Source organism: Alosa sapidissima, chromosome 8, assembly GCF_018492685.1.
Source record: "Alosa sapidissima isolate fAloSap1 chromosome 8, fAloSap1.pri, whole genome shotgun sequence".
NCBI classification, from domain to species: domain Eukaryota; kingdom Metazoa; phylum Chordata; class Actinopteri; order Clupeiformes; family Clupeidae; genus Alosa; species Alosa sapidissima.
Window position 1 is genome coordinate 34526404 of NC_055964.1, and position 71876 is coordinate 34598279.

At 42.5% G+C, this 71876-nt stretch overlaps 4 protein-coding genes, 1 long non-coding RNA gene and 1 pseudogene across 6 annotated transcripts in view; 1 reads left to right on the top strand and 5 right to left on the bottom strand.

Annotated features, from left to right (window-relative positions):
- LOC121715156 (tripartite motif-containing protein 16-like) overlaps positions 1-7168 on the bottom strand; it is a 9309-nt gene extending 2141 nt beyond the window's left edge. The window contains exons 1-4 of one of the 2 annotated variants that reach the window (XM_042100581.1): positions 6484-7168; positions 915-1010; positions 485-718; positions 48-198 (exon numbers count right to left, since the gene is read on the bottom strand). In XM_042100581.1, coding sequence (XP_041956515.1) covers positions 48-198; positions 485-718; positions 915-1010; positions 6484-7089 — 1087 coding nt within the window. In that variant the 5' untranslated portion in view covers positions 7090-7168. Of the gene's footprint in view, positions 1-47; positions 208-484; positions 719-914; positions 1011-6483 lie in introns of both variants that reach the window. The other variant, XM_042100580.1, reaches the window with a different exon arrangement.
- A 4828-nt stretch (positions 7169-11996) lies between these two features.
- Positions 11997-42760, top strand: LOC121715178 (major histocompatibility complex class I-related gene protein-like). The gene is made up of 7 exons (XM_042100623.1): positions 11997-12185; positions 12787-13038; positions 14872-15150; positions 20104-20391; positions 20898-21017; positions 22012-22050; positions 42672-42760. The coding sequence occupies exons 1-7, from the start codon at positions 12128-12130 to the stop codon at positions 42674-42676; spliced, it is 1041 nt and encodes a 346-aa protein (XP_041956557.1). The 5' UTR covers positions 11997-12127; the 3' UTR covers positions 42677-42760.
- LOC121715197 lies at positions 30263-33989 on the bottom strand. Its single transcript, XR_006033550.1, has 3 exons — positions 33695-33989; positions 31856-32132; positions 30263-31223 (listed from the first exon to the last, which is right to left on the bottom strand). It is a non-coding gene; the product is annotated as an uncharacterized LOC121715197 (long non-coding RNA).
- Positions 42710-46767, bottom strand: LOC121715153 (tripartite motif-containing protein 16-like). Its single transcript, XM_042100577.1, has 7 exons — positions 46112-46767; positions 45653-45748; positions 45049-45282; positions 44617-44776; positions 44432-44491; positions 43252-43822; positions 42710-43214 (listed from the first exon to the last, which is right to left on the bottom strand). The coding sequence occupies exons 1-6, from the start codon at positions 46751-46753 to the stop codon at positions 43305-43307; spliced, it is 1710 nt and encodes a 569-aa protein (XP_041956511.1). The 5' UTR covers positions 46754-46767; the 3' UTR covers positions 42710-43214; positions 43252-43304.
- Positions 46768-63075: 16308 nt separating this feature from the next.
- On the bottom strand, positions 63076-68524 carry LOC121715194 (tripartite motif-containing protein 16-like). Its single transcript, XM_042100648.1, has 6 exons — positions 67833-68524; positions 65574-65654; positions 65123-65356; positions 64612-64771; positions 64433-64492; positions 63076-63638 (listed from the first exon to the last, which is right to left on the bottom strand). The coding sequence occupies exons 1-6, from the start codon at positions 68436-68438 to the stop codon at positions 63127-63129; spliced, it is 1653 nt and encodes a 550-aa protein (XP_041956582.1). The 5' UTR covers positions 68439-68524; the 3' UTR covers positions 63076-63126.
- A 2848-nt stretch (positions 68525-71372) lies between these two features.
- Positions 71373-71876, bottom strand: part of LOC121714717 — a 1165-nt pseudogene continuing 661 nt past the window's right edge.

Here is a 71876-nt window from a genome sequence, read left to right on the forward strand (position 1 = left end):
TTAGTAAATTTACAGCATATGTCAGGAATGTCAGGAGTGTGACCAACCTGCTGCAGATATCTTCATGAATTCCTCTTTGCAGAAATCCTCCAGCTGCCCCTTTAGTGAGGAGACAGATTTCTCCACAGCCTCAAAAGAAAGGCTTTGGTTAACACAGGTACTGGACACATGTTTAGTCTCAGGTGTGTTGCTCACTGACTGGAAAGTCTAAATACAGAGAAAGACAAAGAGAGACAATATCAGTATAGTGCACATGACTAGTCAGAAAACAGGTATTAGGGATGGCTCATATTGACTAGGTCTCAGTAGATCATAATCACAGTATGAAAATACCATTCATAGGTCTTGATAGCCAAAAAATATGAGCATTAACCAAAAAACATTCTTTACAGATGTGAAAGGGCATGGGGTCTGTTAAAGTGCTGCGTAAGGTAGATTGATGCCATCAGCACATCCTGAGCCCTCATAACCGATCAGCAGTTACCTTGAGGAAATGGATGTGGTTCTCTGTGTGTGAAAGCTGCTCCAGCTCAGCATCTCTCCTCTTCAGCTCAGCAATCTCCTGCTCCAGTTGCTTCAGGAGTCCTTCAGCCCGACTCACCTCAGCCTTCTCCTGAGCTCTGATCAGCTCTGTCACCTCAGAGCACCTTCTCTCAATGGAGCGGATCATCTCAGTAAAGATCCTCTCACTGTCCTCCACTGCTGTCTGTGCAGAGCTCTGATACGAGACACACAAAGACACGTGATCCATCTAAAGCAGCCCTCACACAGCTCTTCCACAAAGCCTGTTGCCCACAGTGTGGCTTAGAACGGAAAGTTCTCTCTAGCTAACTGGACGAGAGCACTAGTCCCTAACTGAGGCCTGAGATGGTTCCTCCAGCCAGCTGCTGTCTTCACCTGTGGTCAGTACTCACCTTGAGCGTCTCCACAGCCTTCCTCAGCTCCTGCAGCTCCTTCTCCCTCTCCAGGATTCTCTGCTGGAATTTCCTCTGGGTCTCTCCCAAGTGCGTCTATGTTGAACAAATGCATCACATCCACACTGCAGTTACCATAGATAGACAGACAGACAGATAGATCGAGCGGGGAAAATAAGTATTGAACGCGTCAACATTTTTTTCAGTAAGTATACTTCCAGTGAGGCTATTCGCATGAAATTTTCACTGGACATTAGTATTGACTTAGGTAATCCACACATATATAAAAATCCAAACATTAATGTTCATAAGTAGAGTTATGAGTAAAAAAGTGGAATGCCACAGGAAAAAAGTATTGAACACGCCTACTGAAATTTCTTAAATACTTTGTGGAAAACCCTTTATTTGTAATGAGAGCTTCAAGGCATTTCCTCTATGACGAAACTAATCAGTCGCAGTATTCAGGTGTGATTTTGGCCCATTCTTTTAAACAGATAGTCTTTTAATATTGAAGATTCCAGGGGTCCCTCTTGTAAATCCTGATCTTTAGGTAACTTCCAAAACTGTTCAATTGGATTTAGGTCAGGGCCTGAATTTCCTTTCTCTGAAACCAATTGAGAGTTTCCTTTGCTGAATGCTTTCTCCTGCTGGAAGGTCTAGCCATGTCTCATCCTCATTGTTCTGGTGGATGGCAAGATTCTCCCAGAAAAAATGGCTCCATTCATAATTTCTTCAACTGTATGAAGTCTGCCAGTACCATGAGATGAAAAACAGCCCCACACCGTGATCCCTCTACCTCCAAACTTCACTGTTGGTATGGTATTTTTAGGGTGATGCACAGTGCCATTTCTTCTCCAAATATGGTGTGTAGTATGACATCCAAAATTTTGCTCTCATCTGACCAGAATACATTCTCTTAGTATTTCATAGCTTGTCCAAATGTTGTGTAGCAAACTTTCAATGAGCTTCAACATGTTTTTCTTCAGTAATAGAGTCATGTGGGGTGAGCGTGCATAGAGGCTATGGAGGTGGAGTGCATTACCTATGATTTTCTCTGTAACAGTTGAACCTGCTGCCTCCAAGTCTTTCTGGAGTGGTCCTTGGCTCTTAGGCTTACACTTCTGACTATCCTTCTGACTTCCTGGTCAGAAATCTTGTGAGGAGATCCTGTGCATGGCCAATTGATGATGCAGTGATGTTCCTTCCACTTGCAGATAATGGCTCCAATACTGCTTGCTGGATGATTCTGAAGTTTTGAAATGCATCTGTAACCAGTTCCATTGATATGTTTTGCAACAATAATGTTGCAAAGGTCTTGGAAGAGCTTTTTGCTTTTATCCATCATGACATGTTTCTTGTGTGACAACTTGGTAACGAAAAACCTTTTTATAGCTCATCAATATGTACTAACCCAGCTTACATTAATTTGCACAGATAGGAGGGATAATTACTCTCTAACTATGTATAGATTCCAGCTCGTTCCTTGCCATTCCTTGCCTTTGTGTACTGTTTTTTCTTAGTGTGTTCAATACTTTTTCCCTGTGCCATTCCATTTTTTTACTCATAACTCTACTTATGAACATTAATGTTTGGATTTTTTCATATGTGTGGATTACCTAAGTTAATACTAATGTCTGGTGAAAATGTTATTCGAATAGCCTCTCTGAAAAAAATGTTGACGTGTTCAATACTTATTTTCTCCGCTGTAGATAGATAGATAGATAGATAGATACTTTATTGATCCCCAGGGGAAATTCAAGGTCTCAGTAGCATACAGACAGCACACACACATTCACTAACAGCAGAAAAAGTAATTAAAAGTATATAATATAAAAAACACAACTAAGCAATAGTGGGTGATTAATCAATCAAGAGGCGCTTGCAATGACTGAGGCAGGGACTGAGCCTGTGATTCTCTGTGCATAGTAAGGTAAGGTGCTCTGTGAGTGTCATGGTGATGGTGCAAATGAGTAAGTCAAACAGTGCAACAGTGCAAGAATAAAGTCTATATATCTATATATATAACTATATTAAGAAAAGGTAAATGTGGTCACAGTTCGGCTGTGGCATGGAGGGAGGGGTTGTGCATGTGTGCTAATATAGCACGCAAACAGTGAGGCAGAAGACAGTGGTAAAAAGTGGCTAGTGGACAGACAGTTCAAGACATGGAGGTGGTGAAGAGGCAGACAGACTATGCGGAGAAGTCTATTTCTTAAGTGAAGAGTAACTAGATGTACCGCATAGCGGTACAAAATATGACCGCCACTCAGTCCTGTACATCCATTCCGTGAAAATAAATCATATTAATGAATTTGTCTCCATCTTCTACTTCATCCCCCACTCTTGAAACTTTTGTGTATGCTTGTTTGGAATGTGTGTTTGCACACATTCCGCACACAAAGTAGCCTACTGGCGCTGCAAAGGTGAATAGATTTGTTTCTGGGCCAAAAAAATTGTAGCATTGTTATAAAACCTTTAAAATCTCTAAACAATCACAAGTAGGGCAGTTCATCACAGTCCATCCATTGCAACTGGACTGATGAAAGGTACACCTGTAGGCTACATTGTATTTGGGAAAAGCAGAAGGTAGCAGCATAATGTATTTATTTATTTATTTATTATTAAACAAAACAATCCCTGTAAGTTCCATGCAGTTTTCAACAGCTATCAAGAAGAGAGGTCATGTCATGGATATTTGTGAATGTTCCTTCTTCTACATATGCATAAGTTTAGTCATCTAGTTCATATGATGTTCAGCTTTATTGTCAATGCACAAATTAAATACCAGTAGTCTAAAACAAATGGCCGTTTTACCCAGTGGTGCAAATAACTGACATGTCCAAAAGGGCCTTCATGAAATGCGTTGCGAGACTGTTCATACACAACGGGCAAAGTTGAAGAGCTACTGTCCGTTATTGTTTGTGCAAATAATATGCTGATTCATGTTCCCTTGCATTTTGCAACTATGAGGTCCATGGTTAGTCTGGCTTTCGCCACACCAAGCTCAATCTTTTGACGCAATCTTTTGATTTTCACCCAGCCTAGTCCATGGTAGGCGCCCGATAGAAATATTGTTTAATTTTGCTATTTAGATATCCACGCACTGGCGCCCCCCCTGCGACGAGTTCGCCCCCCGGTTTCAGAACTATTCTAAATGCAAAAATGCATAGAGGGAGTTATGACAAAACCGTGACTGTTAACAAACTAGCTATATAAGGTAGGCCCTATGCTAGGCCTATTACACAACACAAATTGTCACTAGGCTATGCTGGCGACCCAAATAAAATCTCCTTTGGAACCAATGGCTTACACCTTGCAGTATCAAGCTGCCACCTCTTGGCGAAAAGTTAATAGTTTTGCATATCAGTAGTAATACATTTCACGTAGCTGTGTGAATCACGGAAAGGGCGAATGAAGTGGACACTTCAAAATGGAACCCAACCCACTGTACAGTAGCTCAAGGTCTGTGGCTAAAGCAGCCATAATGAAAGCGTTATCATTGTTTGGATACTTCACACACACGTGTTTTTTAATCGCATAGACTACAACTACCAAGCTGGAATCAAAGCACATCGACTCCCCTCTCACACCCTAAACACGCACTTCGAACAAACAAAAAGCGCCTCAGTCTCACGGAATAGCCATAGGCAAAACTGTATCTGACCGGTGTAACGTTGGTACTAAATCATCCACCGCAAAGAATGATTTTTGTAGCACGTGCAACAAATATGTGTAGGTACAGCCCTGCCCTGAATACATCTCAACGTGCGCTCTAAAACATCTGGTTTAAATGGAGATGTAGATCATCACGGGTGCGTTAATAAATCTACATTGCGGCGAGTTGACACAAATTATTCACTTTGACGAATTTATGTAGTTTCAGTTACTTTACTTTGAGCCATGCTCTTCCTTACTTGAATCACCAAAATAGAGGATTGAAGTAGCCTATATGGGTGTTTGGGAATGAACGTTGACTCAGATGCTTTTTGAGACTTTGAGCAGAAATGTCCCAGCCCGGTGTTTAGGATGCATTATAGACGGGTTATCTTTCAGGTAGCCTATATATTTTCCATTAATAATCAATCACGTAACGAACGTGTTGTGGCTAACTCACTTAGCTCCTGTAGTAGCCTAGGTTATGGTCATAAGCAAATGAGATGACAGCCTACAATTAGTGCTGTTATCAATTTGCTTGGTAGCCTATAAACGCATTTATGGTTTTCTACAAATACATCAATAATCAAATTGGCCTCCATCACTCAACCATGCTAACGGTAACATTACTTTACCTACGTTCTGCTATTGATAGGATTAACGTAGCCTACCTGCAGTAAAAAACAAGCATGTCCGATAAACATTCTCAGATTTATTTCGGCTTCAAGAGGAAATGGGAATTACATGTCATGCAGAAATCATCCTACCCTTAGACGTTCTCTGCGGTAAACTACGGTACAGTCTTGTCTTTGTAGGAAGCGTAGCCTATTGTCTTTCCAACCCACTTTAGATTAACTTCCAAACAAAATTACGTCTCACTGCAACGATGCGCCATCTAGTGGACAAACGACTACGTGACGCCAATACTGGAAATGCAGCCAAATTATTATTATGATGAATATTTGGTTTTCCTTTAATCCTACTGAATTTGTAATTATGTATCGGCCGTTCTAATTGCCGATACTGATGGTATACGTGTCTGTGTGTGTGCGTGTGTATATGTGTGCACCACCATCTACAGGCCAATGAGTGTACAGTCACTAAATGTACACATAACTTAATTTTTTAGACCCCCCCATGGATGAAATTCTACAAAACTTGGCATACCCCCAGAGAATGTCAGGTTAATCATACACATAAAATGTGGTGCAGTTCTGAACGTCTTTACTGAAGAGAGCAGAATGAAAGCAGAATGATATTGCATTTTCATTTTTTACCGGGGGGGGGTGCAAATCACAAATGAGTGATTATGGGCTAGGTTGATGTGGGCCCTTGAGACCAACATACCATACCAAAATTTCTTCATCCTCGGTGCCACGGTTCAGGTAGTTATTTAGGAAAAACTGCATTTTTTGGGTTTCGGGGGGCCCAGCGCGGAGGGGGAGTGGCCCCCGGGGACCAAACGAAATTTTTCCGTAAAAGTCTAGTGGGGCTACATACCCACCAAATTTCATGTGCCCCGGTGTTTCGGTGCCCCGGGTATCGTTGACCAAAATTTCAGGAAGTAGATGACGAAAAAAAAAATAAAAAAAAAAAAACTTTGACAATCCCTAATGACCGCTCGCTAGCTTCGCTATAATAATAGGCCTGTTAGACAATTCCTCAAGCGCAAACTGCTTCATCAGGGTGAGCTCATGAACATATGGCTAAGGTGTTGATATCTAATGTTACTGATGAACCCATTACTAAGAAGGCTGTCATTACAGGCTGTAACCATCTGGTTTACGACTTCAATAGAGAGGAGGAATTGTATGGCGTTGTAGCTGTAATTGAACTCTACAGGATGAGTCTAGCCTGCTTCATTCTAGTTACACCATATAGCCATGTTATAGGCTACCACAACTCCTGTCCTTACCTGTTTCTCCTTTCTCCCTGCAGACGCTGACACAGTGTCATGGCCTTTGTGCTCATCCACCATGCAGAGAAAACAGATACAACTCTGGTCCGTGCGACAGAATATCTCCAGAGGCTTCTCATGTTGGATGCAGACCCTCTTCTGTAGCTGACCAGTGGCATCAACCATATTGTGTTTTCGTCCAGGATTAAGTTCATTGTGAGCTTTATAGTGAGTTTCGCAGTAAGACAAGAGACAGTCTAGACAGGACTTCACAGCTTTGAGTTTTCTCCCAGTGCAGACGTCACACTCCACATCTCCAGCTCCATCACACACAACAGGAGCAGGAACAACAGGTTGAATTCTGCTCTTCCTGAACTGCTCCACAAGCTCTGCAACGATATTATTTCTGTTCAAAACGGGTCTTGGACTGAACGTCTGTCTGCACTGGGGGCAGCTGTAGACTCCCTTCTGATCTTCCTGATCCCAGCAGTCCTTAATGCAGCCCGTGCAGTAACTGTGTCCACAGTTAAGAACGACTGGATCCTTGAGGAGATCAAGACAAACAGGACATGTAAAAAGGTCCTGGTTACTTGGAGTAACTTCTGCCATTATTTCTGAGCGCATACAAGGCCTTTACGAAGCTACGCAAGTGACAACACCTGGTCGGCCCAACGTAAACACACTAGTTTCGTTTCTTAGTAATGGGCGTGGATACATTGCAAAACACTTCCTTGTGTGAGTCACCGTCCAACCAGAGAATGTCTACCATAGGTCTCTATCGATGGTCCAACCCAACTAGGCTACTATCATTGAAGATTGGCACTAAGATAACATAGCGCTATGAGTTTAGTCGTCGTTTCAGGCTTTATTAGTTGTTTTTGTGTGTGTAAAACGAAGCAAATAATCACAGTGTTAATGCTGGATAAGCATGGGTGATCTTCAAACAACATAGTGTAGTGGTCTAACTTAATTGCTGATGCGAATTGGCAAACACATCCCTTAGTGCCTGCTTATCTCAGAATTTAGGAATTCAAAATAGGCTACAATGACACGAGGATAGCTGTCTGTTCATGGGTTTGATATAACAAGTAATAGTGCCATCTAGTGGGCTTGTTTTGTAATAGGCTATGAAACAATTACAATGGGCGCAGGACTGAGGGGTATTCCAGAAAGCAGGTTTACTGGCTTAGCTGGGTATGTTAACCCAGAGTTAGCGGTAAACCTGGGATTTCAGTAACAGAAAGCTCAAAAATGTTCAGGCTATGTAAGTAACTATGGTAACATAGGCTCTGAACTTAACCTGGTAGGGGGTAGGTTTTGTTCAGGTTATGTTCAATTATGTTCGGTTATTTTAGTGCATGTTCAATCAGGCCGCTATTTTTACACTTGTCACACAAAGGCGTTTCATTTTGACGAAGGTCCGATTGACAAAGAAGCACAAAATCATGTAATATTCACCATAGTGGACATTTGTGTTTGGCTCACCAGACAGATGGACAAACAACATCTCAGACACATTGAAGATATAATTAAAACAAGTACAGTACAAAAAAGGGGAAACATAGCCTATAGAAAATTGATAAATACGTTTAAATATAGCTGTACAGCTCAGCCGGGTATGCATGTTGTCACTAAGTTTGGTTAAGAATGCTGATGGAATTTGGGATAAAATATTTTTTTAATAGGCTACACACGCTCTCCGACTGGGAGTTTTTGTAGTGTTGGAGATGCAGAGCATATCGGCAAGCTGTCGGTCGGTGCGTAAAGTTTGCCTTGCGCTAAAGCAGTCCCTGCGCAACTTCATTCGTTTTCCTGGACACAAACCCACGAGGATCATTAATGTGTAGTTTCACCAATTGGCAGGTCAGCATCACTTATTACATTTTCCAAATGTGCACTGAAATGTGTCCAATAGGCTACCCATGCCTTCCGACATTCACCCTTCCGATGATGGAGCGCAAAAGTTTAACTTGGCCCACAGCTGCAGAACCCGTGTTAAAATAGAAAATTACATTTGGGATTCTCAAAGAATTCTATGGCCCACTCAATCTGTGACAAGGTAGGCTAGTTTAAGAAAGCATCATTCAAAGCTGTCAATACAATACGTGATGTCCAGTGAATTATTTAATTGTGCTTTTGACATTAAATATAGGCTATCCTAAACGTACGCATTTACACGGTCAGTTAGGCTGTTCTCTGCCAAGCAAGGTGTCGGACGCAGGCGCTTAAGTATTGCTCTTTTTTTTGTTACAGTTCTCTCCTCGTAAGCCTCGACTACTCCGCCTCTGAAAAATACGGTGCTCTTCGTTTCGCCGGTTTCACTCATTGTTTCGACTTTCAATAGATGATGCCTTTATAAGTTCGCCGTGAACGCGCACAACTCTAGGTTATCTAACACAGGGTTGATTGAACTAACTGGTAACCGGTGTTTTGGAACCGACAGCTTGGGTTTAGTCGCCACAGGTTCAGATAACCCAGAGGTTAAGTTTTATCTCAGTGTTTGTTAAACCTCCTTTCTGGAATACCCCTCTGAAACACAGCTCCTACATCAATAAAATTCAAAGCTATGGAACGTTTGGAAAAACAAAGGAATTGTTGCTATTGTTGTTGACACAAATATAAACAAAGGGGGACAAAAAACACATAATAAACATATAGGCTAGAAAACAAACCATTTATATTATATATATTTGCATATAGTAGGCTATAACACATGTGCAATAGTGACATCTTGTTTTAAATTTTTGTTAATAGTGACATCTTGTTTTAAATTGGGCAGCCGGCCACTGGTTAGCACTCTGGACTTGTAACCGGAGGGTTGCCGGTTCGAGCCCCGACCAGTGGGCCACGGCTGAAGTGCCCTTGAGCAAGGCACCTAACCCCTCACTGCTCCCTGAGCGCCGCTGTAGTTGGCAGCTCACTGCGTCGGGATTAGTGTGTGCTTCACCTCACTGTGTGCTGTGTTTCACTAATTCACGGATTGGGTTAAATGCAGAGATCAAATTTCCATCACGGGATCAAAAGAGTATATACTTATACTTAAATTTAACAAATTGAATAGCATTTAAATTGAAACAGGTTAAGCCCTATTTGTGATTATAACAAGTAGGGGTTGTACGGTGTTGGGTGATTTAACACTTCTATGTGTGTGTGGCCACTGTGAACGTGTGAATTAAAACGGTTTAAGTGTCCTGCGGGCACCTCATAATATAAGACTTTAAGGTTATATTAAGTTTAAGGTTACATTAAATGTAAAATTCCTAAATGTAGAATTCAAAACACTTTTTGTCTAATTCAGTTTAGGATTGATTTCCCCTTTAAAGCTGTACCTGTGTGCAAATAAATATGTGTGTGTGTGTGTCTCTCTCTCTCTCTCTCTCTCTCTCTCTCTCTCTCTCTTTCTCTTTGTGTGTGTATGTATGTGTGTGTGTGTGTGTGTGTGTGTGTGTGTGTGTGTGTAGCGGCGCTAGCCGCTAGAGGAATCTCCGTCTCCTCGTTATCGTGTTTCATGGAGAGAGCAGACTTGGAGCGGTCCAGACTGCAGGACAGGTCGTTGGACATGGACGTGTCACTTCCTGCCGATGTGTTTGTAGGAGACGGTGATGGAGACCTCCTTCCTGCTCCACCTCACCTCTCAGTAGCAGCGTCCAGACACACACTCTCTGCACAGCACCTGGAGTCTGGGGATGGGGGCGCAGAGGATGGTGTGTACGTCACTCAGAGCTTAACACACACACACACACACAAACTCAAAGTGTAAGTGTGTGTCTCTCTCTCTCTCTCTGAGTGTGTGTGTGTGTGTGTGTGTAACTCATTTGGTAAGACCTCATCTCTGGTCTCAGGTTCAGGAGGCAGAACACTCTGAACTTTAATCACTGAGGAGGAAAAGAAAGAATTAGTGTTAACCCTCAGAGTGTAGAAGAGTCTCAACATTCTCATTAATGAATAGCATGTGTACATTCAGACATTATAGAGCAGCGGTCCCCAACCACCGGGCCGCAGGACATTCCTAACCGGGCCGTAGCCTACGACATGAGTTTAAAAAAAATGCATGCGAACTAAACTAAATTCAATTCGCAATAATGTCACGTTTTTACATATCATAGGTCTATATGCAGTTGTTTGATTGCACGCATGTTTGCATTTTGCAATGTCTATTTTCTTACGTCTGTCTGTCCCGCCTTCAACACTTTTACATATTGCCTTCAGCGCTGTGCAGCCTCAGCTCAGCTCACTTCACTTGATCAGTTCTTGGCGAACGGTAGTGTCACAGGAAGTTAGCTAAACTGCTAGAATGAGCAACAAAAAACAAGCATCTTTAGCAGGTCACTGCCAGAGTGTTTGAGTTGCGAGAGGCTGCAGGGATTTCTTACGGAAAAAAAGTCACAGTTGGCTGCACATTTTAGTGATGAGGACTGGGTGTCAAAACTCGCTTACCTGTGTGACATATTCGGGTTGCTTAATGACCTCAACCTGTCACTCCAGGGGAGAATGACGACTGTCTTTAAACTGGCAGATAAAGTCGCTGCATTTAAAACAAGCTTGATTTGTGGGGACGACGAGTGGACCGGGGTGTATTTGATATGTTCCAAACAGTAGTGGGGGTTTTGGGAGAGACTGAGGCAGGGCCCTTTCTCTCGCAGCTGGTGCGCGATCACCTTGTTGCGCTTTCAAATGAGTTTGAGCGTTACTTCCCATCCTCCAAAGATCCACGGCAAACCAATGAGTGGGTCCGCAACCCATTTGTCAATATCCCGAATAGTCCTAACTTGTCAGCGCAGGAGGAAGAGCAGTTGATCGAAATTGCAAATGACGGTGGTCTTAAGAGTGTGTATAAGGAAACCTCTCTGGCGGGTTTTTGGATCAAAACCAAAGCAGAATATCTCGAGATAGCCGTAAAAGCGCTGAAAACGTTTCCCACCAAGTATCTATGCGAGACCGGGTTTTCGGCAATGACTGCAACTAAGACCAAATTGCGCAATCGACTGGACATTTCAAACACACTGAGGGTGTCACTGTCTTCCATCACCCCCAGATGGAAGCTTCTTGTTGCAGGGAAACAAGCAGGGCTCACACTGATTATATTCGTAATGCACGTTTAGTTCCCATGTTTTGTTCCCATATTTTGTTAAGCATGTTCACACTTTAGCTTCAAGTTGTTCAATATTCATAGTTCATAGTGTTCAATTTTCACTTCTTCAAGTTCACGTTTTTCACAAGAGATCGTTACCTTCACTGTTCATACATACCTGGAGCTAGTTCTTTTCAAGGAAATGCATGCACATATGGAACATGGAACATGGAACCCCCGACCCCCCCCCCCCCACCCCCCGCCGGTCCGTGAAAAAAAAATAGGAATCAAACCGGTCCATGGTACATAAAAGGTTGGGGACCCCTGTTATAGAGGACATATCTGTCTCTTGTTGAGCACTTTAGTGAGATGGAGTCCTTGTTGCATTGATACTTGCAGGTTTGGGATGAGGATGACAATATAACAAGTAAACAAAATATAATATCTGGAGTGTGGGTGGAGTTCTTCCCAACAAAACATTTCAGGAAAGAGTAGAATCTCACATGAAGTGCTGCTAGTGAAAGAGGCAGAGAATAGAAGCACCACATTTCATCAGATGAACTGAAAGCAGCACTTGATACATGCGTCACCATGTTGAGACTACCGTTCCTCTTCTGTTCATTCCAGATTTTCTTGACTGTGAAATCAGGTAAGGCTGCTTTCACATTTTTAACCAAAAACTGTACTGTATTGGTACACACACTGGGGATTCTGCTTGTGACATTTTGGTATTTACACATGAAAATTCTACCACCTTTGTTTGGATAAGTGTAAGCTAGCGAATGTGGCATAATGATGGCTCTTCTCTTGGTTATTGCAAAATCTTAGTGACTCGGTTGAAACATTGGAGGCAGCTGAAACGGAAGCATGACAGGAAGAGCTTCCTGGGGGGTTTTCTCTCATGTGTGGTAGTTCATTTTCAATCTCAAGGCACACAAGAAGAGGATCAAGAGGTAGAGGAGGAGCAGCCTGAGTTTGAATAAAAAATAACTTTCTTTGTAGAGATGTTTAGTCATAACTATCAGGTCTCAGATGACAAAATAATGATCTTATCATTCATGATATTCTTTAGCAAGTGAGGGGATCCTGGGTGAAAGTCTTGTGGTTAAGCGTTTCCATTTTCATGTGCAGAGTTCATGTGCAGAGTTCAGAGTTCATGAGCAGAGTTCATGTGCAGAGTTCATGAGCAGAGTTCATGTGCAGAATGCAGAGTTCATGTGCAGAGTTCATGTGCCTCCTTCTTTTCTCAGGCGCTCATTCTCTGTGGGCTCTTTCCACCCTCATCATTGGAGACACTCCGTTCCCAGAGTTCATCACAGTGGGGATGCTAGATGACATCCAAGTATTCTATTACGATTCAAATGTGAACAACTTGAGAAATCAACCGTCTAAACACACTGAATGTATTACACAAGAAGCTGCTAACCTTGTCTTCGGAGACCTGTATAGACGTGTAAAAAATATAGCCTTGTTCTCAAAACACCAACTTAACCTGACAGGTGGTAAGTGTGTGGTGCCTCCATTGAGATTTTGTATTGCTTTGACAGAGAAATCTACCCTGTGTCTATACTCAATAGTAAATAAAAAATAAAATAAATACATTTGAATTTGAATAGTTAGTTGTGCTGAAATGTTCATCGACATTGTGGCATCAGCTCTTGATGAATTTGGTACCCCCTTATTGCCAAGTAACCAGTTATGTTGAAAATTGACAAAAAGTAGAATTCCAACAAAGTGGTACTTAAATCCACAAGAACCTATCCCAGTAACACTTTAAGTGTTACTCCAGACCCCAGGGTTAATTTTCTGCATTAAAACACATCAAATAAGCTGTAGACACAGTATTTTTTGTCAACCACTACAGAGCTTGCCCCGGTATACGCTATAGCCGCAAATCCCAGTATCGCAAGGATTCGTTGTACTGTCACGTTTAGTTAAAGGAGAATTCCGGTGTGATATTGACCTAAAGTGTATTGAAACATGATACTGAGTGTGAACGTATGTCTGATAGCCCATCTCGGCTTGTCCCCTGCACTCCAAAATCTGGCGCTAGTTAGCCGATGCTACCAACAGCTTTTTCAATAGCGGTGCTTCGGCATCGGGCTAACCATGCAAATAAATCACTGTTTTACACCCATTTACGAGGCTCAATGTATCTCCACACTTCATTGGTAGACTTCCGAGGGCCCTGACATTTAAAACGAGACATTGAGAACTTTGAAAAAGCACTGGTAGTTTACTTACAAGACGATTTATACAGACAGTATCTTCACAAAGTTTAGCGTTTGCAGCCATCTTGAATTTAGTCACGATAAGTCGAGCAACGAGTAAGAATGAACAGCTATGATAAGGGATCAGATTCCAAAAATAATTCAGTGGAAATGCATGGATTCCAGTTGCTGCTACTGGAAGAAACTGGAATCCATGCATTTCCACTGAATTATTTTTGGAATCTGATCCCTTATCATACCAGTTCATTCTTACTCGTTGCTCGACTTATCGTGACTAAATTCAAGATGGCTGCAAACACTAAACTTCGTGAAGATACTGTCTGTAAATCGTCTTGTAAGTAAACTACCAGTGCTTTTTCAAAGTTCTCAATGTCTCGTTTTAAATGTCAGGGCCCTCGGAAGTCTACCAATGAAGTGTGGAGATACATTGAGCCTCGTAAATGGGTGTAAAACAGTGATTTATTTGCATGGCTAGCCCGATGCCGAAGCACCACTATTGAAAAAGCTGTTGGTAGCATCGGCTAACTAGCGCCAGATTTTGGAGTGCAGGGGACAAGCCGAGATGGGCTATGAGACATACGTTCACACTCGGTATCATGTTTCAATACACTTTAGGTCAATATCACACCGGAATTCTCCTTTAATCTATTATTCGTGCTGGGGTTGGAGGAGCTGGTAGGGAGAGTTGGTAACCGTTCTTAACAGTCTTCTGTAATAAACTCTAGGTTTGCTAGCTACGTTGTTGGTGCTTCGTTTTATGTGTAGGGACCCTGAGCAAGCTACTGACAAGGTTTGGTGCTGTTTTGAACAATATCACTGGTTAAAAAATTCTATTTGGGAAGCGTTTGGCTCACCGCCCTTAGCTAATCCACTGTTTGTGATTTGGGGCTATAGCGTATAGTAGTGGGCTTGTAGTGGTTGATCAATGAAAAATACTGTCTCAATGGTTTATTTGATGTGTTTTCATGCAGAAAAACACCCTGGGGTCAATTTTCGCCAGAATTACACTTTAATGTAAGTTTATTCACACACACATGCACGTAGTATTCCAAAGAATGTACATAAGCCTGAAATGTGGATGCATTTTGTTGTTCTTTCCCAAAGGAATACACATCCAGCAGGAATGGTCTGGTTGTGAGCTATTAGACGGTGGCATCCCTGGTCCACTGCTATCTCGAGGTGCTTTTAACGGAGTGGATAACGCAGAGTGGCAGTTCAGTCTGCACCAGAAAACTCTACGGTCTGAAGGTTTATGGTCCACAGTGTGGAATCATATTGAAGCAAATACTCATGAGTTACTGTGTGCAAATGTATACGGCCCAGTTTGTATTAAAGCCCTGAAGAATTGCCTTCACAATAAGAAGAACGAGGTGATGAGAAAAGGTAAGTGATAGCCGTCTCTTGTGATTGACTTCTTCCCCAATAGAGTTGTGGTGACCAGTGAATGGACTGACAGACTGAGGGCGTGGCATGGATGCAGAGTCATGGCTGGGTCATAATATTAGTGCAATGGAGCTGGCATGTGGTGACAAATTGGTTTTGGGACTGATTGGTGTCGGTCACGGTTAATAAAGTGGCAGTGAAGACAGTTGTATTTAACAGGGATATGAAATGGGAGTGCAGTGCAGGTAGTTCAGGGGCCTGAGGTATGGGAGCACTGCATCCCACTGGACATCGTTTATCTGTCTCTTTATGTGCTTGTGGGAGCGCTGCATCCGACTGGACATCGTTTATCTGTCTCTCTTTATGTGCTTGTGGGAGCGCTGCATCCGACTGGGCATCGTTTATCTGTCTCTCTTTATCTGTCTCTCTGTATGTGCTCGTAGGTGCAAGCTAAGTGATGATAGTATTATTTTTACTACCATATTTATCTGGAGACTCAGTCAGGACGATGGAAAATCAAGATACAGGCTTTTATTCTTTCAATGAAGTGTGACTGCACATCAAGGGAGAGGAACATGTTTGTGTCACCCCAGCAAGGGTTTCACCAGCACTCTCTACTGCAGTGTTTCTCAAACTTTTTCAGAGGAAGGACCACTTAACAAATAAAAAAGAAACGCACGGACCACCTAGCTAAAAAAAAAGATTAGACCTACTTCAACAGTATATTAGCCTACACTATAGGCCTACTCACTGAACCACCTTGCTTATTGTCTTTGCACATCGTGTCAGAGGATTCATATGATTTAAACTGGCATATCTTACAGTGTTGAGAACTGTTTGGATTTACATACAAGTTGGTTCAATATTGCAAACAACTCGTCTATATTATATTTTATCATGTCTGCTCACGGACCACTTGGAATAGCTTGCGGACCACCAGTGGTCCCTGGACCACACTTTAAGAAACACTGCTCTACTGAAACAGGGGAATATCCTTGACTTAAATATGTTACAGGCAAAGAGGGAGGACGTGGCCTCTTGTAACACCATCAGGTCTGGTCACTCGTATTGTTCTTTAATTAAAACTTCCCCCCCTTGCCTGGGATATTCTTATGAGGCCTCACACACCTGGTGATAAGCAAAAGGTACATAGACTCATTGAATTCTGACCACTCAAGGATAAACACAGGACACTCTCACAAATTGCCACAAGAAACACACAGTACTGGCATAAGGCTGATTCACAATACTCTCAGTGATCACTCTACCCAGTCCTACAGAAACACCTAGCCAGTTTCCTGCCTTTGGGCTTCAAAGAGCCAAGTGTCAGGGTCTGAAAAGGCCCAATATATGAGCTGGGCTGCATTCTGTCCCTTACATCTGGTTTGAAGTGTTGTTTTGACGTACATGAGGTCACACTTTTTTGCAACGTTATCCCATCTTTATGCTTGGGCCTCCCATCGAAACTGTATATTGTACATGGATGGCCTGACTAATACATTGTTAATCAAGATTTTGTTTAAACTATCTTTGTTCTCTGGTGCTGTGTGCATGTGTGTGTGTTATCCCTGGTGCTGTAGGGGAGATAGCAGGTGGTTGGACTGTATATTACACTATTAGGTTGCGCCGTTCAGTTTTCATCGAACACAATCAAGGAGTGCCGGCCAGAGCACTACTTATGTTGAATGGGGGGGTTTTGGTTGGAAAGGATGACGCAAGGCGGTTTGAGTAAAGTTCTTCTATTGAACTGCAGTATTTACAATACTGTACATGGGTTTGGATCTGCGTTTATGTGCTCGCGTGATCCTAAACACAACAGAAATAAATACAATAAATCAGATGCTGTCTGTGGCGTTACTAATCTCTTCACACCACACTAAGCACTATTCCAATCATTAATACACATAACTGAGGTAGATGAACTGGATTTACATTGGCAGCATGTGATCTAGACAGGTTCGACACAATCTACCAAATAACTACAGGATTACTCACAAATATGCATCAATACTAACTTAACTTTATCTAAACTGCAATATTCGGTCACTTACGTTGGTCATTTATGCACACAAACTCAAGGATTAATTCAGATGAAAAGAGAAAACTTTCTGAAGTCAGGTTGTCACGGCCCACAGGCTCAGGACAGGGAGGTAGAGTTCAAACAAGATAGTTTATTCACAAATGAAAACCAGGAAATGGGTTGTCAAACCCAGGTCGGGATCGAACAGAAGTTCCACTGGAAACAGTAGGCCAAGGAGGGTCCAAAACACAGAGGATCAGCAAACTTAACGGAAGAAGTCCCAAAACACAGAAGATCGACTTCACTACAGTAGATCCAAATCCGGAGGTGACTCGTGGGTTCGGACCAGGAGGACGCTGGAACAGGCGAGGGGAATCCAGGAGGCGTATTCCTTGTGAGTCAGGCTGGTGGATAGCACCTTGGTGTCATCACTGACGAGGTCAGACAAAGACTGAGGGGAGACTGGGGTTTAAGTAGGGAGTGAGGCTGATTGGGAACAGGTGCAGGTCATTAGTAAACTGGGGAGTGTGAACGAGTGAGGGGAGCTTCAGGAGAGTGAGCAGTGGGTGTGGCTGGAACCAAACCTGGTGTGACTGTGACACAGGTATAACTGAATCATGGCATCTGAACTACACTAAGGGTGCATTCAGGGCACCTCGGAATGACAAGGACCGCCCCCATGGCTACTTTGTTTTACTGACAGCAAGTGTTCATGTGCTTTGCCGTAGGAATGTGTGACAAACACGGATGCCACAACAAAGGTTAAAACATACACTCACTTAACCTAAACAAACAACTGTATTTGCTTAAAATATAGTGTAAGACGCTCGTGAAAAAGATATGCAGCTTTTAAGTGACGGAAACGGCAAATTCCCAAGTTCACATTAAAACTGTTGGACATGAAAGGCCACATGGACTACAAACGAACTACAACATGACGACAAAAGTGATGACGAGCCCCTAACTGGGCAACTCTGTTAGCAAAATCTAGCCCCAGTTTCCGACCTCTGACCATAGACAGTAAAAGAAATGGATGAACAGACTCCGTCATTTTCAATGGGAGGGCACTGAGTCAAATAGAACTATTTTTCAGTTGGTCCCCCCAGTACTGCGCAGACTCACACTTAACTTTGTGACGTTAGCCATAGAACTGAATCTTGTAACTCATATGATAGATACACAGAAATTCTTCTCACACTTCCTTCGCCTTCAAAGTCATCAAAGTTAAACATTTATTTATGTATTATTATTAATATCATCCTCACCAAGTCAATGTGTTAATGTTGAAGCTACCATACATGATCATCTTCAAAAACAGTCATGTTAAAACAAAACAAAGTTATAGCCTTGAAGCTAATCTTCTTTCCACTTTTCCGACCTACGGTCAATCCATCGAAAACCTCTGAAATGATTACTGCTGGTTTTTTTTAAATTAGGTTTACTTTTTTATTATTATTAGGTTGCCTCTGTGTAATGCTTTAATTTAACATACAGTCGTGTATGCTAGGTTTTGCTTATGAGTTACCGTCATAGACAGAAAGGTGGACTGAGCTTCTTATCCAAACAATACGGTTATCTCCCTACGGCGCGAAAGAGAGATTACGTCAAAGCTAGCTTCCCTCCAACCGAACAAGCTAACCATTCTTCTTACAGGTAACCAACGTTACGGACTAGGTAGTGGAGTCTGTTTTGCCTTTGTAGTGTTTATGTGGATTACACAGAAGCTACAATATCAGCACAGGATATATGTTATATGAAGTTATGGTATTTCAAAAAAAATCCTAGAATGAATGGGCTTCTATGGGAGTTAGCAGAGAGGTGGTCCCTCCAGCCTACGTCGATTCTTCTACTTCCGGGAATTCGCCTGCCCCCTTGCTTGCCTCTGACTCACACATTAGGCTTGTTCGACTTGGACTGAGTCTGACTTGGTCTGGCTTTCTACGTAAACGTGATCTTTAGAGGCTAGCCGGGAGGAGCTACAACAGAGGGCAGCTCATCCCGGACAGACAGGCTACAGTCTGCCTGACGTGACTCGCGGGAGACATCGCGGGAGATATCGCGGAATGTTGTTTGCAATAAACACAGCAGAACTTTCATTCTTACTCATTAAAATGAGCATGATGACTGACAAAATAAATTCTTATGATGTAGTTTAAATAAACCACTGTTGTCATACAGTTAACAGGCCTGCATTGTAGCACATAAATTCAATATCAAGTGTTTCCCCTATATGTGTGTCTATCTATTTAGCCAACAGCAGAAAATAACAGAATATCCAAACGTTTTCAGTAGGAAGGACTAGCCTACCATTGTTGCAGAAATCACGTATAAGAAGGTATCCCTTCGATTTCTGTTTATTTTCGCATATTCCAACATAAGTAAGCAGCATGAGACTTCCGTCATAATCGTCATGAGGACATTCCTCCCAAATGGCCCTATCACGTCCAAAGATTGTTAAGGCGGCTGACAGAAGTCGGACAGAATTTCTAACCAGCAAGCATTGCTTCCATCCCAGTATGCATTATGTTCAACCCAGCATGCATCACATCAAGTCAGATCTGCACAGATCTGCCTGAAGTCGAACACGCCTCATGAACGCTAGGAAAGATGGAGGAATGCGTGATGTCATATCCTGAAACTAGCGATTTCAAAATAAGAGTTATTAAGCTTAATTAAGCTAAAAGTCCATAGCCTTTTCTACAGGTGCTGTATGCATGTGTGTGTTATCTCTGGTGCTGTGTGCATGTGTGTATTATCTCTGGTGCTGTATGCATGTGTGTGTTATCTCTGGTGCTGTATGCATGTGTGTGTTATCTCTGGTCTGATGGAAGGCAGGGGCAGGGAAGTGTTCATGAGAGCCCTCATGCAAGTTCATGACAGAGTCATAAGATTATTGCTTTGTGCTATTTATGACTAAGTTTCATCCTCTGCAGTGAAGCCCAGAGTCAGGCTCCTCCAGAAGACACTCCCAGACTCCAAAGGGGCCAAAGTGACCTGTCTGGCCACTGGTTTCTACCCCCGTCACATCAACCTGACCCTGCTCAGAGACGGCCAGTCTGTGTCTGACCACCAGATCATTGGGGGGGAGCTGCTACCTAATGGAGATGAGACGTATCAGATGAGGAAGAGTCTGGAGGTCAGCGCAGAGGAACTACAGCATCACCACTACACCTGCACAGCTGAACACCTCAGCCTGGACAACAAGCTGGACATTGGCTTAGGTATTACCTGGATCTAAATGTCATGAGTATGTTTTGTGTTGAGTTGCTTCAGTCGGCAAGTCTGGCAGATTGAGGGGACTTAGCCAAAATGTTGAATGTTTAAAACCCTCAAGCCCCTCCCCACTACCACCGAGCTCCCTCCCATCGAGTTTGTGCGATATTGTAACGTGCGAGAGGGGGGAAGGGAGGATCTGTGGTGTGTGCATGAACTGTGATTGACAGTCAGATCTCACACAGCCCTGCACTAATTGTACCAGGACTGGGAGCTGTAGATTTTTCAAAACAAATAACAGGCTTTAGGTGTAGGAAGGGCGTTTTTTTTTCTAAAACCAGCTGTTGTTCTGTCAGAGCATAGTGTCGGTTTCAGTGAATATGATCAAAAAATATTGCCAACTTTAGCTTTAATGTTACTGTATTGCAATATTAATAATAATTTACAATAATAGTAATAAATACTGATAGAATACAAAATAATATTAATAATATTTTTTTTCTGTTGCTGGCAGAGCGTGAGTGGGATTCAGGAGCAACAACCATATTGTCATCTGTGACGGCTGTGGCAGTGCTGGTGTGTGTGGTTGGAGCCACCTGTGCCGTCATTATATGGTGGAGGAGGAGACGCACAGGTACAGTACACCTGTGTTATCATTATATGGTGGAGGAGGAGACACACAGGTACAGTACACCTGTGTTATCATTATATGGTGGAGGAGGAGACGCACAGGTACAGTACACCTGTGTTATCATTATATGGTGGAGGAGGAGGAGACGCACAGGTACAGTACAGTACACCTGTGTTATCATTATATGGTGGAGGAGACGTACAGGTACAGTACACCTGTGTTATCATTATATGGTGGTGGAGGAGACGCACAGGTACAGTACACCTGTGTTATCATTATATGGTGGTGGAGGAGGAGACGCACAGGTACAATACACCTGTGTTATCATTATATGGTGGAGGAGGAGACACACAGGTACAGCACATCAGTGGCTACTGTGGTTCTAACTGACTATTTGGTTTGGAGTCATTCAGACATCAGTGAGCTTGCAGAAGTGAACTGCTATGCTGGCATATTATATCACTAGAAAGTTAGTCACTATTGTGTTGTAGGTTACAAAAGCCTTGCCCGGTCCTTTATTGATAATGACTTTAATGTTAATACCAATTTTGCACAGTTTGGTACTAATCTCCATCGTTTTTTGGAAGCCATTAAAGTGCTAGTTCCATGATTATGCCAATCATTATATGGTCAAAAAAGTCATTCTCTGTTGAACATCTTTCCCCATTTCAGACAGTTAAACGGGAATATTGGTGAAAACTAGACAAGTAAACAAGAGTATAGAGCAGTTCTGCACCTTTTGAAATGCAGTTTAGTTTTTTGGTGGCTGCAGTTAAATCAGTAATGACATGATATCATTCAAAACATCCGTTCAGACTTTGCTCTGTGTAATTCTGTGTAGTTCCATCTGCCCTTCATCTCCCATGCACATGTAAGAAGATAGCCTATAGTGAACCAGATGAACCAGTTAGATGAACTCATGGGTTTAGAAATGTTTTTGTGGTGTTATGTTTCGTATCCTTCACCTGTTGACTTGTGATGTATCACTGTTTCATAGGTCAGGCATCACAGTCGAGTGCCTACACGTCTGTTCTAAGTAAGTAGCTCCTACAAGGTGTGCACACACACACACACACACACACACCTCAGCTAAATCGTCAGTGACTTGGACACAAATTTTGCCCAAACCTGTTATAGATTCTCTATATAAAAAAGTGGTGATTTCTTGTGGCTTGTCATATCCAACATAAATCATCTTACTCTGCATCTGTATTCCAACGCCGGATTGTTTGAGGGCAAAAATAGCTGAATGTATTTTATTGTGGTAGCAGTACTATGCACCTGCATCCCTTACATGCATGAGCTGCTGGATGCTGTACTGATCACTGAAGTAGACTTATTAGGATGCTGTACTGATCACTGAAGTAGACTTATTAGGATGCTGTACTGATCACTGAAGTAGACTTATTAAGATGTTGTACTGATCACTGAAGTAGACTTATTAGGATGCTGTACTGATTGCTGGTGCTTATTAGGATTATTAGGATGCTGTAGGGCCTACTGAACGCTGGCGTTTATTAGGACTTACTAGGATGGCTTTACTGATCACTGGCGTTTATTAGGACTTACTGGGATGGCTGTTCCCCTGCCTCTTGATTGGGAGTTTGAGTTTGAGAGCCACATTTGGATTTGAAGAGGAAATGTAAATCATGAAGACGACTTCAAATTGCATTAATTTCAGTCTGGGATTTACATGATGCGCTATAGGCTATATTCTTCTATTATTATTATCATTATCTAAATCTGAAATATACAGCCTTTTTAACGGTTCGCCTACAACAAAACTGCATTTAGGCTTACCTGCATGGTTAACCAAAATATCCAAAACCTACTCGTTAAAATAGACGAATAGACAAAATAAAATAAATCTAATTAGTGATAGCCTATTAAATGTGTTAATATCGTCCTGTTACGATCAATTCCTTAGTTCTCAGTCTGGAGTTGGAGGTCTATTTTGCTTCAGCTATCTTCTGCATACTGGTGGAGAGCGTCCCAACGGTATGAGGTCTGTAAACGTTCGGGAAACAGCGAAGAGCCCTGGAATAGCACAAATTTATTCAACGTCTTGTGATTGTCAAAGACGTGGACAGATAATTAGCTAAATAAATCATTGTTCACGACACGGGTTAAATGATCGAAATGAGTGCGATGGTGCAATCCTGCCAAACTTTCCAATTAGGTGGCAAGGTGTTTGACATTAAATTGTCTAGTTTTAAGCAGGTCAGTTTCACATAATAGCCTATTTGTGTCTTTGGGTCTGGGTAACTCTTGTGACAAAAAAAAATGCTGTTATAGGCTACTACCGTTTTTCTGAAATTACAAAGCAGTACAACAACATATCTATGTCCAAAATATAGTGCATTTGTACAGTGTACAATATAGTCTAGTGCAATGCAGCTTTTAATGTCCAAAGCCTAGGCCTAGGGGAGAACACTTTTCACTCTCGGTTATATTTCTCCGTCTTACAATGCGTTGAAATGGTCAAATTGTGATTAACTGAAAGCTTGGGATCTCAGCTACAAAATGTATATATTCAATGTCAACAAATGATCCCTTGTTTTGAGTTATTATGATTAAAGTGGTGTTGTGCACGTGTGCCAACCTGCCCCATGCACGGGGTTGGTTGGCACATGTAGTCGGGGTTGGTTGGAACACCTATGTTATAGTCCTTTGCAGTACTTATTTTGCTTTTGTTTGAAGTGCTCATCTATATCACTACCTGTAGGGCTTTGCTGATTTATTTTCTGTGTGTTTTTCTTCAGTTTTTCTTCTTTTTTTTTACTTCAAATGTTTAAAAAGGTCTGAAATGCTTCCAAATGTAAAACTATGTTCAGTAATAACAATGTTAAAATAAAGATTGATGATGTTTTTATGTGTAAAATACAAAGTTTATAGATTTGTCACAAAATAGCCATAGGGAATGTATTTGCCAACTAACCCCAAAATCAGTTTGCCAACCTGCCCCGCCCACATTAGGTCAAACTTTTTTGCACAAATGCTGTTAGCCTGCTAATATCAGTCACCTCAGGTTTTTAAACTTCATTTTAAATTATAGATGAGTCCCCTAGCAATCAATTATAATGAATATTTTTTTTTATATCCCTAACCCTTCTAGGATGTATTTAGTGGGAGGTGCATATTCTAAGTTTTTACACTACAAAATCAAAAAGTTGAAAGGGTTAATGACCTGAAGACCAGTTACATACGTGAGTTTACTCTACTCAATAAGGCCGTCAGTTTAGTGTTGGAATTTTGTTGCAGCTCCCTCTAGTAGCCTGGATATTAACAGTGTTTCAACCTGCCCCTGTTCCAACCAGCCCCGGTCTCCCCTACTGTATTTTCCCGCATAAGAACTACACATATTCACCCAAAACTTTTTTACCGTTGTCTCACCAATATATAAGATATGTCTGTGAATTGCAATAGTGATAAAATGAAAAAGGAATGAAAGGTGTTCTGATATTTTATTTTATTTATATTATATTTAATGGTCCTGCAATGTTTTCTAGACATATCTTAAATTTAGATAGATAGATAGATACTTTATTGATCCCCAAGGGGAAATTCAAGAAATGTCTCCCCTCTACTTATAGATCCTTGCTCCTAATATCCCAATGTATGGGTGTATTTCATTATATGACTCCAACAGAACACCTACAGAAAGGAGAGTGGTGTCCTGCTACAAACAACAAGACAGACAGCCAGCATTTAAACAAGGCCTTGTTTGTCCTTGATTTGCTACTTGTTTGTCTATTTCCTGAAGAGGTTAAACCATACTGGCCTTGACACCTCAGTCCTTGCTTCCATTTACAGCTGTGTTGTGGAGCACATCCTATGGTCTACTGCAGCGGGTGGGTACAGAGGACAATTGGCAGGTAGATATGGTTGTTGCTATGCTTAATAAAGTGGTTGCTATGTTGGTTGCTATGGTAATCATGTTGGTTGCTATGGTGGTTGCTAGGTTGGCATTATGGTAGTGGTTGCTAGGTTATTGCTAGGGTAACTGACAAGGTCTCTATGGTGTTGCTAGGGTAGATATGGTGGCGGTTATGTTAAATAAAGCAGTTGCTATGCTGGTTGCTAGGGTAATCATGTTGGTTGCTATAGTGGTTGCTAGGCTGTTGCTATGGTAGATATGTTGATTGCTATTTTAAACATAGCGGTTGCTAGGTTATTGCTGAGGTAACTGAGAAGATTGTTATGGTGTTGCTAAGGTAACGTATGGTGGTTGCTATGCTAAATAAAGTGGTTGCTATGCCCGTTGCTAGGGTAGTCACATTGGTTGACAATACCAAAGTGGTTGCTAGGTTGTTTCTAGGGTTATTGAGATGGTTGCTAGGGTCGATATGGTGGTTGCTATGTTAAATATAGCAGTTGCTATAGTAGTGGTTGCTAGGTTGTTGCTAGGGTAACAGAGAAGGTTGCTATGGTGTTGCTATGTTGGCATTGTAGTGGCGGTTGCTGGGTTGTTGCTAGGGTAACTGAGAAGGTTACTATGAAAGGTTGCTATGGTGTTGCTATGTTGGCATTGTAGTGGCGGTTGCTGGGTTGTTGCTAGGGTAACTGAGAAGGTTGTTATGGTGTTGCTAGGGAAGCTATGGTGGTTGTTATGGTGAATGAAGTGGTTGCTATGCGGGTTTCTAGGGTAGTCACAGTGGTTGACAATATCAAAGTAGTTGCTAGGTTGTTGCTAGGGTAATTAAGATGGTTGCTATGGTGGTTGCTAGTTTGATGTTATGGTAGTGGTTGCTAGGTTATTGCTAGGGTAACTGACAAGGTCTCTTTGGTGTTGCTAGGGTTGATATGGTGGCGGTTATGCTAAATAAAGCAGTTACTATGCTGGTTGCTAGGGTAATCATGTTGGTTGCTATAGTGGTTGCTAGGCTGTTGCTATGCTAGATATGTTGATTACTATTTTAAACATAACGGTTGCTAGGTGATTGCTAGATTAACTGAGAAGGTTGCTATGTTAAACATAGCAGTTGCTATAGTAGTGGTTGCTATGTTGTTGCTAGGGTAACTGAGAAGATTGCTATGGTGTTGCTATGTTGGCATTGTAGTGACGGTTGCTGGGTTGTTGCTAGGGTAACTGAGAAGGTTGCTATGGTGTTGCTAGGGTACGTATGGTGGTTGCTATGCTAAATAAAGTGGTTGCTATACCGGTTGCTAGGGTATTCACATTGGTTGACAATATCAAAGTGGTTGCTAGGTTGTTGCTAGGGTAATTGAGATGGTTGCTAGGGTCGATATGGTGGTTGCTATGCTATGGTAGTGGTTGTTAGGTTGTTGCTAGGGTAACTGAGAAGGTTGCTATGGTATTGCTATGTTGGCATTGTAGTGGCAGTTGCTGGGTTGTTGCTAGGGTAACTGAGAAGGTTGCTAGGGTAGCTATGGTGGTTGTTATGCTAAATAAAGTGGTTGCTATGCAGGTTTCTAGGGTAGTCACAGTGGTTGACATTATCAAAGTGGTTGCTAGGTTGTTGCTAGGGTAATTAAGATGGTTGCTATGGTGGTTGCTAGTTTGACGTTATGGTAGTGGTTGCTAGGTTATTGCTAGGGTAACTGACAAGGTCTCTTTGGTGTTGCTAGGGTTGATATGGTGGCGGTTATGCTAAATAAAGCAGTTACTAGAGAGGCGGTTTCTAGGTTGTTGCTAGGGTAGCTATGGTGGTTGTAATGCTAAATAAAGTGGTTGCTATGCTGGTTGCTAGGGTAGTCACATTGGTTGACAATATCAAAGTGGTTGCTAGGTTGTTGCTATAAGTCGATATGGTGGTTGCTAGGTTAAACATAGCGGTTGCTATGGTAGTGGTTGCTAGGATTGTTGTTAGGTTGTTGCTAGGTTGGCTATGCCAACTCAACCCTCACATATTCACAGACTCTGTAGCACCCCCTACAAATCCTTTTTTTTTTCAATCTTTGGCTCCGCCTCCTGGCAACACACAAGCAGCTAGAGGTCTCAAATTGCACAAACAATTATGTTTTTACCCCCTTATCAATATATGTGCCACATGTTGGTATTAGTTGATAATGACTGGTGTAACCCTATCAAGGCCTGTCTAACCTATGCAAATTAAGGACATCTGAACCTAGGGTTAGCATTTGTGTCTTGCATACCTCCTAGACTGATTTCATTTTGCAATTGACATCTGTATATGACACAAAATTTGAGTGTGTAGTAAAATCACATCTCACATATTCACAGACTCTATAGTGCCCCCTAGAAATCCAATATTTCCTATATTTGGCTCCGCCTACTGGCAACACACAAGCCATTAGATGTCCCAAATTTGACAAACTAGTTTGTTATCATCCCGTGTATCAAAATATGTGCCACATGTTGGCATTATCTTGAATTAACTGGTGTAATCCTATCAAGGCCTGTCTGACCTATGCATATTATGGCCAACTAAACCTAGGGTTAGCATTTCTAACTTGCATACCTCATAAACAGACCAAATTTGGCATGTGACATCTATCTATGACATAAAATATATGAGATACGTAAAATCACACCTCACACATTCACAGATTCTATAGCGCCCCCTAGAAATCTACATTTTCCAATCTTTGGCTCCGCCTCCTGACAACATACATGCAGCTAGAGGTCTCAAATTTGACAAAGAAGTTTGTTATCATTCCCTGTATCAAAATACGTGCCACATGTTGACATTTCATGAAATAATGGGTGTGACACTTATCTAGGCCTGTCTGGCCATATGGTAGTCTCAAATGTAGTTTCTGAGTATGTCCGGTGCATCAAACTTGCCATGGCAGGTAAGATCAGTGAAATTGGGTTTATTTCAGCACAGCACACCTCTGTGTATCATATTCAAACAAAATATGGATGTTTTAATGGTTTGTGTATGATTTAAGAACTTTTGTTGGTCAACATCTGTGAAAAACATGCTCTCTCAACGGCCATTTCTGAAGATTTCTTGTGCATCAAAATTCCCACAGCACCTAAGATAAGTGAAATTGGGTTTATTTCAGCACAGCACACCTCTGTGTATCATACTCAAACAAAATATGGATGTTTTAATGGTTTGTGTATGATTTTAGAACTTTTGTTGGTCAACATCTGTCAAAAACATGCTCTCTGAACAGCCATTTCTGAAGATTTCTTGTGCATCAAAATTCCCACAGCACCTAAGATAAGTGAAATTCAGTTTAATTCAGCACAACACACATCTGTTTATCAAGATCAATCAAAATATGTAAGTTTGTGATTGCTTTAAACAGGGGGGTTGTCCAATACACATAAAGCAAACAGCAAAGGTATGCTAATACAAAGCAGCACTACAGGCACTAAATAATCATTTACATTAGATCAGATTGTCATTGTGCAGAGTAAAAGTACAAACAGGGTTCCCACTGTAAGTCAAATGTAAAATTCTATGACTTTTCCCTGACAAAATAGTGTTAATTTTGTCACCTATTTTTAATTTAGTCCTAGTCTTAGTCTTGTGACGAAATGTCCTTTTTAGTCTTTGTCATATTTAGTCATTCAAATATAATTTTTGTTAGTCAAGTTTTAGTCGACTAAAAGTCTCGTCATTTTAATCTAGTTTTAGTCAAAAGAAAACTAAAGGTATCTTAGTCTTGGTCAGTTTTAGTCAACACATTTTAGTCTTTTTTTTTATAACAAATTATTTCTGATTACCATTTGAGTCAAATAGTGTTTCACGCATCTCAATTTTCCAACAATATTGTGTGTCCACAAGGCTACTCGTCTGTTATAATTACTCATTCTGATTTTTTGTCAGTCAGTATGTTTACATGCACAGGTAAGTCGAGCTACAGTTATAGCTCGGCTGGGATTTGACCATAGACGTAAAAGATTTGAATGGACCACTGTCATATTCGTAGACCAGTGTTTCTCAAAGTGTGGTCCGGGAATCACTGGTGGTCCGCAAGCTATCCCAAGTGGTCCGCGAGCAGACATGGTAAAATATAATATAGATGAGTTGTTTGCAATATTGAACCAACTTGTATGTAAAAACAGTTCTGCAACACTGTCTATGTAAGATATGCCAGTTTAAATCATATAGTATGAATCCACACAATAAGCAAAGTTGTTCAGTGAGTAGGCCTATAGTGTAGACTAATTATAGGCTACTGTTGAAGAAGGTATAATCTTTTTTTTTTTTAGCTAGGGTTAGTTAAGTGGTCCTGAAACTGAAAAAGAAGAAACTGTTTGAGAAACACTGTCATAGACCAAAGTATTAATGTTTTACTCCGCCTCGCTAGATGGCGATATACGCCCAAACACAACACATTCCCCAAACAGACTCTCCATCTTAGCCATAGCTAACTTGCTAGCGAACTTTCCATATTAGCTTACTTGCTAGCAAACTTGGCATCATCAGTCTAAGTAGTTAAATAGTTGACATTACATGATGAACATTTTCGTATGGACATTCTGGGGGATGTTAATTTGTATGAGAGAAGCTTCAACTTCTGGGTATGTAGCATTGTGGCATACAGCTTAGGTAGTTAGCTTGCTAACTCTGGCAGAAATCTCCAGTGTTCTTGTTCCATGTAGTTTTGTGTTGCAGCCACAGGGTTGCAGCAACAGCACGTAGACTAGCCTACAGGAAAGCTGTTGCGTATGAACTCATTCGGAATATTTTGAAAACGTAACAGCTAGATATTCTGTCTTCTCATTTTGTAGACGAAAATGAAGAGAGATTTTATCTTAGTTTTTATTTCATGGAAGACATTTTAGTCTCGTCTTTTTTCGTCAACAATAATGCATCTTAAGATAGTCTTAGTCAGTGTTTCAGGACATTACTGCTGTCTCGTCATCGTCTCGTCTTAGTCATGAAAAAAAAGGTTGTTGACTAACATATTTCCTCTCGTCTCGTCTGACGAAATTAACACTATGACAAAACACCTGAATTTCCATTACTTACTATATAATGAGTAGTACAATATACCGACCAGAGCACTCGCATAGCAGTGTAGAGTATATAGTATTTTACTTTTTTAGAGCGGGAGATGAATAGGCATTGAATTAACACAGTTGGGCTACTCAAGCAAGCTGTAAAGACAATAACCAGATATACACCAATTCTGTGTGGAAATATGTTATGCATTTTGGCTATTAGATCATAAACTACTACAACAAAATTGCCTGATATTCCATGACTTTGCCCCCAAAATGAAAATAAATGCCCTGACTTTCCATGTCTGGAATAGACTTTCTAAAATTCCATGATATTCCAGAAATTCTATGACCCGTGGGAACCCTGTACAAAGCAAAAGTGCAATGTGATATACAAAGTATAGACAGATGGTGCATAGGCAGGACAAGAAATATAGTGTCGTGTAGACAGTAATATGCAGTTGGTTTACAGAAGGTGGTTTAGAGTCATATACATTAGATATAAATATGGGCAGTGTATTAACAGAACATATGAGAAACAGAATAAATATGATATTCAGATATGAACCAGATACACAGATATGTATAGTACGTACAGCTACAGTAACATTATAAGAGTAGTAAGAAGTGTATGTTCAGGATGGATAATATGAAGAGCAGTAGAATATGGTTATGTATAATTATAATTACAGTATGTGCATTTGTAAATAAATAACACTATGGGGTGGGATAGGGTATTGGGGGCTTAGTTGATGGGTTGTCACCGGGATACAGAGCTACAGTCCAGTAGGATGACAGCTACAGAAAAGAAGCTTCCTCTGAACCTGCTGGTTCGGGTGCAGAGAGACCTGTACTTATTATTATTATTATTATTATTATAATAAAGACAATAATATTTTTCAAGACCATAGAGAATGCTGTTGTAGTACTCTAGTCTTGAGGCGATGAGGGCATGGATGAGAATGATGCATTGTTGAGCTGTCTGGTCACAGTAACACAAGACCCATCCTGTCAGACTAGGCCAGAAGTCCCATCACCGGAATGATGTAGAGGACTCTGAGACAGTCATGTGGCGCCTTTGACCAGTGGCCACAATACAGAGGACCCCTAGCCAGTCAATGAGCAGTGCTTGACAAGCATCATGTGTAGAAGACCCATTTTGCAAAACAATGTAGACACCCATCTATTCTCAGGAGCAGTCCTTCTATAGCTGGCGGGAACAGCTGCAGAAAAATTCCTGGGCTTTGCCTTGCTCCTTCCTGGCATGTCTGGTCTCACTATGTCTTTCTGCTTTGGTGATGAGCCTGACAACAGCTGACAACCTGGAAATTATAAATAAAAGTGTACATAGAAAGACATGTTAAAACATACTGATGACTAAAGTTCACCTATACAACACAGACCTATGCCTTTAATATAGTGCGCCAAAGTATTTCAGGAGGTGGAACACGGCCTAATTAATGTTAATGGATTGGTTTAGGTGGTTGAATCAGCCGTCCCTTAATAGTGTAGGCCAAAATGTATCAGCTGAACAATTTGTTTCTCGCTCTACAATATGGGCCTATGTATGCCTTATGATATGCCAGAGTAAGTAGGAAAGTGGGACATGTCTTAATTGATATTAATTGACATCTAGAGGCTATAGGCTTTCAGAAAATATATGGTGTAGGTGGTCAGTTCAGCTGTCCCTTAATAGTATAGGCCCAAATGTATCAGCTGAACAATTTGTTTCTCGATCTACAATATAGGCCTATGTACGCATTATGATATGTCAAAGTCAGTAGGAAGGTGGGACATGTCTTAATTGATATTAACTGATATCTAGAGGCTATAGGCTTTCAGAAAATATATTGTTTAGGTGGTCAAACAATATGGGCCTATATTTAGCACAGCAACAACCATATCTACCATAGCAAAATCGCAGTAAAAGTAATGTAAAAATGACGTAAAATACCTGCCAATTGTCCTCTGTTTCCACCGCTGCAGTAGATCATGATGTGAGGATGCGCTCCGTAACACACCTGTTAATGGAAGCAAGGACTGAGGTGTCAAGGCCAGCATGCTTCAGCCTCTTCAGGAAGTAAACAAATGAGTAGCCAAACAAGGACAAACAAGGCCTTGTTCACATGCTGGCAGTCTTGTAGTTTGACACCATTCTCCTTTCTGTGAGTGTTCTGTTGGAATCATATAATGAAATGCAACCCATACATCAGGATATCAGGAGCAAGGATCTGTGAAAACATAGTAGAGGGGAGAAAAAAAAAAGACATAAAGATACGTTACATGACCATCCCTAAACAACAGCATTGGGCAAGTTACTTCAAAAGCGTAATGCATTATTTATTACTTGTTACTGTCAGTAATTTGTTACATTACAATATTACTGTCTTTTAATTGTAAGGCATTACACTACGTTTACATTACTTTCACCAAAATAACAGAAAATATGGATTTGGTGTTCTCAATAGATCTTCATGTGTTCAATGCAGCTCATTACACTGCAGGAGGTGATGTGGTATGGCATAATGACTGAGCTAGGCTTAAGGCTAACAAAAGAACAATATAATGGTTGCAGTTATGGCTCATGGGACAATGTCGGTCCCAAAGGCCAAAGGTCACTCACAACTTAATATAGTAAAATATAGCCATAGTGAAATTGTATGTTGATTTTAAATGGTTCTCATCATTGCTGGTTGCCTTTCCTTCCACTTAAAGTGGTGTAGACTTAATGCAAATAATTTGAGAATAATGGCTACGATCTTTGTTTGTAAAAGCAACATTTTAGTTATTCTCACTGCTTGAAATGAGAAGTAAAGCCTAACAATGTTAGATCTGTTGCATGAATGGCAGAGATAACTCAAATTCCCTTTCTACAGTCATCTAAACAAGGCAAGTCCAGGACCAGCATAGAGTACTTTGTGTCAATTGAGCATTTCTCAACTTTGGATTAAAAAGCAAAGTAACTTCAGTTACTGAGAATTGTACCGAGTAAAATATTACTGAAATTGTATTGGTAATGTCTTACGTTACTGCATTACAGCAAAAAGCAACGCATTACTGTAATTACATTACTTTTTTAATGCATTACTCCCAACACTGCTAAACAACACTTCCTTTCTCATTGTATCACTACTGCAATTCATAGACATATATTGTATATAGGTGAGACAAGTGTAACACTGGTGTGGGTATTTAAATACTGGAATAGGCTACTAAACTATCCACAACTTCAAGTGTCAACACTGTAGAAATTTGGAGGAGTATTAGTTCTTATGCAGGAAAATACAGTATAGGCTACTTTGGACAAAGCTGTATTGCACTACGTAGTACACTACAGAAATGCGCTATTTTGGAGATAGAAACGATGTTGTACTGGTTTGTTTTTCAGAAAAACGGTAGTAGCCTATAACAGAATTGGTCACATGAATTACCCAGACCCAAAGAAACAAATTGCTTATTACGTAAAACTTACCTGCTTATAATTTCATGTCAAACACCATGTCAACTAATTGAAAAGCAGGATTGTATCACCATCGCACTCATTTCGATAATTTAACCATAACGTGTCGTGAACAATGATTTATTTGGCTAATTATCACGTATTTGTCCACGTCTTACAGTATAAGACATTGAATTGTAGGCCTACTAAGAAAAAAACACTAAATTCGCGTGATTCTAGTCGTTTTAAAGCATGAAGAAGTTTTGGTCAGGATAAGTATCCCTATATTTTATTCGAAACAACAAAAACCAACAACAACATTATTATTTACTAAATGTACATAGATTAACTTACCCCACATGGCTCTCGCTCTACGATGCGTTTCCGCTTTCTTGTGGTGGCGTGTGTCACATGACAGCAACCATCACGCACTTCGCCGTTTCCTGTTTACATACCTCGTCATCACTCCACGTTCCAGAAGCGTTCTGACCGGTTCTGATGCATTGACGTACATAGCCAGTTGCTAGCTTTTAGTGCTAATAAATCTGCCGGAGAAACACCTTCGCAAACACAAACTATGATGAGTCATGACTCATGATTTCATTCACCATGAGAAACCTATGATATAATTTATCTTCGTTTCAAAATTGCAGTCATTCATAACATGAAACACAGTAAATAATCAACTATCAGTACAATTAAATCAATAGTAAATCTCATTTAGAAAAGATCCAATATGGCGGAAAGACCGTGGACCATAGACAGTAAAAGAAATGGACAATAGAGTGGTGAAGTCCCGCCCATTCTACTTCCGGTCCATGGGACCTATCTTTCAAAAAATTATGAATGGGAGTTAATGGAGAGATAATAATTATTTTTTGGTCCAGTTTGAATTGTGCCACGAATTTCACATATGTGAAACACATATAATTTTTCACGTCAAGAAAGTACTGTTGTTCGATAGACTTCAAAAGTTATGTTGGTTTTGTGCGAATCCACTCAGTGGACTACATCTCTCGTCTCGAACGATGTACGTCACCAACGTAATGAAACGATAAGAGCTGTTATGCTAGTTATCGGTTGCATCTTGCTGCCTGCTATGTCACTTAACAGTATGTAATGTACAGTCTATGGACGAATACAACTTACCTGATGCGTTTAATCCTCTGACTCATGGTATTTTCTTCGGCAAGGAAAGCCCAATTAAGACCTGTTGCTGGTATGCTTGTACAATCTAGTGTGGCTGTGAATGAGCTAACGTCACTAGCGCGACTGATGGGTTTGTAGTCGTTGGAATTACGATCTTTCACAATGTTGTAATTCAATAGTTATGAAACAAACTGCAAATGTCTTTACATGAAAAATTGTCTTTAAAATGGACAAACATCATATGGGTAATTCAAGGCACAAGACTGCCGTTCAAGACTGCCGTTCAAATTTTTTTGAAAGATAGGTCCCATGGAGGCAAACGAAAGGGGCGGGACTTCGCCACTCTATGGGGGTGTGGTTAACAACGCGTTCCGCAAACTGCTGACTCGCGAAATGTATTTTAGCAGGTCACAAAATGATTTCGTGATTCTATTATGCATTTCGTCCATGAAATTATCGTGACACATAATTCATTCCGTAAACTGCTGACTCACAAAATGTATTGCAGCAGGTCACAAAACTGATTTCGTGATTCTGTTATGCATTTCGTCCACGTAATGAAATTATCCTGCAACATAATTCATTCCGTAAACTGCTGACTCACAAAATGTATTGCAGCAGGTCACAAAACTGATTTCGTGATTCTGTTATGCATTTCGTCCACGTAATGAAATTATCGTGACACATAATTAATTTCGTAAACTGCTGACTCACGAAATGTATTGTAGCAGGTCACAAAATTGATTTCGTGATTCTTTTATGCATTTCGTCCACAGAATGAAAGCATATGTCACTGAATGCATTTCGTAAGTTGTTAAGTTATATTGCGTGGACGGAATGCCTTCTGTAACACAACACAATACTTCTGTGGACGAAATTGAAAAAGGATGCACAGAATGGTGCGTGTAGGTGCATTCCGTTTACGTAGACAGAATTACTTTTGACCAAACATTTCGTCTACGACAGTGAATACTGCATTCAGCATTATGTCCACGAAGGGAAAAGGCCACCAGTCAATTTCGTCCACGAAAAGATGTACTCTCTTCAGTGTTTCGTGGACACAATGCAAACCAATTTGTGCATTCCGTGGACAAAAGGCGTTACGATGTAACATGGTTTCGTAATGAATATATGTATTTCGTCACACGAAAGTGATTCTGTCCACGAAATAAGGCATGTTACATTTGGCGCCCCATACACCCTCTCTACGCAGCACCTGATAGCTCCACCAATCATCAGATCTCTCTGGAGGATGAGGATATGACTGGAGCTCATCTCTCCTCTCCACCCATATACATAGTCATAGACCTACAACAAGCAATGAACTCCAGACACATAATCTCTCCCTCTCATAAACACACTGGAGTGTGTTTTGTTAATGAGGTTAAGGACTGTATTTGCTGGTTGGATTGGCTGGTTGTATTGCTCGGGCTTGTCTGTTAGAACACGAAGAATCCACAAAGCAGTCTTCTTTATCTCTTTAATGTGCCTTCATTGGTTCCATACAATCTTCCAGAAATGTAATGGAGGCTATCTAAGTCTGGGTGGATGCCTTTACGTACAGTATGTGTGTGTGGACTTTAATGTGTGGTCTGTAAATAAAGAAGAAGGACTAAATCAGTATGCTGCATTAAATGACATTAACCTTAACACGATTAGCTAATAACTACATTACATGCAAGCATCGCATATCAAAATGACCATGGGTATCAAGCTAAGCAACATAAAACCAACACATAGCAACATAAAACTCAGCTTAGCATGCTAACTTTCCGCTTAGCATTCTAATCATGAATAACGGAATGTACACATTTATGGTGACCGCTACAACCTGACTTATCATGTCTGCAACTCTACAAACACTTACTTTTGTATGGACGCACACAATCCAGCACATAAATGTATTTTGGGCACGTAAACTGCAAATTACTTAAACTATTGTTTGACCACGAACTCGTGTCACTCTGAAACTGAATTGAAACTTAACGAGGCTGCACGAGCCAAGGTTTCTAGGCAACGTCAAACAAACAAAATAAGAGTCTTTCGTACAGCCGCCCCCGAATTGCTAAAGCAATTCGCTCTTGGGAAAGACCCGATGGGATCTCCGGTGTCATCAGGGTCCGGGATGGCTGGAAGGCGAATGAGTCGAGTCACTGGCCTGGTATACACTTTGTCTCTGATTTGAATGTCTGCTGACCGGACATGACCATCTACGCTCCGATGAACTTTGATGATCTTCCCGATGGGCCAACTGGCTCTAGGGAGCTGTGGGTCCACCAGCAAGGCCACTGAGTCATCAGCGAGGTCTTCTGTGTTGGCGTGCCACTTCTGGCGAAGCTGTAGAGTGGGTAGGTAGTTCCGTATGAAGCTTGCCCAGAACTGGTCAGCCAGAATTTGGCAGTGCTTCCATCTCTTTCTGGTGAGGCCTTTGTCCATAGGGTACACTACCTGTGGTAAGGCACCGTCAGGCCGCCCCATTAACAGGAGTCACTGGGTCCTCATCGGCTATACTTGAGGACGTATAGCCTAGCGGCTTAGAGTTCAGGATGGCTTCAACTTCCAGCAGGACTGTGCGAAGCACTTCCTCAGCTACTGACTGGGATCCTATCACTGTGTATAAAGCATTCTTTGCTGATCTGATCTCCCGTTCCCAGGCCCCACCGAAATGTGGAGCTGCAGGCGGGTTGAAGTGAAAGGCAATTTTCTGCTTGGCAAGGAGCTTCTGGAGTTCTGGGCTCATACTGGTGAAGGCTTCCACGTAGCTCTTTCTCACCGGCCTTGAAATTGGTCCCTTGGTCTGAGTAGACTTCTGCCGGTGTCCCTCTGCGAGCGATGAACCTCCTAAGTGCCATCAGGTAAGAGTCTACGTCTATTCTTGGTAGGAGGTCAAAGTGCACAGCACGGGTTGTGAGGCATTTAAAGATAATGCCCCACCTCTTCTCTGTGCGGCGCCCTATCTTGATCTGGAAAGGCCCGAAACAATCAACGCCAGTGGAATAGAAGGGAGGCTTAAAGAGTCGCAACCGAGCTGCGGGTAGGTCTGACATCTTTGGCACTGCAGGACGGGCCTTCCACCTTCGACATTCTTTACACTGGTGCTGTACACGTCGGATAGCTTCTCTCCCACGCAGGACCCAGAAAGAACACCTCATCTCTGCGTACACCTGTTCAGGCCCAGGATGACATAGACGAGCATCATAATCCTGGATCAGGAGTTTGGTGGCTGGATGGGAGGGGTCCAAGACGATCGGATGTAAGGAGCTGGAGTCTAGTGCCTCTGCTCTCCGTAACCTTCCCCCTACGCGTATGATCCCTGCTACAGGGTCCAGCTCCGGCGACAGGGTAAGTAGACGGCTGCTGCGCTGTACAGGCTTGCCTGCTTCTAGGAGGCGCAGCTCTTCCTGAAAACAGTCCTGTTGCGCTTGCTTGATGATTAACAACTCTGCTTGCTGATAGATGGAGGCGGTCGGGCTGCCAGGCTGTGCGGCCGCCCCATCAAGCTCATATGCAGTGGCTTCAACAAAGTCATTCCAGCAGGCATACTGTTCAGCTGTGGAAATTCTGGGCTGGTCAACTGTTGATGTCAGGCCACAGAAGGTAAGCTTACGGTATTCTGCAGGATCCGGTTCAACCACTGTGGATGGCCTGGAAGGCCACTCTTCTGGTCCCTTGAGAAGGAAAGACATTTGCCGCCTTGGTGCGACTCTGGATCTTGCCACGAGGAATGACAGGTAGACTCTGCCATGAGTGTCCTCTGTCCGTAGGTATGCGACAGAGCCATAAGCCCTTTCCGACGCGTCGCTGAAGATGTGGATCTGCCTGGTGAGAACGTCAGCTTGAGTTGGCACATAAGGTCGGGGTAGAGATATATGTGGTAGAACCTCAAGCTCGGCCTCCCATTCCTTCCACCCGTGCAGCAGCTCTTCGGGAAGAAGCAGGTCGTCCCAGCCACGCTGTTTATCCCATAGGCGTTGAACAAGCATTTTTGCTCGTGTCGTGTATGGCAGGATGTACCCCAGAGGATCGTACTGTCGAGCTAGGACTTTGTACACGTTCCGCATCGTCAGTTCTCCATACTCTAGGGGTCGATGCTTGTAGCCGAGACTATCGGACTCCCAGTGCCAGATGAGTCCAAGAGCAGATTCTGGATGGCTGGCGTCAGGTTCAGGTTAAGGCCTCGGCACTGGTACGAGCAGTTGAACACTATACGGTTCTTGTCGTTGTGCTGTACTAAATGATGTGGGATGAACCACGTTTCACTCTCTGTTGTGACATCGGTGCTGAGCTTCACTACTGATCCTGCTTTGACTAGTTTGCGGATCTCCTCACAGTATGCCTCTGCGAATGCTGGGTCCCTAGCCAGCCTCTTCTCAGTGCTCCTTAGACTTGGCATGACCACCTCCTTGGTGGCTTGGAAGAGGGGCATTTGACGTTTGCGCAGCAGAGCGGTAGCGTACCGCAGAACACCATCGACCTCCATGCGTATTGTCTTCGCCTCAAGGATGTCCACCGCCTCTTGGTCCTCCTTTGACCGCATGACTACCTTGTCACTTTGAAACGGCACCACGTCCATCTGCCACAGCCTTTGTACATTTGTCATCAGTTCAGCTGTCTGTGGGGAGACGGTGGTGAACAGACACTGCTGGTGTGGCAGAGTCTGCTGGACTAACCTGGCGGGGCCTTGCAGAGTCCATCCCAGTCGAGTGCGGATAGCTGCAGGTCCTCCTGGTGGGCCCAATCTCACCGGTTCGACTGGGGTGAGCAAGTGCGGGTGGTCGGCACCTATGAGTATGAGGGGCTTGACTCGGTCAAACTGCTCAGCAAGGCCAAGACGCTCTGATGTAAAGGCTTGTGTGATTTTAAAGCTCTTCTTTGGCTGAGCAGCGGGAGATAGGTGGAAAGACACACGTGCTCCTCTGAGCACCTGGACGTCCTGCCTTATGGTGCGCAGGTTGAGTTCTTCAGGGGTGCCTTCTAACCCTAGTTGCTTGGCAGCCTCAGGGAGGAGCATGGTGCGCTCGGAGCCATCGTCCAACACTGCATAGGTTTCCAGCTTGCAGTCGCGATGGCTTGGCACCAGGACTCGTATCTTAGCCACTCTGCCAGGTCAATCAGGGTGTATGTCGACCCAGGTCGTTGAAGCATCTGACGGCGAAAGTCAGCTCTCATTTCTGGTGGGAGTTTTGTGAGTAGACGGGCAACGTGCGAGCCGCATCTCAGCTCCACATCTCCGTCGGGTCCCAGGGTCTGGAGCATGCCCACCAGGGACTGTACGTGTAGTGCAAACTCCATTGGGTCTCTGTGGCTGAAAAATGGTATCTTCGGCTTGGGCCCTCTGTAGACCCTCTCTTCAGACACAGAGGAGTTGAATGACCGCTGATGGCCCATGGGTGAAGAACCATAGCCTGCTCCAGGGCTAGGTGAGTATCTGTAGCACGCACCAGGATCATACGGGGCTCTGTGGTCTGAGGGGGTGAACGATGGGGGGCGTATAGCTGAGAATGGCTGGGATTGAGTAAGCCTGCTAGGTGGCACGGGCCGGCTAGGCGGCATGGGCCTGCTCGGTGTCATGGGCCTGCTAGGCGGCATTGGCCTACTAAGTGGCATGGGCCTACTGGGGGTATAGCCTGCTCTAGGTGTGGAGGACAGGCTACTATTTGCTTTTAAACTAGAAGCCGCACTCTGTTTCAGAAGCTGTAGCTCACCCATCACTCTATCTATGGCTGAGACCATTTCTCCTTCATCAGGATGCTCTGATGGCCGGGGTGTTCGCCCTGGTGGTGGTGGCGGCCAGTCGATGTTGTCATAGTTTCCGTCCTCTTCACCTTGTGTTGCAGGAGGTGGAGGAGGTGGTAGGTCTGGCCATACTGTATGATGAGGCTCTGTTCGGGTTTCAGCTAGGGCCTTCACTGTGTCAGCTAGCGACCTCACATCATCGTGGACATATCTTAGACATGCAATGTCATGTAACATGTATTCATGTGATTCACGCAGTTCCACGTTCTCCTTACGAATCTCCTCTAGCTCGGCCTTACATGCAGCAGCAAAGTCTTCACTTTCGTGCTTACTCCATGTATCATATTCTGCGCGGGGCCTGAGGGAAAACTCGTCCTCTTGCTCGTTGAGGGCTGGGTCCCACTGCACTTGGCGCCTTGAATATGAAGCATGTGGATGTGTGGTGGGTGTCATCTTGACTGTTCCCAGCTCCGCAATACATCTCTGTTCGCTCTCCTGTATGAGCATCTCTATCGTAGTCGAAGGAGAATGACGTTTGCCGCTGCCTGTGTCGAGCTCATATTCTTCAAGGTAACGTGGGAGATGTGTCTGTCGCTTAAGACGAACTGCTTCACTTATTTGTTCCATCTTGATCCCGAATCAACACAGTCTCCGGCTCGTGGGACCAAAATGTTAATGAGGTTAAGGACTGTATTTGCTGGTTGGATTGGCTGGTTGTATTGCTCGGGCGTGTCTGTTAGAACACGAAGAATCCACAAAGCAGTCTTCTTTATCTCTTTAATGTGCCTTCATTGGTTCCATACAATCTTCCAGAAATGTAATGGAGGCTATCTAAGTCTGGGTGGATGCCTTTACGTACAGTATGTGTGTGTGGACTTTAATGTGTGGTCTGTAAATAAAGAAGAAGGACTAAATCAGTATGCTGCATTAAATGACATTAACCTTCACACGATTAGCTAATAACTACATTACATGCAAGCATCGCATATCAAAATGACCGTGGGTATCAAGCTAAGCAACATAAAACCAACACATAGCAACATGCTTTCCGCTTAGCATTCTAATCATGAATAACGGAATGTACACATTTATGGTGACCGCTGAATTGAAACGTAACGAGGCTGCACCATAGACAGTAAAAGAAATGGACGAACAGACTCCGTCGTTTTCAATGGGAGGGCACTGAGTCAAATAGAACGATTTTTCAGTTGGTCCCCCCAGTACTGCGCAGACTCACACTTAACTTCGTGACGTTAGCCATCGAACTGAATCTTGTAACTCATATGATAGATACACTGAAATTATTCTCACACTTCCTTCGCCTTCAAAGTCATCAAAGTTAAACATTTATTTATGTATTATTATTAATATCATCCTCACCAAGTCGTGTTAATGTTGAAGCTACCATACATGATCATCTTCAAAAACAGTCAACAAAACAAAAAAGTTATCATATAGCCTTGAAGCTAATCTTCTTTCCACTTTTCCGACCTACGGTCAATCCATCGAAAACCTCTGTAATGATTAGTGCCGTTTTAAAAAAAAATAGGTTTACTTTTTTATTATTATTAGGTTGCCTCTGTGTAATGCTTTACCTTAACATACGGTCGTGTATGCTAGGTTTTGCTTACGAGTTACCGTCATAGACAGTAAGGTGGACTGAGCTTCTTATCCAAACAATACGGTTATCTCCCTACGGCGCGAAAGAGAGATTACATCAAAGCTAGCTTCCCTCCAACCGAACAAGCTAACCATTCTTCTTACGGGTAACCAACGTTACGGACGAGGTAGTGGAGTCTGTTTTGCCTTTGTAGTGTTTATGTGGATTACACAGAAGCTACAATATCGGCACAGGATATATGTTATATGAAGTTATGGTATTTCAAAAAAATCCTAGAATGAATGGACTTCTATGGGAGTTAGCAGAGAGGTGGTCCCTCCAGCCTACGTCGATTCTTCTACTTCCGGGAATTCGCCTGCCCCCTTGGGCTGCACGAGCCAAGGTTTCTAGGCAACGTCAAACAAACAAAATAAGAGTCTTTCGTACAGTGTTTAGTGTTAAGGATCTGTGTTCTGCAGTGGTGTCCTGAGGAAGTGATTTCAGGAGATGTGAGCGCTACAGTACAAGTGGGAGATGGAGTGAGCAGAGATCATAATGTGTTTGTCTTTAGATGGGTTCAGACACATAATCAGCTCATATTCAAAACAAAAACACAAACGCCCAACACCAACAAAGATCCATAATCTGTTTACCCTTTATGTGTCCTATCAGTTATTATATCTCTTCTTTTTTAGGCTTCTTACCTCATGTTACACAAAACAACTAACTTGGGATATTATTTAAAATATCAGCTCAATGCATTTGTATATGTGTTTGTGGTAAAGGCAGTCTGTAATTGTTTACTGAGGTTTTAAGGCTTCTTTATATTCTGCTGCTTCCACACAGGATGACAATCTGCCAATCAGGGGAGACACAGGACACACTATGGCAAACACACCTTTTATTTCTGCAAAGACAGACAGCCCAATCAGAAGCTGACTTTACATACACAGCTGATTACATTCAGAGTATTTTACAAATATTTTCTTATTTTTCTTGGTCTGTATCAATGTAGTAAAATAAGACATGTTCAAAATGCGTTGTCCAAAATATTAAGTGGGTTTAAAGGGCAACACCTACTGTATCAGTGAGTTTGCATTCACAGCTGATTACATTCAGAGCATTTAAAATATATATATATATATATATCTTCATAATTAAAACCTAAAATAAGATTACTACTTCAAAATGTTTTGTACAAAATAGTGTATGGGTGCAAAGATTAACACACATTGTTGTATTAATGAGAGCTGTGTGAAACTTCAGGAAAATATTCAAACTTATATTTTAATAAAGTTACAATACAATAACGACCATTTTACTACATTTGGACTTTTATGTTACACTACACTACGTACCCTTCCTTCTCCTCAATGTGTTTGTGACGAGTCTGATCCCAGTTCCCAACTGAAACACTAATGCCTACTGCAGCAGGGTCCTAGCCTGGCTCATACCAGACCAATGCCCAACTGAGAATACTCACAACAGCTTCACTGATGATCCACTATATATATAAAACCCAGGGTAGAGTGTGTGAGTGAATGTGGTCTGGACTCTGTGCAGGAGGGTCATTGTGTCAGAGATGCTGTAGAAGGCCAGAGTTCCTGCCCTGTGATCCACATACACTCCTATTCTGGAGCTGGCCACTAGAGGGAGTTCAGTGTCTTTATTATTGTGCCAGAAAGAGCAGCTGGAGCTGCAGAGGATCAGACTCCAGGACTGATCATTACATCCAAACACACACTCAGCACCCCCTCCTTTCCTGCTGATGCTTTTATATGAGACTGCTATAAAAACATCCTCTCCATTCCACTCCACCTCCCAGTAGCAGCGTCCAGACACACCCTCTCTACACAGCACCTGAGGGCACCCATCAAATCTCTCTGGATGATTATTATATGACTGGAGCTCATATCTCCCCTTCACCCTCCTGTTCCCCTCAGACAGATGGAGGTATCTATAAGCTGTGTTTGGATCCAGTGTGAAGTGATAGGAATCTGATGAAGGAGAAGACAACACAAAGGACAGAATGCTTCAATGTGTGTGTGTGTGTGTCCAGTCTGCAACCCAACTTCACCTCTCCACCTCACTCTCATTTCTCATACTGGATCCACCAAGGAGAATACACTCTATGGGAATATAATGTGCCACTTGATACATCCATTTCTGAGTGTGCTGTGTTTACCCCCATTGTTGCATTCTTCTTTTCATGATGACTTATCGGGAATCATGTATCTGTACGTCTGGTTTAACTAATGCATCCATCAAACTTAGTTCCTTTGGTAAGACGTTCTAAAAGGAGGCTCAGGAAGAGATGTAATAGATTTGCTGACATGATTCTGGACTTTGCATTGGTGGCCTATACAAAACAAACGGCCAATACCTGTTACTGCTCTGCAAGCATGACTGTCTGGAAAAGACATTGCTTTGCATTGGTGGGCTATACAAAACAAACGCCCAACACCTGCTACTGCTCTGCAAGCATGACTTGCTCATTTGCATTGCTTCCTCTATCCATGCCCTATAAACCCCATATTGAAATGTTGAACTTTTTAATGAAGCTTGACTTGTGATTTGGAATAATGTGCTGCATGTATAAGACTCACATTGTAGGAATTCCTCTCTGGCTGTAGGTTCAGAAGGCAACATAGCCTGGACTTTAGCCACTATTGTCACAGAGAGAATCATATTATACACAGCACTGACTTATATAAGTGGTTTACATGTACAAAAAATATATACATCAGTATAAAAAATTGAATATGTCAGGAATATCAGGAGTGTGACCAACCTGCTGCAGATATCTTCATGAGTTCCTCTTTGCAGAAATCCTCCAGCTGCCCCTTTAGTGAGGAGACAGATTTCTCCACAGCCTCAAAAGAAAGGCTTTGGTTAACACAGGTACTGGACACGTCTTTAGTCTCAGCTGTGTTGCTCATTGACTGGAAAGTCTAAATACAGAGAAAGACAAAGAGAGACAATATCAGTATAGTGCACATGACTAGTCAGAAAACAAATATTAGGGATGGCTCATATTGACTAGATCTCAGTAGATCATAATCACAGTATGAAAATACCATTCATAGGTCTTGATAGCCAAAAAATATGAGCATTAACCAAAAAACATTCAGAGTTGAAAGGGCATGGGGTCTGTTAAAGTGCTGCGTAAGGTAGATTGATGCCATCAGCACATCCTGAGCCCTCATAACCGATCAGCAGTTACCTTGAGGAAATGGATGTGGTTCTCTGTGTGTGAAAGCTGCTCCAGCTCAGCATCTCTCCTCTTCAGCTCAGCAATCTCCTGCTCCAGTTGCTTCAGATGTTCTTCAGCCCGACTCACCTCAGCCTTCTCCTGAGCTCTGATCAGCTCTGTCACCTCAGAGCGCCTTCTCTCAATGGAGCGGATCATCTCAGTAAAGATGCTCTCACTGTCCTCCACTGCTGTCTGTGCAGAACTCTGATACGAGACACACAAAGACACGTGATCCATCTAAAGCAGCCCTCAGCTCTTCCACAAAGCCTGTTGCCCACAGTGTGGCTTAGAGGAACCTGAAAATGACTGAGCACTTTGTACATGAAATTACTATAAACTGAGTCATTCCCACATTGATTTTCATGTTCCTACGAGTTATCCCACATACCATTTTAGTCCTATGAAAATTACCTAAAAATTTAACCACTGTTACCCACAGTGTGGCTTAGAGGAACTGGAAAGTGACTGAGCATTACTCCTCTTTGGCTAACTGCATGAGAACCCTAGTCCCTACCTGTGGCCGTGTAACTTGTCCAACAACCAGCTGCTGTCTTCACCTCTGGTCAGTACTCACCTTGAGCGTCTCCACAGCCTTCCTCAGCTCCTGCAGCTCCTTCTCTCTCTCCTGGATTCTCTGCTGGAATCTCCTCTGGGTCTCTCCCAAGTGTGTCTATGTTGAACAAATGCATCACATCCACACTGCAGTCATCATCGAATTACTAGGCCTGTTAGACAATTCCTCAAGCGCAAACTGCTTCATCAGGGTGAGCTCATGAACACATGGCTAAGGTGTTGATATTTAATGTTACTGATGAACCCATTACTAAGATGGCTGTCATTACAGGCTGTGACCATCTGATGTTATGACTTCAATTTAGAGAAGGGATTTCATGCTTTTGTTATTGTTATTGCATGTTGTTATTCACTCTCTAACTTGCTGTCTAAATGAACTCTAGAGGATGAGTCTATAGCCTGCTTCATTCCAGTTACACCATATAGCCATGTTATAGGCTGCTACAACTCCTGCTCTTACCTGTTTCTCCTTTCTCCCTGCAGATGCTGACACAGTGTCATGGCCTTTGTGTTCATCCACCATACAGAGAAAACAGATACAACTCTGGTCCGTACGACAGAATATCTCCAAAGGCTTCTCATGTTGAGTGCAGACCCTCTCCTGTAGCTGAGCTGTGGCATCAACAGTCTTGTGTTTTCTTCCAGGATGGACTTCATTGTGAACTTTATAGTGAGTTTCACAGTAAGACACCAGACAGTCCAGACAGGACTTCACAGCTTTCAGTTTTCTCCCAGTGCAGACGTCACACTCCACATCTCCAGGTGGTCCAGCACATACAACAGGAGCAGGAACAGCAGGTTGAATTCTGCTCTTCCTGAACTGTTCCACAAGCTCAGCAAAGATATTATTTCTGTTCAAAACGGGTCTTGGAGTGAACGTCTGTCTGCACTGAGGGCAGCTGTAGACTCCCTTCTGATCTTCCTGATCCCAGCAGCCCTTAATGCAGCCCGTGCAGTAATTGTGTCCACAGTTAACAGTCACTGGATCCTTAAGGAGATCAAGACAAATCGGGCATGTAAAAAGGTCCTGGTTACTTGAACCTGCTTCTGCCATTCTTCTTTTGCGGTGTGTAGTGTACCCTATCGCTTCACAACTTTCCATGAATGCGAGGCTACCTAGTTTCGTTTCGCCTGAAATCGGTGCGTCACTTCGAAATGACTTTAGTTGCAACATGTGTGATGGGCGTGTTCGGTTGGCGACGGCGATTAAACCGTGAAGGATTTCGACTTAGTTAAGAAAAGATGTTTCCGATTTTGTGGAAATAATATTGTGTGTAGCCAAGTAATTAAACCTCAAAAAAGCAGTTTACCCCTGTCTCTGAACAAAAATAGCTAAAACTCGATCTGCTAGGAGATTGGTTTGCAAAGAGAAAGATGCGAAACCATCACTGACCGATTTAATAAAATGACAGTGCAAAGCTAAATAAGTTACTATTTGTCACTACCACACACACACACACATTTTTTTACTATTTGTCAAGGCCTACCACACACACACACAAATAGGCTGTGTTAAATCAAGTCAAATAAAATGTAAAACTTGTATGTCAGTCATTATGTAAGGGATAATGGACGACACGGTGGTCTGTTCACAGAAGTTAATGCACGGTCGAGGTTGTAAAACGGCCCCGACGCGAAGCGAAGGGCCGTTTAAACCTCGTAGTGCATTAACTTCTGTGAACAGACCACCGTGGAGTCCATTATCCCGCTTATTCCACTGTTGCCACTTGCGTTGTGTTCATTTCCTGTTACAATTTAAACGTTTTAATCGCTAAAACTGTCTTGTTTGTAGAACTAGTTCTAATTTCTTCCGACACATATCAACTAATTTCTCAACTCACAAGACAAACTGCCGTTACTAGTTCTAAATGGATGGTTGCTACGGCCAAAGGCCAGTCGTTGGTTCTATCTCTCCCGTTGTCAAGCGGGCGTACCCCAAGATTCCGATGAACTTTAGCTTTGAAACATCGCTTTTACTTAGCCTGCCGTCATCCATCTAGCTAAAAGCCACCTCCGTCATATGCTACAATGTTGCAATGTTCTGAACGTCTGCATTTTACAGCTCGGATGCAACGTGACAGTTAATTTAAACTTCACAACGAGTTCGGCGAATTAATATACAAGTGTGATACGGCCAAAAAAATGGATCTACTTCATAGGTGTGCAGATAACATACGGTTAATGGTCGTTCTAAATTACGTAGGACAATGGGAAATTCAACCAAGCAGTGGAATAAACTGTTATATTATACTGCCTCTCTATGAAGAGCCAAACAAATTTTCAACACAACTCAAAAGAGTCGCACAACAAAAAAAGATGCCCACACCACAACAGCGACTTAGGCCTACACTTTAAATATTATTTTTCATTTAAAATGAAACACTTGGCAGATGCTACAAATTATCGTTTTCAGGAATGAGTAGCAAGCAACAAAGATATTTGACACACATCAAATTCCCCATCACTGACTGACTTATTAGCATGAGAAATGCTCTATCATACGGTGTTCATTTTAGGACATCCTCAGACTCAGGTGTCAGACTCAGAAAAACATCTGTCATTTTCAGACAAAACTGCCTCAGCGTAAGAAAAACCTCTGTCATCCTCAGATAAAACTGCTTCAAACCAAACTGCCTCAGAAAAACATCTCTAAGGAGTCAGGTCTCAGAAAAAACGCTGTCAGAAAAAGTGGAGTCAGGTCTCAGAAAAAACGCTGTCAGAAAAAGTGGAGTCAGGTCTCAGAAAATCAGGTCTCAGAAAAAACGCTATCAGAAAAAGTGGAGTCAGGTCTCAGAAAATCAGGTCTCAGAAAAGTATTAAGTATTAAATAAAGACAAATGTGCTATGCCATGATGTAATACCATATAATACCATTATAAAACGTTAGCAGTTGTCATTGTCATTGCACGACAATAATAGACAGACATAAAGATAGACAGGTACTTGAAATATAATCCCCAGGGGACAATAACTGCAGCGTTGTTGAATTCATTTGATATGAGATGTTATCTTAACTTATTTAGAGAAATGTGCCTTGTTCTTGGTACCTGCTATTTCATGTATTATCATAATGGTATTATATGGTATTAAATCATGACATAGCACATTTGTCTTTATGGGGGTTTGGGAATAATGATGTGATGATAATGATGCAGGTTTCTTACTGGTAGGTAGTGTACAACTGGGAAACGGTTAGCAAAAGTAAGAAATAATGGTCCAAGTGTCGTTCTGGACTTCCGTGGTGGAAAAATGTTTAACCCACTTTTCCCTAGCTTATTGAATGTACCGTAATTTGCTGTATGTAGTACGTAGCTTACTCCGGTATGTGCCTTACAGCAGCTGCTAATGTTACTAGCGAAGTGAGGTTAGCTAAGTTACATCCATGGATTTCCTACAATGTGTATACCATTGGATCACTTTCTACCTTTACTTATGATTTCTACATCTAACCAAGCACCAAATATAACATGCCAGTGACCAGGCTTGGAATTTCACCATTCTGGGGGCAAGGCCACTTGGCCTTCAGTTGGGCATATTTGGTGGGGGGCACAAAGGCCACATGGGCACCAAGGCCAAAGTTAACTATACAGTAGTAGGCTATAAAAATGATCAAAGTTGTATTTAGCCTATTCACTGCAGTAGACCTGCATCATTGTATGAAACATTACAAAAACATGAAACATGACATATTACATATAACTGTAAATCATCTGATCATCTAATAAAAACAGATATCTAGGCTATATATAACATTTATTTTATATTTGGCCTGCTATGAAATCATGTATTGAACAATTTAAATTTAAGCACAGCTCATCTTTAAGAAACTCAAATAGCCTAGATGCATGCTTAGCATTTTATGATCTTTCACAAACTCTTAGTCAACTGTCCTCTGATTTACCAATATCTAGGTGATATTTGTAACATTTATTTTGTATTTGGCCCGTTATGAAATCATGTGGAACAATTTAAACACATTGTAAAACTTAAAGCCCAAATTTGGAGACATCAATGCATGTCAAAATTTACTGCAAATTCAAAACTGGATTACTCTGGAACGGCTAACTGTACAGGGGACTGCTTTACACCTTTATGTTCGGTAAGGTCTGCTGTTTATTCTGATATGTGGTTTGTCATGTGTTAAAAGAAGGGTTCGTAAAGTATTCCACCGAGATGAATATGTAGGGAGATCATGGACGCAAAACCTTCAGTAGAATGTATGATTAAATTTAATTATATTATTTACTTTTCTCGCGAACCGTTCAACACAGCAATTATCGACACAGCTTTTAAACGATGTTAATCGTTTAAAAGCTGAGAAAAAGCTCTTTCATGTGACATCACTTGTGATGTCTGTGTGATGAATAGGCTACTTCTCGAGTAGTTCAACTGAGAAGAATGGGTGAATTTGGACGCACTTTCTTGCGATGTCACTTTCTCCACTGCGTAAAAGACTAAATTAATTTGCGCTGTGAATGCTAAGATTATTTTGACAGGCCGCAGGCTGAATAAAAATCGCTATTAGTAGAACACAAAGCAGAATATTGAAAGAAGGGGGCACCAAGGCCACCGTGGCCTGTAAACCTATGATTTTCAAAGGGGCCTCACGGCCAACGCAAGGGGCTACCACGGCCGTCGTGGCCGCCGTGAAATTCCTACCCTGCCAGTGACAGAATAATGTATTAAGCATAATATTAAACTCACCGTTCTGTATCCGTCGTCTTCTTCTGTCCCCACAATAACTTTTCATTTGAGACTTTTTCGTCTGACTGTTTTTTCTGACAGCGTTTTTTCTGAGACCTGATTTTCTGAGACCTGACTCAGGCAGTTTGGTTTGAAGCAGTTTTATCTGAGGATGACCGAGGTTTTTCTTACGCTGAGGCAGTTTTGTTTGAAGATGACCGATGTTTTTCTGAGTCTGACACCCGAGTCTGGTTTTTCTGACGCTGAGGCAGTTTTGTCTGAAGATGACCGATGTTTTTCTGAGTCTGACACCTGAGTCTGAGGATGTCCTAAAATGAACACCGTACTATCAGTAATTGATAAGATGCCAGTGTGACCATCAAATGTTCCGTCGAGTGTCTGCTTCTCTGACTGACGTCTATGTATCATACCTTTACCTTGTACTTGCAAAGGTCAGTGCCTTTGGGAAATGTTCAGGTTTGAAGCTTTTATGCATCAGTTAAGTCTGGCATACCAAGTACCAAACTAACGTGTTAAACAGGTTTTTTACGGTTTTATTTTGGTTATGTTGACATATCAACCAGAAGGGTTATGCTAGCCTACAAAAAAGATTAATCCGCCTTTTGAATGTTCGTGTTCCTCTTTCTATTTACTCTTAGCATCAGGGTTTTCCTGATTGCAACAGTAGCATTACCCCTGGCTAAAGAAACAAACGTTTCTGCTTCTTTATGGGCTAGACTTCTATCCATAACATGACAATAAAATTATTTTTATTTAAACATTGCAGCCTAACTATTGCCAGTACTATCAACTTATGAAAAGCATTTTCATTTACCAGAAATATAGGCTATTTCAAAAAATAAAAAACTATAAATCCAAGGAGAAAAAATGAGAACATCAGTTGAGCAGCCGCGAGCGCACGAGAGGAGGCAAAGAGCCGCATGCGGCTCGCGAGCCGCAGGTTGGCCACCCCTGCTCTGGATGAGGATATGACTGGGCCGCAAGACAAAGGTTTCTGAGAATAAAATCTAACTGAGACATAGAATGATTAACCCTTAAAGGAGTACCGTCACACCGGTGTGACGGGAATGTTGGGAAATTAACATTCTAAAGAATATCTGGGTTCATTGAATTCAACATAGAATTTTAGAACCTTCAATTGTTGCGGAACTTAGAATGTTCAAAAACCTACACCTTTAAGGGTTAAATGTACAATATAGTTTACATTCATGTTTAAATATATGTATATTTCCCTGTGGGAATGTTTCATGCATATAGTCTGGTTTTCAAAATAGGCCCCTTCATGTTTCAAAATACCCGATAGCCTTTTAGCATTCTAGCTCAATACTGGACCAATTAAATTCGTTTTTCTCCCTAGTAAAAATCTTTACCTAGAAATTACCTAACAGACTGGAAATTCTCCTTTAATCTCACATTGTATTCAACAAGGAGAAGATCAGAAAATACAATCCATGTCACATGATGAACGAGTCTTTGATCTGATAGTTGCACAGATAATGTAATCTCCAGCGCAAGTTCTACCAGGAGACTGGTAATGCTAATGTCACACATTCATTCATTACACCTGAGTCCTGACCAATTACCACCAGTCTATGTGATTTTATAATGTCTCGCCCAACATGCCTGCTCTGCTACCTGGAGGTGCCAACATGGCTGCTCTGCTACTTGAGGTGCCAACATGCCTGTTCTGCTACCTGAGGTGCCAACATGGCTTTGCTACCTGAGGTGCCAACATGCCTGCTCTGCTACCTGAGATGCCAACATGGCTGCTCTGCTACCTGAGGTGCCAACATGCCTGCTCTACAGGTGCCAACATGGCTGCTCTGCTACCTGAGGTGCCAACATGCCTGCTCTGCTACCTGAGGTGCCAACATGGCTTTGCTACCTGAGGTGCCAACATGGCTGCTCTGCTACCTGAGGTGCCAACATGGCTGCTCTGCTCTACAGGTGCCAACATGCCTGATCTGCTACCTGAGGTGCCAACATGGCTGCTCTGCTCTACAGGTGCCAACATGGCTGCTCTACAGGTTCCAACATGGCTGCTCTGCTACCTGAGGTGCTAACATGCCTGCTCTGCTACCTGAGGTGCCAACATGCCTGATGTGCTACCTGAGGTGCCAACATGCCTGAGGTGCCAACATGGCTTTGCTACCTGAGATGCCAACATGGCTGCTCTGCTACCTGAGGTGCCAACATGCCTGCTCTACAGGTGCCAACATGCCTGCTCTGCTACCTGAGGTGCCAACATGGCTGCTCTACAGGTGCCAACATGGCTGCTCTGCTACCCGAGGTGCCAACATGGCTGCTCTGCTACCTGAGGTGCCAACATGCCTGCTCTGCTACCTGAGGTGCCAACATGTGTGGGCAGCCGTGGCCCACTGGTTAGCACTCTGGACTTGTAATCGCATATTAATGTAGGCGGCCCTAGCCTTGCCCATCAAGAGGGGCGCTAGTCTAACTACCCAGTCAGTTGTCGGCCACTGACACGCCACCGCTACCCTCTCAAATATGATGAGATAGTGCTCAATATCATCGCTGTCACATAAGCACTGGAGTCGAGGCTCCCGTTCTACATGCCCTCTAACCTGACTGCTTGAACGGGGTAATCCCAGTGGGGGTGTGAAGCGTCGACCCGTGGCGGAAGATCCTCTTCCCGGCACCTCTGGAACATGGCTTGGAGCTAGGTGGGGACGTCCTTCCAGGTCGGGGGTGGTCCTCTCCTGCACCTCCCGCTGGAGAAGACTGAATTGATGTTGGATTGTCCTCCACTGTCGCGTCTCCTGTTCAATGCGCTCCTTCCGGGCCTGCTGCTGTGCCATCTGGGTGCGGATCAGGTCCCGCAGATCCTGCAGGGAGGCATCCTCGGCCAGACTAGCCAATTCCGGTTCCTCGTCACCAGCCTCTTCTCCCCTAGCTGTCCCGTCACCTGGCTGCACACTCTTTTTCTTTGGGGCCATGGCGGCGTTCACAAGGGGGGGGGAGAATCACTCACAAGCAGTAGAAAGCATAGAAAAATCCAAAAGGGGGAAAAAAAAAATACTCAATACTGCCCTCTAATGGCCATCCCACTTCTGACACCAGTTGTCACGGTACCGAGCGGAGTTACCTTCAATCAAAGTGGGTGTGGCCAAGGAAGCAGAGGCAGTGGTTGAGAATGGACCAAAAATGTAATAACGTGGCTTGAATACAACACAAGCAGAGGGGTCCATAGGAAAATTACTTAACTAATAAAGAAAAAAAAACCTAGCAATCATTCTTCAAAAATTCCAATAGCTTTTACAGGTGACTATTTTCCAAATACAGGGTCGTAACACTCACGTTGCGCATCACCAACAACATCAAGACTAACATCAAATGAAACAGAGGGGTACATATACCTGGCGACCAGCACCATTCACATAGACAGGGAAACAATAAACAATCAATTACTACAGGAAGACAAGACAGACCCTGAATCACAAGCATACAGATGTGACCTATGCCCTAGCAGTTATATCAAAAGAGATTGCTAAATAGTACACCCTATTGCTGGTGTTAAGAATAAAGATCGCGGCGGTTTGATCAGGACCGTCGCGAACGTCCCCCACAGTAATAAACAGAATGGCACGGCTCAATGCCGCCCGGAACCAATAAATCGTCCGTAGTGTCTCGTCGGCCCCCTTTGCCACCGGACATTCAGAGCCAGAACGAGACAACACAACAGTCGGTCACTTTTATGTCTGCATAGCATTCATGTTTTACTCAAGCTTACGCGTCTAACTTAAGTTAACAATAAATGTGCAAACATAGCAGATAGTTGTCTTGTGTCATACATTACATGAACATTACCATATTATGGGAAATAGTGTTAGGTGAGTGCAAACGTCCAAAGTGCTAGCCACGTAGCTATGGCCCAAAGTTATACTCTTGCGCAACAGCATGTTGCCGTCGCCACACCGACGCAGTTCATTCTGTCCATAGATCCATAAGGTAACAGTCCATAATGTGATGTAAAAGTAATTTAGTGAACGTTAATCTGTGTATGCATGTGTGGGTACATAACCACTGATATGGAGGGAAGATGAGTGCCGACAGGGCACAAGTCCTGTGCGGTCATGTCTTGACCGTCACAATCCCTACCAGTCAGGCTTTAGACAATACCATAGCACTGAAACAGCCCTGGTAAAGGTAGTTAACGATATTCGGCTAAATAATGATGCTGGAAAAACCACCGTTCTTATGCTGTTGGACCTCAGTGCGGCATTCGACACTGTTGACCACAGCATACTATTAGAAATACTAGAATGTTGTGTGGGTCTCACTGGCTCAGTCATCTGCTGGCTTAGGTCCTATTTAAAGCACAGGAGTTTTTATGTATCTATTGGTCATCATGCCTCAGCTCCTATGCCCCTAACATGTGGTGTCCCTCAGGGTTCAACGCCGTAGTCGCCAGCGTGCCCATGACATCAAGACATGACAAATACATTTAAAAAATAACAAATACAAAATATAGCCGCAAGCGGCAATGGCGGGCCCGAGCACCTGCGGGCCGCAACCCGTGACATGTCGGAATCCAACAAAGCACCGACGTGGTGCGTTTGTGAAATGTACATATTTGATGCGTGTGCTATTTGCTTTTGTATTTTATTTTCTGCCACATTTACTCGCTTGGCCAGGTGGGGGCGTAATGCAAGGCAGGCCCATTTGGTGTCATCATAATCATAATATATTAAACTGAGAAATTTCAGACCATTCATTTTCAGCAAAGAACATTTCTGATACACTTTTTGGCCAGATGGTGGTGCTATGTTAGGCATTGAAATTACACATGTGAATATCATCACAATAATGATATCCAAAATGTTTGTAAACTTTCAGATCAATCACTTAAGGCATTGTCCATTTCTGGCACATTTCCTGCTTGACCAGGTGGTGGCGCTATGCCAGGCAGGCCCATTGGGTGTCTGGATATCATCATAATCATAATATCTATTAACCTGAAAAGTTTCAGACCATTTATTCAAAGCATAGAGCATTTCTGGCACATTTCCTGCTTGGCCAGATGGTGGCGCTATGCTAGGCCTGTGAATTACGCATGTGAATATCATCACAATAATGATATCCAATATTTTATAAAGTTTCAGATCAATCACTTAAGGCATTTTCCATTTCTGGCACATTTCCTGCTTGGCCAGGTGGTGGCGCTATGCCAGGCAGGCCCATTGGGTGTCTGGATATCATCATAATCATGATATCTATTAAAGGTCACATTCACTGACAAACCGTTTAATACTTGTTACTTTCGAAATACTATAGCTCACTCCAAGTTGCATATGCATGCTGCACGTGAAAATGATCTTCTACCCCCATTGCCCGCATTAGCCAATGAAAGAAAATACACGGAAAAACAAGCGAATCAGAAAGAGCCCTTCCCAATGACGCCGAAGGGAAACTGACTATTCATGGCCTCGCCCACCTTGGCTTGTGACCGCCTACAGGAAGACTGGAAGATTTTGCTGCTAGGGGATTGTCTCTCTGCAGCTAGTAGGAGCTAACAGCAAGTTGCCAACATGGCAGAAAAAAAATCGTGCCTGTTTTATTTCTGGCAATAACACATCAATGTTGCATGTCTTGCCTTAGAAACATGAGTTGAGGAAGAAATGGTTTGGATTTATCGTTGGAACACCACCACCGAAGTAGTGCAACATTAGTTCTGTGTTCCAATCATTTCAACAACACTCACTGCCTTAGAAAGTGGTTTTGCATCGATGTTCTGAAAACCTGGTTCTGTACCGTCATGAAGATGGACCACCAGCTCACAGGCTGTAAGTACAAACAAACTTTTCCACCTAACATCTGTTACATATTCTTCACGTTAGCATGCATGAAAAGGGTACAAGCTAGGCTTAGGCTAGCCTATATTACAGGAAGCTACACCAGGCACGTAACTGAAGTGTTCTGTTCGCGACGTGTAAAATCAGAGAATGTCTAATAGGAAGGGCTCTGGTAAAATCCATTAGAGGAATGGTCTATTTTCCCGAACGTAGCCTACAGGCCACTAACACGTCAGGTGTAGCTACTTCCATTGATTAGGCCTATTGGAAGCTAATTGTTGCAGTACATAACGCGAACGGAATGCTTCAGTTACGTGCCTGGTGTAGCTACACTCATAAGAAACTGACCACACTACCCAGAGATTTAGCTTGTTGAACCTATAATCTTCTAACCTAAGCGTTAAACCACAAATAATAATATTAGCAACAATATTTTATGCTCAACTAAGTACGGGTATTGTTCTAGTCTAAACAGGGAAAATCAAAAACACAATACCCCTGCACTATTAGGCTAAGTTGCTATCACTAGAGCTCAGGTATTTACACTTCAGTCTAATTTGTCTTCTTGCCATTATTACATTGACATACAATGATGTTTTGTTTGATTACTTGCGGTTTACTTAGTGTTTTGTATGTCTTCCAGAGCACATCCTCATGTCAGGCTACACAGCTTTCTAGCCTACATTAGGTCATCACGTTAGAAGCAAAGGTTTGTGATCTAACTTTTATTGTTGTGCTAGTTAGTTTCTAGAAGTCTTTTTCTAGTAGGCTAATACAGGTTCTTATGTGCTCGTCAATGTTTTGGAAAGTCAATTCATGGGTTTCTTCAGGTCACTTTCCACAGGTGTATAAAATCAAGCACCTCGATTATGAATGCAGACTGCATGGTGCTTGATTAATACACCTGTGTAAATGGACCTGATGAAACCTATGAATTGCATAACAGATAGAATTGATATTACCGAATGTCTTCTTGTGGGTATGCTACTTAGTACATCATACACCTTACCACAGTCACTAAAATATTTTTGTTTCCATTGTGCCAGTACAGTTTTGTGAGATAGTGAATGTCCTGTGTACTATTAGTATCTTGTAACTTGACAGTAATACACATTTATTTACTTTAGCTACCCAAACAGAATACTTCATGAAAAGTATGAGTATTGATACAAGCACTTCGGATACACCATGGGCATGGGGGCCTGCTACCTCTACTGCCATCAAGCCTGTTCATCCAAGGCCAGCTAGAAGACCTCGGGTTGATCAAGAGGAGGAGGAGGATGAAAGCGACATCTCCACAATAACACCTGATGGCTCCACCTATGGCCCAGCGCAATTAAAGAGCAATGTAATAAAATCATCACAGCCAACGAATGTGTTTTGTGTGTTGTACCTTCAGATCCCCAGGACAATACAAGCCGAAACAACAACTCAGACCAACTCAGACAAACTTTTCCCTAAATAATCCCAGCACCATCTTACAAAGGATCTGTAGGCCAGATGTCTGCATCGTCTGGCAAAAAGAGGACATTGTTAATTCTGTGCATAGTTTGGATGTTCTTGTTTTGTGTTTGCATTATTTTAATAGACTGCAATATTACTATTTGTCAGTGTTTCACGGACCACCTAGCAAAAAAAACAGTAGACCTACTTCAACAGTATATTACACAATAGGCCTTCTTACTGAACCACCTTGCTTATTGTCTTTGCAACTTGCTTATGGTGTCAGAGGATTCATATGATTTAAACTGGCATAGGTTACATCAGTGTTGCAGAACTGTTTGGATTTACATACAAGTTGGTTCAATATTGCAAACAACTCCTCTATTATATTTTACCACATCTACTTGTGGAACACTTGAGATAGCTTGTGGACCACACTTTGAGTACCACTGCTGTATGTAAATATAATAAAGTTGTTTATAGAAAATTGACCTGTTTTGTATATTTGTTTTAGAAGTTTCATCAGTTTTTGTCCCTTTTAAGCTAAAGGTTTATCTTACCTTTCATATCTTCTGTCTCACAGAGGGCCATAGTCGTCATAGTCGAATGTTTAGTGCATTTTGAAGGGAGTACATTATGCTAAGGCAGACTGGTTCTAATCCTGGGTACAGGGTCATACAGACAACAGGGGTACTGGTGTTGCCCATTTTTCTAACCACATGAGCAATCCCCTTACGAAAAAGTAGTATAGGAATCTTATAGTATTTGGGGCAAAATATTATAGTAATAATTGGGACATACTGTAGAAGTACTACTAATAACTATAATATCCTGTAACCACTATAGTTTTTCTATAGTAGTCTTATAGTACCTATAGTATGTCCAAATACTATAGTATTCCTATAAGATTACTGTAATATTTAGTCCCAAAATACTATAAGATTCCTATAGTAGGCTACTTTTTCTGTCATACATGACAGAAAACAACTTGAGTAGGCTAACCTCTACCAATGTCAGGCTATCATAGTTCTCATTACCGGAGAAGTCTTGCAGCACACATTCTCTGCTTCTGTAGGCATTCTGGTACAATTCCAGCAAAATATAGCTAGGTAGGCGTGTTTGCATTTAGATCTATATATATATTTGGCTATGACCAAGTAGTCTTTCAATGATAGTATCATGGAATTCAAACCATAACTATCTAGCTATTCCGATAACATTAGCAGGCTAGGTCAGTGGCTGAACTGCATTTAGGGTGCTTACCTGTGTTGTGAAGTAAAATATCTACTAGGAAGATTGCAAAGACTTTTGACTGTGTAAAGAAATAGGTCTTTATTTTAAAACGTTTCCAACTGTTTATTACTTGAAAGCAAGATGACGATTGTCACAAACGTTTACCTCTTTTAGGAGAAATTTTAAGCTGACAGGCAATTGTTACCATTCTATTAAACCAACGTTCACCGACAAACGATCAGGAAGCGGTTCTTCTTCCTACTCGAACACTAGGATCAAACACATGAAGTTGTATCTCTGAAGACATTTTGTGCAACAGTTTTGACTCGAGTTTTAGCCAGGTTTTAGCACTGTAAAGTTGAATATGGAGCATAGCACAGGCAGAATCGGATGAGGACGCACTGGAGGAAGCGTCACAGTACTGTTAGCCAATCAGAGGTGAATTCATTAGCATGTCATTAATATTCATGACTAGAGGCGAAATCCAGTCGTTCCTCCCCGCCCACCTTCCCCACCAAACTAGAACAGCATGAAACAGACGCAGGACAGCATTTTTTTCACCAAAACCGGCTCACAGGGCATTCATCAATACTACAGACCACTGCAAAATTAATGAAAAAACGATGAGATGAGACCTTTAACCTGAGAAGTTTCAGACCATTCATTCAATGCACTGTGATTTATGACACATTTCCTGTTTATGTGGTGAGATATTAAAATCATATCAAATATATTACAACATTCACAAATCCCTTCACAATTTAACATCAGCGACATCTTGGCATAATGTTTGCCAAATTTCAAATGAATCTGACAATCCGTCTAGGAGGAGTATGTTCAAATTGATCATGTGAAATCAGCATAATTGTCGTTCTTTCTGTTGCCAGTTGATGGCGCTATGCCAAACATGCATTATGGGCATGTAAATATTATCATTAACATGGTCTTCCATGACTTGTGAAATTTAAAACATTTCAAGCCATGCATGGTGAATTATGACACATTTATTGTTTATGTGGAAGGGCATTAAAAATAATAATTTCGCCATTTCGTCAAATTACAACATACCAAAAAAAGGCTTCACAATTTATAATCAGGAACATCTCGGAGTCATGCATACCAACTTTGACATGAATCGGATCAACCGTCTAGGAGGATTACGTTAAAATTGATCATGTCCACAACGCACAAAATCTCAATTACCTCACTTGCTATGGGCGTGGCTAATGGCATGTTAATACAAAAGTTGTTTGTTTTTGGGAGTTACATACACCCACCAAATTTGGTGTGTGTATCTAAAACTATATGCCAACCACAAGTCACAGTGACATAAGGTGGCGCTATGGAGTTCCTGGGCAACGCCCGGTGCCAAGCTTTTATCCCTGTCTATTCACTGTATCACTTGATGTGTGTGCCAAATTTCATGCGTTTTCACCCATGGGAAGCACCTCTTTTGGCATCATGATTCATCACATATTTCATCACATATTATTCTGCACAAAATCCCAAATACCTCACTTCCTGTTGGGCGTGGCTAATGCATTGTACATACGAAAGTTGTTCATCTTGGGGAGATACAGACACCTACCAAATTTGGTGTGTGTAGCTGAAAGTATATGCCCACCACGGGATCAGTCATCTAAGGGGGCGTAAGGGGGCGCTAGCGAGTCTCTGGGCCATACCCGGGGCCAAGCTTTTTTACCTAGCTGCTTTGTGTGACACCTGATGTGTGTGCTAAATTTCAAGACTTTTCGATTATGTTAACCACCTCAAAATATTTGCCAACCACGGGATCAGTCACCGAAGGGGGTGCTAGCGAGTCCCTGGGCCACGCCCGGGGTCAAGCTCTTGTACCTAACTGCGATGCGTGACACCTAACGTGTGTGCAAAATTTCAAATTTCGACAGCGTGAAGAGGACACTTGCTGCTATCAACACCCGTAAAGCAGCAGGCCCAGACAGGTCGTGCGCTGAAGGTCTGCGCTGAGGAGCTTAAGGATGTCTTCACAGACATCTTTAACACTTCCCTGAAGCAAGCCATCGTCCCATCATGTTTCAAAGCTGCCACCATCATACCTGTGCCGAAGAAAACTGCTCCATCCTGCTTCAATGATTACCGCCCCGTGGCACTGACACCCATCATCATGAAGTGCTTTGAGCGGCTTGTCATGTCACACATCAAATCCCTTCTCCCCCCCACCCTGGACCCCTTCCAGTTTGCATACCGAGCCAAACGGTCCACAGAGGATGCAATCTGCTCTGCCCTCCACCCAGCCCTCACCCACCTGGAAAAAAGAGACTCATATGTGAGATTGCTGTTTATAGACCTCAGTTCTACATTCAACACCATAATACCACAACAACTCATCTGCAAACTTGACAAACTGGGACTCACTACCTACCTCTGCAACTGGCTACTGGACTTCCTCTGTCAGAGGCCTCAAGTAGTACGTGTTGGCAACAATATCTCAAGCAGCATCACACTGAGCACGGGGGCCACCCAAGGCTGCGTGCTCAGTCCGCTGCTCTTCACCCTGCTGACGCATGACTGCACTGCAACCTACAGCAACAGCCACATAGTGAAATTTGCTGACGACACAACTCTGGTGGGTCTCATCACCAAGGGCGACGAGACTCAATACAGGATGGAGGTCGACCTTCTGACCACGTGGTGCAGGGACAACAACCTCCTGCTGAACGTCAGCAAGACCAAGGAGATTGTTGTTGACTTCCGGAGAGGTCACACCCAACACCTGCCACTGACCATCGATGGTGCTGTGGTGGAGAGTGAGCAGCACCAAATTCCTGGGGGTGCACATCAGTGAAGACCTCTCCTGGACCACCAACACTGCATCACTGGCGAAGAAAGCTCAGCGCCGCCTGTACTTCCTGCGGAAACTCAGGCGAGCAAGTGCTCCACCAGCCATCATGACCACATTCTACCGAGGCACCATTGAGAGCATCCTCTCCAGCTGTATCGCGATATGGGGCGGAAGCTGCACTGAATACAACAGGAAAGCCCTGCAGCGCATAGTGAACACAGCTGGAAGGATTATTGGCGCTTCACTCCCCTCCCTGAAGGACATTTACACCTCCCACCTCACCCGCAAGGCAACCACAATTGTGAGTGATGCAAGTCACCCCGCTCACAATTTGTTTGATCCACTGCCCTCTGGGAAGAGGTACAGAAGCCTGCGCTCCCGCACCACCAGACTCACCAACAGCTTCATACACCAGACTGTTAGGATGCTGAACTCTCTCCCCCCTCCACCCTCAGCCACATAACATCCTGGACTTTTGGACCCACAATGGCTGCCTTGCACTACTCCACTTGCACTACTCCACTTGTACACTTGCACACTTTGCAACTTGTTGTTGTTGTCCAGTGTCCTGAAAACACTGCTGAACACACTTCTGCTGCTCTTACATAACTTGATTCTTGAATTTCCCCTGGGGATCAATAAAGTATCTATCTATCTATCTATCTAACTTGCACCACTATGCCACTTGCATACTTAGGTCAAACAGAACTACCTCAGCCATTTATTGGCCTGACTTTTGCACTATTATATTGACTGTCTACTGTATGCACAATTGCACAATTTCAACTTAAATTTTGCTGCTCTTATTTCTTCACTGTATGTGCCTTCTTATTTACTTTTTATATTGTTTAATTGAATGTTATGTTTTGTCTGTGGACCTAATTGGTAAAATGTCTTGTCTCCACCGTGGGATAGTGGGAAACGTAATTTCGATCTCTTTGTATGTCTTGACATGTGAAGAAATTGACAATAAAGCAGACTTTGACTTTGACTTTGACTTTGACTTTGAGCTCGGCGGTCACGGCAGATCTCCCGCCGAGTAGCCCAGGTCCAGCTGACCCGAGAGATCCCCTCGACCAGACAGTGAAGTGCAGCACCGCTCACGGATGGATGGAAGGATGTCCGATGCCCAGCTAGGGCAAAAGCTAGCCATAGCAAGCTCCCAATGGACAAACGTCAACGACGTTTCAGCTGACTTAGAAGCAGTAAAAAGGACTAAGAATAACATGAAAACTATCAAAAATAACGTAAATAAATAGGGAAAACATTTAACTAGACAAACCAATACAAAGAAATAAACATGACATTACATAAAATTACGAACATTACATAAAAACAAACAAAAACATGATGCCAGACAGAGCGGCGTGTCTCGCCAGCGTCCCCGTAACCTAGCAACTAAAAAGCTGACACACTAAGCCTAGCCTGGCTCAGACCAGACCAATACCCAACTGAGAATACTCACAACAGCTTGACTGATGATCCCATTAGTAGCCAAAGCCCAGGGTAGAGTGTGTGAGTGAATGTGGTCTGGACTCTGTGCAGGAGGGTCATTGTGTCAGAGATGCTATAGAAGGCCAGAGTTCCTGCCCTGTGATCCACATACACTGCTATTCTGGAGCTGGCCACTAGAGGGAGTTCAGTCCATTTATTATTGTACCAGAAATAGGACCTGGAGTTGAGGTCCAGACTCCAGGATTGATCATTACGTCCAAACCCACACTCATCACCCACTCCTTTCCTGCTGATGCTTTTATATGAAACTGCTATCTCAACCATGCCGCTCCTCTCCACCTCCCAGTAGCAGCGTCCAGACACACCCTCTCTACACAGCACCTGAGGGTACCCATCAAATCTCTCTGGATGATCAGCATATGACTGGAGCTCAGCTCTCCTCTCCACGCTCCTGTTCCCCTCAGACAGATGGAGGTTTCCAGAAGCTGTGTTTGGATCCAGTGTGAAGTGACAGGAGTCTGATGGGAAAAAAGACAACACAAGGACAGAATGCTTCAGTGTGTGTGTGTGTGTGTGTGTTTGTTGGACTTTATACATACTCTCCCAGGGATTAATGCATGCTGGGGCTGTCTACATACAGTATGTGGCATTTCTGTGTTCCAATTCTGTCTGTGTGTTCTCAACTTATATATGTTTATGAAGAAGACCTCTACTTTTCACCTGGTAGCACAACCCCCCAGCATACTGAAGGGCCAGACACACACATTCCTGCACCCACCTTTGCCTACACTATGCACTGCTGTTCACTCCAAACCCCATTTCAGCTCATCTACATGCTGCTCCAGGAGCACTGAACCTTTAATGATGCATGATACTGGACAGGAGTGACCCGTCCATCTTTACTGCAGGACATCCCTTCTGTATGGACTCAGCCTGACCTGCTGTCAGCTAAACCCTGCAGCATCAGAATGACTGGACATCAATGCTAAACGAGGTGGTCTAGGAGATGGTGGGTTGGGAGTGGGCACCAAAGCAAGTACTGCGGCTGATGAGGAGAGTTGAAATGAAGTGGGTGATTGATGTGAGAGGGACACAGCAAATCCGTCACATCTCCTCCAGAACCTCCCTTTAGAACGTCATATTAACACATGCACACGGGCTGATACCTGCTACTGCTCTGCAAGCATGACTGTCTGGGAAAGACACTGCTTCCTCTATTCATGCTCTGCAAACCCCCATATTGAAATGTTGAACTTTTTAATGAAACTTGACTTGTGATTTGGAATAATGTGCTGCTTGTAATAAGACTCACATTGTAGGAATTCCTCTCTGGTTGTAGGTTCAGAAAGCAACATAGCCTGGACTTTAGCCACTATTGTAATAGAAAGAATCATATTATAAACAGCACTGACTTATAAGTGGTTTAAATGTACACACAAATGTACATCATAAAAATTGTTATATATCAGGAATATCAGTAGTGTGACCAACCTGCTGCAAATATCTTCACGAGTTCCTCTTTGCAGAAATCCTCCAGCTGCCCCTTTAGTGAGGAGACAGATTTCTCCACAGCCTCAAAAGAAAGGCTTTGGTTAACACAGGTACTGGACACGTGTTTAGTCTCAGCTGTGTTGCTCACTGACTGGAAAGTCTAAATACAGAGAAAGACAAAGAGAGACAATATCATTACAGTGCACATGACACTAGTCAAGCTTATAGATTTAGATCTCAGTAGATCATAGATCACTATATTCCAAGGTATTTTTTGCTGATAGACCTATACAATATACTGTAAATGACAGTATGAAAATACAATTCAGTGTTATCTTTTTGGTCACAAGCATACGATCCTGAGTCCCAAAAAATAAAAACCTAACAATCATGCATTTTTACAAAAACATTCTTTACAGATGTGAAAGGGCATGGGGTCTGTTAAAGTGCTGCATAAGGTAGATTAATGCCATCAGCACATCCTGAGCCCTCATAACCGATCAGCAGTTACCTTGAGGAAATGGATGTGGTCCTCTGTGTGTGAAAGCTGCTCCAGCTCAGCATCTCTCCTCTTCAGCTCAGCAATCTCCTGCTCCAGTTGCTTCAGATGTTCGACAGCCCGACTCACCTCAGCCTTCTCCTGAGCTCTGATCAGCTCTGTCACCTCAGAGCGCCTTCTCTCAATGGAGCGGATCATCTCAGTAAAGATCCTCTCACTGTCCTCCACTGCTGTCTGTGCAGAACTCTGATACGAGACACACAAAGACACGTGATCCATCTAAAGCAGCCCTCACTCAGCTCTTCCACAAAGCCTGTTACCCACAGTGTGGCTTAGAGGAACTGGAGAGTGACTGAGCATTACAACTCTTTGGCTAACTGGACGAGAACCCTAGTCCCTACCTGAGGCTGTATATAACTCGTCCAACAACCAGCTGCTGTCCTCTCCTCTGGTCAGTACTCACCTTGAGCGTCTCCACAGCCTTCCTCAGCTCCTGCAGCTCCTTCTCTCTCTCCAGGATACTCTGCTGGAATCTCCTCTGGGTCTCTCCCAAAAAATCCAAAAAATCCAAAAAATGAGCTACACGCGTCAAAAGAATGAGAAGAAATAAGGGCGATGATGTCATTAAAAAAATGAATAGTGCTGCAGAGATATCAACCCGAATTAGCATGCTAAATTACTAGCCACAGCCCGACAGGTGTCACAATACCAGCTTCGGCCATGGGAGGCGGTATGCGGGCAACATAACCGCCAGCCAACTGCAATGCATGTTTCTCGGTTGTTACTCTAGGGTAGACCAACTCACTTTCTGGAGGTATACTGCCCCCATCTTTTATGGAATGTGGAGTATGAATTGATTGTTTGGCGGACATTACATATGGTACCTTTAAAGTAGGATACGTTCCGTATTCTGTGCATGACACCAATGCAATGCCTCTGCATGGGTTGTAGCCTATGTGAGGGAGTTCTCCCCCCCAAAAAAGATTTGGTTGGGTCCATATAGCCCGTCTTTTCCAAAAACTTTTCTCAGATACGGATAGTCGAGCCAGCCCTACAGTAGACACAAGCGCCAGGAAGGATGGATGGTAGCAAGAGGCCAGGAGAGACTGGGCAGCAGATCAACCAGTCGACCACTGAAAATGATGAGCCCGAAATTAGTGATGTGGAAGCCATGACTACAGGGACAAGTAGAGAGGATAAATTAAAGTTATTTAATGTCAGAAAGAGCAATTACCCTACATGATAAACCTATATGCCTTGTTTGCTCAGAAGAGGGTGTGGTAAAGGAGTAGGCTAAATCACCAAACAACAATATAGCCTAACCATGCAAAAAACATGTAGCCTAAACATTAGTTCAATATGCCTCTTTGTGGAAGCGTGGGATAAGCTACATTTCAAAGGCTTTCTTTCTTTCTTTCTTTCTTTCTTTCTTTCTGTTTTTGTTAACTTGTGGAATATTTTTGTTAACTTCTTAGTTGAAATGAATTATTATATAACCTTTACACATTTGTTGAACCATGGTACTAATAAAAACTACAGGATAGTAAGAGCTGAAATGTTGCTTCATTTATTAAGGCAGCCGTGGCCTACTAGTTGGCACTTCGGACCTGTAACCGGAGGGTTGCCGGTTCGAACCCCGACCAGTAGGCACGGCTGAAGTGCCCTTGAGCAAGGCACTTAACCCCTCACTGTTCCCTGAGCGCCGCCTGTTGATGCAGGCAGCTCACTGCGCCGGGATTAGTGTGTGCTTCACCTCACTGTGTGTTGTGTGTGTTTCACTAAATCACGGATTGGGATAAATGCAGAGACCAAATTTCCCTTACAGGATCAAAAGAGTATATATACTTACTTATATATATATATATATATATATATAATTTCCTCCACTATGGAAAACGTGGGCCGGTCTTGGGCCTGAAACTCCTGGGCACTGAATTCTGGCAACTTTGAAAACCAGCTTCTTTTGAAGATGAACAGACACCTTTTCTGTTCCAACTAATGACTGGCATATTAGTAGCTGGACATAGGTGGCCTGTAAGCCCTAGAAATGCTCATACCACATGACCAAAATGTTCTCCCTACAAGCAGGTCATTGTTTTTTTAAAGAAATAAGTTATTTATTTTTCATTTTTACCTTAAGTTCATACAAAAGTGACATGTCTGTTTTTTTTCTTTGATGTCTGCTCTAAAAATATGCTGTTTGTTCTTTGAACTTTGAAGAATTCTTTGAAGAATTGTGCCTGAAAAGTCCTAGAAAAGAATGTGATTTTGATTTGATGAGTGAGATTAAGAAGATATGGGAACCCTGAATATGCTTTATGCTTTACTATAAGAAAGCCAAAATAAAGTTCACAATAAAATTTCAAAATAAAACCGCTTGCTTTTTACTTTTACTTCAAATACTTAAGTACATTAAATATCAGAAAATTACTTTTGATACTTAAGTACAGTATATATCAGATACTTTAAGACTTTTAAGAAGTAATATTCTAAAAGGTAACTTTAAATTCTACCAAAGTCTTTTTCTAGTGCGATACTTGTACTTTTACTCAAGTATTGCTTTCTAGTACTTTATACAACACTGGTCATTACAGGCTGTGATATGACTTCAGGAGGGATTTTATGCCATTATTATTCACTCTAGGTAGCTGTGATTGAACTCTACAGGATCAGTCTATGGCCTGCTCCATTCCAGTTACACTATATAGCCATGTTGAACCACAACTCCTGCCCTTACCTGTTTCTCCTTTCTCCCTGCAGATGCTGACACATTGTCATGGCCTTTGTGTTCATCCATCACACAGAACAAACAAACACAAGTTTGGTCTGTACGGCAAAACACCTCCAGAGGCTTCTCGTGTTGGGTGCAGACCCTCTCCTGTAGCTGACCAGTGGCATCAACCATATTGTGTTTTTGTCCAGGATGAAGTTCATTGTGAACTTTATAGTGAGTTTCACAGTAAGACACCAGACAGTCCAGACAGGACTTCACAGCTTTGAGTTTTCTCCCAGTGCAGACGTCACACTCCACATCTCCAGCTCCAGCACATACAACAGGAGCAGGAACAACAGGTTGAATTCTGCTCTTCCTGAACTGCTCCACAAGCTCAGCAAAAACATTATTTTTGTTTAAAACGGGTCTTGGAGTGAACGTCTGTCTGCACTGAGGGCAGCTGTAGACTCCCTTCTGATCTTCCTGATCCCAGCAGCCCTTAATGCAGCCCGTGCAGTAATTGTGTCCACAGTTAACAGTCACTGGATCATTAAGTAGATCAAGACAAATCGGGCATGTAAAAAGGTCCTGGTTATTTGGAGTCGCGTCTGCCATTATTCTTTTGCGATGTGTAGGCTATGAAGGCTAGGCTACATACCTTAGTTTCGTTTCGCCTGAAACCTGTGCGACTGCTCAGTCAGCGCCACTTCAAAGTTCAAAATGACTTCCTAGTTGCAACTGTGTGTGATGGGCGTGTTCGTAAAATAGACGCTTGTTAGCGATTGATAGATCTCAATACAAATTTCAAGTTTTTTCCTGGGGGGTATTCCAGAAAGCAGGTTTACTGGCTTAACTGGGTATGTTAACCCAGAGTTAGCAGTAAACCTGGGATTTAATTTAATTTAATTTAATTTATTGTGCTTATAGAGCGCCAAAACATAACACATGTATCATGGCGCTTTACAGAATGTAGGCAATCAGAGAAAGAAGGGAAGAAAGGAAGAAAAGAAAAGCAAGAGAGGCCCATGGGTAACAGGGGCGAGGAAAAACTCCCTAGAATTGGAGATACATATAGGAAGAAACCTCGAGCAGATCCACGACTCAAGGGCCTGACCCATCTGCCTTGGGTCAGTACATGACAGTAAGGTCTGTATACATGACAAATGCATATGATAGTCGGGTGTAGAGAATAAGACATGGTGTTAAAAGCACTTGAGCTGAAAGTTACAAGAGGTGGGATGATTACGTATCCGTTATGGTAATTTATTATTCCTGATTTAGTGACAGAAAGTTCAATAGTCCAGCGTTGGAATTGTCCAGGGGAAGGGAGTTGTCGAGGGGCATGTGGTGGGTTGGCAGACGGGCCAGTAATCCGGACAGAGTTGCCATAGGCTGGTGGTGGGTCGCTAGGCTGTACGGGCCAGGAGTCCAGATAGGGGGCAGTAATAGGGCAATCGGGGATGGGACTTCAGGTGAGATGGGTGAGAGGAGGGCCAACACACGGATGGTTGATGACTGGTGATGATATACCTCACAAGTGAGGTACAGTAAGGGGGAAGAAAGACAGATGTAGAGTGCGTTAGTATTACTGAAAATCAGAATGGTTAATGTCAATAAGTAATCAGTAGTACTATATATTGTTACAGTATACCATGGTGGGAATAGGCAAGAGAGGGAGAGTTGAGAGAGAGAGAGAGAGAAGGGGGGAGAGGAGAGGGGGGGGGGGGGTTGTACGGCGTGACACATGAAAAGTCCATGACAGCACTATGCTATAGCAGCATAACTAAGGCATGGTGAGGGGTAGTCGACACCAGAGCAGGTATGGTCAGTGACCACCATCGCACGCGTGACTGGGGTGCCAGTCACACGAGGACTCAGCAGGGTGGTCCATTCCAAAAAACCCTGAGGTTGGTGAATTTCCACGCACCATACCTAACTATGGGAGGCAGTAAAGAGGTATGTTTTAAGTCTAGACTTAAAAATAGGGAGGGTGTCTGCTAGTCGAATTGAGGTAGGAAGATTATTCCAGAGGAGGGGTGCGCGATAGCTGAAAGCTCTGCCTCCTACTGTAGTTTTTGAGATTCTTGGAATTACAAGAAGGCCAGTATTCTGTGATCGTAGCGGTCTGGGTGGGTTATATGGGACTAGGAGATCTTTAATATATTCTGGTGCCTGGCCATTAATGGCTTTGTATGTTAGAAGTAATATTTTGAAGTCAATGCGACTTCTAACAGGCAGCCAGTGTAGAGATGCCAGGATAGGGGAAATACGTTCATATTTTTTAGTTCTAGTGAGTGTGCGAGCAGCTGCATTTTGTATAAGCTGTAAGCTCTTTAGACAGGTGTTATTGCAGCCAGCGTATAGAGCATTGCAATAATCAATCCTTGAGGTGACAAAAGCATGGATTAATTTCTCAGCGTCTGGTAGGGATAAAGACTTCCTTATCTTTGAAATGTTCCTTAAATGATAAAATGAAGCTTTGGTAATCTGTTTTATGTGATTACTTAGTGATAGGTCTTGGTCAATTGTAACTCCTAGATTTTTAACACATGTGGATGAGGATAGTCGGAGATCAGTAAATGTAGCTTGTGATGAGGATAGGATATCCCTCATCTTTTTAGGACCTAAAACCATGACTTCTGTTTTATCGGAGTTCAAAAGCAGGAAATTGTTCGTCATCCATGTCTTTATGTCTCGTATACATGTGTCAAGTTTGGCTAACGGAGTCAATTCGTCAGGTTTTATGGAAAGGTATAGTTGTGTATCGTCTGCATAAGAATGAAATTTAATGCCATGTTTCCTAATTTCTGAGCCTAGAGGAAGCAAATAGAGAGAAAATAACAGGGGCCCTAGTACTGAGCCTTGAGGCACCCCATATTTTACCATAGTCTGGGTAGATGGTTCATTGTGAACCTGTACAAATTGTCTGCGGTTAGAAAGGTATGATCTAAACCAAGCGAGTGCGGAGTCTTTAATGCCTATCGAATGTTCAAGCCTGTGGAGTAGTATGTTGTGGTCTATGGTGTCAAAGGCAGCACTGAGGTCCAGGAGGACCAATATTGATATATGTCCATTATCGGCAGCGATGAGGAGGTCATTAAAAACTTTAACTAAGGCTGATTCAGTACTGTGGTGAGCTCTGAAACCAGACTGATATAATTCTTGGATTTTATTCATATGCAAGAAGGTACCAATTTGTTTCAACACTATTTTTTCTAGTATTTTTGACAAAAAAGGGATATTAGATATAGGCCTATAGTTGGCCAGGTTGTTAGGGTCAAGGGTAGGCTTTTTGAGGGATGGCTTAATGACAGATAGCTTAAACGACTGTGGTACATGGCCTGATAGCAGTGAGTTATTTATAATCTGGAGCAAAGCATTGTCCAAGAAAGGGAGAGCAGTCTTCAGAAGATGAGTAGGAATAGGATCTAGTAGACTAGTTGTAGATTTTGATGAAGAGATTGTGGAAGTGAGGTCTAGTATGTCAATAGGTGTAAATGAATTCAACGTTGTTCGTCTCATCTGTGAGTCAATTATGTGAAGTCATTACTATTTAGGCAAATAGGGATAGATTCGGTTACTTCGGTGTGGCTCTTCGTCAGGCGGGAGATTGTGGTAAAGAGAAATTTTGTATTGTTTTTGTTTTCTTCGATCAGCGAGGAGTAGTAAGTTGACTTGGCCTCGTTGAGTGCTTTTTTGTAAGTGATAAGGCTATCTTTCCATGCTTGGCGAAAAACTTCCAATTTAGTGGTACGCCATTTTTGTTCAAGTTTACGCGCTGTTTGTTTGAGTGTTTTTGTCTGTGTGGTATACCATGGAGCACGCCTTACTTGTTTTCTCATTCTCTTTTTGAGTGGTGCTACTGAGTCAAGGGTTGAGCGTAATGAGTTCATCACATTATCAGTTAACAAGTCGACCTCGGCTGGATTAAGGAAAGGGCCTTCTGATAGGCCTACCACATGAGTCCGGAATGGGGCAAGCGTAAGCGAAATTTTTTCTAGAAAGCTTTAGTTTTTTCAGATAAGCCGCGGCTGTAGTATTCAGCTAAATTAG

What these genes read in the sequence shown, in the direction of transcription:
- LOC121715194 (XM_042100648.1), bottom strand. Translation starts at nt 68,438, where the DNA reads ATGGCAGACGCGACTCCAAATAACCAGGACCTTTTTACATGCCCGATT. An exon ending in AACAGGTAAGGGCAGGAGTT is followed by an intron (nt 65,655 to 67,832) that starts GTGGTTCAACAT and finishes TTTTTGGGAGAG; the next exon opens with ACCCAGAGGAGATTCCAGCA. An exon ending in CAGAGAGGAATTCCTACAAT is followed by an intron (nt 63,639 to 64,432) that starts GTGAGTCTTATT and finishes TTTTCCCATCAG; the next exon opens with ACTCCTGTCACTTCACACTG.
- LOC121715153 (XM_042100577.1), bottom strand. Translation starts at nt 46,753, where the DNA reads ATGGAAAGTTGTGAAGCGATAGGGTACACTACACACCGCAAAAGAAGA. An exon ending in AGGCTGTGGAGACGCTCAAG is followed by an intron (nt 45,283 to 45,652) that starts GTGAGTACTGAC and finishes GTCTCGTATCAG; the next exon opens with AGTTCTGCACAGACAGCAGT. An exon ending in ACCACATCCATTTCCTCAAG is followed by an intron (nt 44,777 to 45,048) that starts GTAACTGCTGAT and finishes CTCTGTATTTAG; the next exon opens with ACTTTCCAGTCAATGAGCAA.
- LOC121715178 (XM_042100623.1), top strand. Translation starts at nt 12,128, where the DNA reads ATGTTGAGACTACCGTTCCTCTTCTGTTCATTCCAGATTTTCTTGACT. An exon ending in TTTCTTGACTGTGAAATCAG is followed by an intron (nt 12,186 to 12,786) that starts GTAAGGCTGCTT and finishes TTCTTTTCTCAG; the next exon opens with GCGCTCATTCTCTGTGGGCT. An exon ending in GTGGAGGAGGAGACGCACAG is followed by an intron (nt 21,018 to 22,011) that starts GTACAGTACACC and finishes ACTGTTTCATAG; the next exon opens with GTCAGGCATCACAGTCGAGT.